General features: G+C 43.4%; 1 protein-coding gene and 2 long non-coding RNA genes across 3 annotated transcripts; 1 reads left to right on the forward strand and 2 right to left on the reverse strand.

Annotated features, from left to right (window-relative positions):
• Positions 1–537: 537 nt before the first annotated feature.
• On the reverse strand, positions 538–5,745 carry LOC143844641 (uncharacterized). The gene is made up of 3 exons (XR_013234062.1): positions 5,571–5,745; positions 3,003–3,065; positions 538–915 (listed from the first exon to the last, which is right to left on the reverse strand). It is a non-coding gene; the product is annotated as an uncharacterized LOC143844641 (long non-coding RNA).
• A 4,687-nt stretch (positions 5,746–10,432) lies between these two features.
• Positions 10,433–25,700, forward strand: LOC143844640 (uncharacterized). Its single transcript, XR_013234061.1, has 3 exons — positions 10,433–10,571; positions 21,006–21,049; positions 23,701–25,700. It is a non-coding gene; the product is annotated as an uncharacterized LOC143844640 (long non-coding RNA).
• Positions 25,701–45,898: 20,198 nt separating this feature from the next.
• On the reverse strand, positions 45,899–57,100 carry LOC143844642 (fatty acid-binding protein 5-like). The gene is made up of 4 exons (XM_077352041.1): positions 56,869–57,100; positions 50,735–50,907; positions 46,459–46,563; positions 45,899–46,162 (listed from the first exon to the last, which is right to left on the reverse strand). The coding sequence occupies exons 1-4, from the start codon at positions 56,945–56,947 to the stop codon at positions 46,112–46,114; spliced, it is 408 nt and encodes a 135-aa protein (XP_077208156.1). The 5' UTR covers positions 56,948–57,100; the 3' UTR covers positions 45,899–46,111.
• Between the last annotated feature and the right edge of the window lie 14,989 nt (positions 57,101–72,089).

Here is a 72,089-nt window from a genome sequence, read left to right on the forward strand (position 1 = left end):
GGCAAATCAGTAGCGTTTTCAATTGGCAACCATTGTGCGATTTTGAAGGTGTGCGAAAAGCCCCTGAGTACTGATCAAACCAACGTTAAACAGACAGTGGGAAGGACCAGTTTAAAAACTGGCAACCCTACCTATAACATGATCAAATTGCAATTAATAAAAAAATGTATTTTAAGTCAACCATTGAAAAGTACAAAGTTTACTTCTTTCAACAGTGAATTTCTCCCAGTTGTGAAAGCCTCGTAGTTATACATTCAGTAAAAGAGAGTATGGAAAGCAAGACCTGTGCTGCATGGACTAATCTCCTGTGGGGTCTCGACTTCCGCCAGAATTATAACTGATCTCCAGACTACGGAGATCAACAAGTATTCTGAATAGGGGGTTTGAATGACCTTCTAAAGCAGATAATAACAATGAAATGCAAAACAGGAACAACTATAATTGCACATTTACACAAATTTCCCCCAATAATTATATTTATTTACTATAATTTCCCTCTTGTTGCCAGAATGTTTACACCCTAAAATTTCCCTCAAATACTCCCCAGAATTTCTACTCTCTATTTTTTCCCATTAAAATCCTTTTTTCCCCCTTTTAAAAAAATAATTGAGAAAAGTTTAAAGTCATATACTTAGAAATATTAATACTGGGAAGGCTGCAAAAATAGCTTTAAAGTGCACTCATAATCAACCAGTTCAATAACCAAGAATAAAGAAAAACCAATACCCCATTCAATACTATTATGTTAAGGACTATCAAAAAATCTAGCTAGCTTTTTACAACAGTTTTGTCCACTTTGTTTTTGTCCATTTGGGGCAATATACCCCCTAATCTTCAGGAATTTTCCATGTCAGAGTTGGCAACCGGAGAAGACATTCAGTAGGGTATGAGGAGCTTCCAAAAGTATCCAGGATCCTGGCAGTGTAGAAGTATTAAAAGGTAAGAACCAGAATGTGTCTTTTCCTCCTCTCAGTCCAGGTAGGTGTTTGAATACTGTTTGAAAATTCTGGTTCAGTATTTAAAGAAATATTTCAAAAAGGAGAGTCTCCATTTTTCTTCCTTTGATCTAGGAGCCTTTGGGGCATCTAGAAATCTAACTTGCACCCACTGCCATGAAATATAAATGCTGTGACACCTTCTCCTCTCCATTTTACGAAACCATGGCAGATGTCAGGATAAAGAACCTAATCAACGTAGTCCTTCAAACATCCTTCCTCAGCCCCATGAGGTCCCTTCCAACTCTATGATTCTATGAATCTATGATTCTATGATTCATTAAGAGTTCTAAGAAATCAAAAGTTTGCACTCAATATTGTGATATTTCAATTAATCCTCATATAAGCATTAGAGTTTTGTGCTTTTCCACCCTTAAATCAACCTGGCTACCTACAATTTCTCCTAAATTGTTGTTTGTTTGAAAAACTGGAAAAAAATAGTAGCAGTCATAACTCTAACAACTCAGGGAGATAAACAAGCTTATCAAAGAGCCTATTGTTGCAGATCTTGCATTTCAGTGTGCAGCTCTGGAAAACGGACCATTGTACCAAAGATGGTGAAAGAGTAGACTGACAAATAATGATTGCACAAGAGACCAAAGAACAAAGCTTCATTAGTTAGTAATTGACAGCACTGTCCTATGCAGAATTAATCCAGTCTAAGTCCACTGAGGTCAATGCATTTACAGTGGAGTAAATATGCATTAGGAAAAATAAGGATGCAGCTTTTCACAACATAGTTTGCATCAGGTTAGAATTTGGGATGTTGTCTCAGCCTCTCAACTAGCTTTTCCATGTGTTGTTTACTTTTAATAATATCCAATCTTTTATTAAAGGAAAGGAAAGCCTCAAAGGGTCTGTACCAGAATGACCAAGCTTTATTTTTTAAGTCAACTGTTTGGATGAGTGCCAAGCATCTCTTACTCCATGGGGACAGTGTCAGGCCAGCAGCTTGACATTTTGATTTTTTCATTCAAAAATAGGCTTCCCATAGGGTTACCAACTCCAGGTTGGGAAACTCCTAGAGATTTGGGGGGTTGGGAAGGGGATGGACCAGAGAATTATGGCATAGAGTCCACCCTTCAAATTAGCCATTGGCTTCAGGGAAAGTGATCCCTGTAGTCTGGAGATCACTAGCAATTCTGGGAGATGGCTGCTTTGGAGAATACTGTGCTGAGTTCACTCCCCTTCCCAAATCCTGCCTTCCTTGGCTCCACCTACAAATCTCCAGGGATTTCCGAATTTGGAGTGGGCAACTCAAGTCGGTGCAGTTCTGTTTAGGATTGTGCTGTAAAGGTATCTATAGGTTTCAGGTCATAATAGTCTATTTACTTAAATACCTTTTATAGGTCTCTTACTGCGACTCTTCCTCCAAGGAGACCAGAGAAGCATCCTTCTCTTTTTTGTTTCAATAAAAAATACTGTGAAGTAGATGAAACCATGAGTCCTATGCACCTACCAACACATTTCCTGGCAACGGTGAAGTGCTTTTAGAGAATGGGTGGGACCAAGTTGGACTTTTCTCAGCAAGGCTTATTTTTGATCACTTGGAGATTTGCTTTGCTTTGCAGATTTTTACAAAGATTGCCTTGGCAGCAGCTACCACCACAACACACAGGCCTTCACTGTTTGACTGACAGTAAGCTGTGGCAGCCATTTTGTGGTTGTGCCCACCATGCTGGTGGTTCCTGCAGGCTCAAACAAGGTTGGGAACTCCAGGTTTAGACCAAGATTTATTAGTTTAACTTCATGGCAGAGTGAGGGTTTGAAAATGGTCTCCCCAGTCTAACACTTTGACCAGTATTCCATACTGTGGGAGTCAGTAATGTCGTTCCAGTGGGGAAGCATGCTGTCCAAAAGCCAACACAGTTCAAAAGAGAATGAGTTTATTTTAATGGCTACAGAAAGGTAATTTTGCATTTCTGAAATAATTCAGGGTTTTCTGTTCATAAACTAATGTGGAAGAGTGACAAATTAGAACAGAGGAACTGCAGTAGACCCAAATACCTGGTATTGTGTCTTTGTTGTTCAGACAGCAAATTCAACAGGAAACAGGAAGCACAGCTTTATCTAGAATAAAACAAAGTTTACAAAACTTAGAAGAATAAAACATCACAAGCATTAGCTGGAACAGAAGATGCTCTACAAACACCCAATTCAATATGCTGTCCTAAATTAAATCTATTTTTATAAATGATACACCAGTGTTGTTTCTCCCCACCCCACACCCACTCTCTGTTTTTCTCAAGCAAGAGTAATACAAACTGCTACCGGTTTTTAAGGTGAAAGTTTAATTTGTGGTGCAGGAAATTACTTGGGACTACTTAGAATATTCCCTTTTGGTACATTTTGTTTAAGTCATTTTTAGCATCTGGGGAACGGGTCAAAGCACAAAATAGGTTTAGAGTTCAGAAACTCTGCATTCAAACACTATGGCACGTTGCCATTCAAAGTTAGGCCTATTATGGTAGAGAATCTGAGCAGTCAAGTCTTGAATCTTGCCTTCAGATTCCTGTGCCTGACATATGCAGCATTCTTTTTTCCTCCACTGTATTTATTTTGCAGCTACAACTAAAAAATGCAGGTGTTCTTAATTGAGGTTTGAACATCACTTGTGATGTGTTGGAAATAGTGTCCAAAGGCTTTTTTATATTTACACATTTACCCTATTATAGCTACACAAGAGTGTCAAGGAAATGCCTTGCATTTAAATCCTCCTGGTTCTGTCCCATGAACAAAGGGGAACACAAAGGAATGAAGGCAAGTTTTTTAAAAACCTGAAATTAACCAGACTATTTTTGAAACTGACTAGGACAGCTACAAAGCTCCCCATTCTTATTGCCAGGTGCTAATGGATTCACTGTCATGTTATCAGCCATTATGAAAAATGGGGAAAAGGCACCACCCGCTTTCATTGCTGGTCTTTCCCTCAACTTAACTGCATTTCTTTGTGTTCCCTTTCATGCAAGGGACTGAATTATGAGGATTTTAACAGAAGGCACAGGTTTGTTGTGTTGAGTCACCATCATGAGTAATGATTTCATTAAATGAATTTTTGAAAACTTTTAATTGCACTCACATACATTCACACACCAGCTGAAGACTGGCATTTACAATGGAGACACTGTGCTCACTGCAGAGCTTGATCAGTGGCACAAGAACCGATGCTGATCTTAACCCCTCCACCCCTCCCTCCACACAAGGAAACACAAGGAAATGCAGTTTAGTTGAATACCAAGAGAGTGCACAAAGCAGAGAAACACATCCTGCAGTCCCGGGAGACAGATGGAGCAGTGGAAAGAATGGGGAAGCTGTAAGGTTGCTGAGACAGGAGGGGGGAATAATACCACATATTTTTGGAAAGTGCTTGCTAGCCCATTCTGAGTGCTGGTGTTGTGCTCACTGCTAGACTTGATTGGTGGCACAGGATCCAATGCAGGTCTTGACCCACTTCCACCCTCCACCTTTTCAGAGCTTGTGGTGAGGCTCCTTGGGGAGCTGAAGAACATGTAGCCAAAGAACAAAGAACAATGCTACCTCATCCAAAACGTTTAAAGCTTTCCCTGTCAATAATTTTTTTTCCTCAGTGAATCCAAGTTCAGCAATAAACTCATTTCTTTAGACCAGGGGTAGCTCTAGACTCACCCTGCTTGTAAAAAAAATCCAAACATTTACATGGTAGAAAAGTAAGCAGTAGAGGAGTTTGTACACCAATGAAGGGGGGAGGATTGCGGAAGATGCAGAGTGGGAAGAATGACCTCATTGAGGATAGGGAGAGGACTTCCAGGGGCAGAAAAAGGGCGGCGGTGGGGAGAGTCAAGGGAATCTAGATGCATTTGAATTACATTTGGTTTGGAAGTGAAGCAAGGTGAAAAACAGCACAAAATCACTCTCAGAAAACACAGGAAAACAGTGACCAGAAAGTGGACTAAGCACTGAAGGGAGGAAAATCAATATAGAAGGAAAAAGAAAACCCAATGGACACGGACGGTGAAAGTGAGGGAAAATGCAGAACGAAAAAGGAAATGGATATGCATGGTGAAAGTGAGGGAAAACACATGTGCATAATAGGCCTTAAAGACAGGAATTGTGGGTTCATAAAGCTGTAGCCATATTTTTATTGTAAAAGTCACACGAAACATTTCCAGACTGAAACAGTCCAGGGAGTTCAGTTGGAATTTTGAACAACCCCAGGGAATCCCATGGAAACCCCATAGTAACAAACTCTCTGGGGCAATTTCAGTCACTTTTCCATGTGTACTATTTGCCTGATGTTAACTGGGCACCACACATTTGTGAACTGAGGAGAACTCACATGTGTTATGTGACCCCAGGCGGGGACCCCAGAACCAGATTTGTGTACTCCATAATGTGTGAAGAGGATTAACTCATCTGTAACTTCTTCCTCCAAAGTGGCAGGAGGTGACAGTTGTTGAGCTGATGCAAATTGCTATTGTTGATGAAGGTTTTTAAGCAATCAGATCCTGGGGAAGGAACAGAGTTGCTGGCAACCAGTGGCGCTTTGGGAAATTTCCCTGCAAGTGAAATGGTCAGTCTGCCCATAGTCATTCCTACCTTTCATCATGCTGAAAGCTGAAAGCTGGGCCAGTGCCAATTAGCCGGGAAGTTACATTCCAACACCATTAAGACTACTTGTCCAGCCAGCCTGAAGAAGGAAGTCTATCAGTAATGCTGGGTGGCCTTGTGCAAGCCAAGTTCATGGGACATGTCATCCTTCTGGAATCCAGGGCAAAAGGCTTCTGTGATAGCCAAACACACAAAAAGGCACCACAATAAGATGCTACTTTTCACAAAACAAGACTCAAAAATAAACTGGAGCAATCAGATTTCAATGCACGCCAATTAAAATGCCCCCTTCCAATCAACTAAAATGTTCACTTAATGAGAAGTTAAATTAATAAAACCTGACTGCCCTACAATAAGCATGGTTCCAAAGCAACGGCCCCACACACTGGGGGGGAGCGCCGGGAACACTTTGCAGTGGCGGAGGAAGGGGGGAATGGGGACATGGGGCCCTCACTACACAATGTTGGAGAACAGCATGCTGCTCTTCCACCATGGTGGGGGCGGGGGGATGCGGAGCCATGGAGCTGGCAGGGGCTAGAGACATCCCTGCAGGGACGCCCTAGGTCGGGGGAGGAGCCTGGCTCCTCCGATTATGCACAGGGCTAGCCCGACCTAGCCCTCGCCTGCACCCTCGGCAGATCCAGGAACGCAGAAGAATCCATGTTTCCTTAATGCGGGTCTTCCGAGGGCCTGGGCTCAGCAGTGCCAGGGATAGCAGCGACATCAAGCATAATCGGGGATTTCCCCCAAAGCCCTGATGCCGCCAGCTCGGGCATTCTGCTGTGTACATTAATGGGTCCTTGTGTGGAATCTCAGTGGCCATTTTGGGGGGTTGATCCAAGATTGTAAAATGTTCCAGGCCTTGGTAATTGTTGGTGCTAAAAGGGACACTCTGAAAAAATATAACTGAGAAGATAGTAAAGGGCAGGAGCAAAGAGAATTTTAAAAAGGGAAAGCTAGAAATGGAGGGAATGGGAAAAGTGGGTGGTTGAGTGAGTGAGGGGGCCAGAGGCTGCCAGGACAAGAAACTAGAAGAAGTTCATAGGAGGGAGTGAAACAGAAAGAGAGGGGAGTAAGGGCCAGAGGCAAGGGGATGCTGGAGATGAGTGCAGACAGGAAGAGGGAGCCAAGGAAAGGGGAGGGGCTGCCTGCACTGCTGGGGGAGGCAAAGAGGGAAGGGAAGCAGGGAACGATTGTGGACTTGAGATTCCTACCTCAGCCCTTTGAGTCCCTCACTTGGTAGAATGCACTTCACTGTTCCCACCAGTTCTCCTGTTAAATCAACATTTTTCTTTCCAAGTATGTTGTTATTTCTCTTCCAAACTATTTTTGGCACAAAAACAAGACACAAGAGTTCTTTTAAAAGTACCCTTGAGAGCTTCCCTATTCTGTCCCAACATTCCAAATTCTTACATCAAAAATAGTGATGTCAAAATTTAGAAACTCCACAGCAAAATTTTGCTTGAACTCACTTCACTGAAGGAAACAGAAACAGGCAGAGAAAAGTAGACTACTAGAGGGAGAGGAATAGATCACAATGCCGCCATCAGTGCAAGATCTGAATGCACAGCTATGATTTCCTAAGTTCCCCTGGAACAAGAAGTGGGAGAGACATGTTCAGCAGCCCTTTTTTTGTCAGGTAGTCGTTCCCAGCCTGTCTCATTCCTTAGAAACATATGCCAGCAATTATCTTTTTATGCTTTGAAAATAAGTTTGTCCATACAGATTATACATAAAGACTGACCTTGGACCTTGTGGTTGCAACCATAGGATGTTGTCCATAGCCCTCCAATCCCCTCCAAACATAGTTTACATTTTATCATTTCTATTTCCATGGAGTTTTGGATCCTGTTTTACTATCAAAAACAGACTTTCCCCCTATATGATATCAGATAAAAAACAAGAGAAAATATCATAAAACTATGGATGGATTTGTCTGTGGTGCAGGATGGAAGCTGGGGAGATCTCCACCCAAACTCAGACTCTGAACAGAACAACTCAACATCCGGACAGACATTTTCTATTTAAGGGGCTTTTCCTGCCCAAGTCTGAATTAACTTCCTCAGCTACTGTGGTCTTTGGCAAAGCCTAAAGCTCTCGCCCCTTTGATTACTAACCCACATTGGTTCTCAAAATAATACTGGGGATGAGGTGAAGTAAGAGCAAGAGTCCCTTTACAATTGTTGGCCGTTAACTCTTTCTTAGAAATTGAAAACTTGTTTTTATTAAATATCTTCCTGATAATCAACCAACAGCACTCATTGACTTCAAGCCAGTATTAACCACCCACCTTCTAGAGGGGAACAGGAGGATGTGCTCTTGAGTCTCAGTGTGTGTGTGTGTGGGGGGGGGGGGAGAGAGCATCAATGGTAGTCCATTTGCTTGGCATGTAGCAAGTCCACCAGGTAATCATTGGCAGGCCTTAACCTACATAGCCCAGACTAGCTTGATCTTATCTGTAATGGCAAACCACCTCGGAAGGCCTCTTGCCTTGAAAATCCTTCCAGGACACCATAGTCAGCCCAGGGAAGGGGAAAAGCTTGGTCTGGAAGGCTCAACTCTTCCCTGCCACATGAGTCTGTCTCAGCATAGGCCCAGTTGGCATCTGGGGCAAAAAAGGGAACATGGAAATATCCGTCTGCCCTTGCTGCGGGCCAACAGAGGGTTTGAAACAAGACAGGCTCGGGCCAGTGCCAACATTATGTGGAAGCAGGGATTAGCCACGCAAAAGGACAAGCACTGGCCCAAGTCTGATTTCCTGTGTGGAAAAGGTATTTGTTAAGTTTCCTGATATCTTAGCTAGGCTTGGGCCTAGATTGGCCAGCTTTCTGGCTAGATGTAAAAAACAGCTGCCTTTTTCAAGATAGATTGAAATTGTATGTCGCATGATGACTTAACAGTTTCTCAAAGTAGCTTATACAGGACTTTGCACTAAAGTGATGAACAGTTAGGGTTGCCCCATCAACACTGCTGGCAGGGGATGGGGGGCACTTTCCAGAAATGGGAAGGAATGATGTAATGTGCTGACATCACCTGAAAGTGACATCAATACGTTGGGGATGTTACTCTGGCTTTTAGGCAAAACTCTATGGTAGAATTAGCTTCTAACCATAGAGTTTTGCCCACAAACCAGAGCATCACGATTCAGAGCCTCAGGAGGGGGCTCAGCAGATTATAATGTCATAGAGTTCACCCGCAATATGGAGATTTTCTCCAAGGCAGTTGATTCTGTCCAGTTTGGAAAACACTTATAATCCCAGGAGATCTCCAGATTACATTTGAAGTCCAGTGGTGAACAATTCATAATGGAAACCATGCATTTGGAAATAAATTATTGCTCTATAGAGATATTCACATATTCCTACAACAAACATTACCCAAGCAACTCAAACAAGCCTGGACTAATTTTTCAAGTGAGCCCAGCAATGCCTTCAACTCCCACTTAAATGCAGCTGCCCCCCAAACCTTCTATTCTGATTTTAAGAGTGGATTGAGATACCCGTCCCCGTGGCAGCTGTTCCGGCAAGTCAAGGTGAGAGTTTCTGATGGAGAGACCCATGAGGGGCAACGGATGCTGGAGCATTTCAAAGATTTATGGTTCACGCTTTTGCTGCCACTGAGGGCTGCAGCATACTTAGCATAGTGCCTATGTGACAGAGATCACAAGACCGTCTGCTTTATTCCCCTTTGTTCTTTCATTTCTCTCAAGGGATCTCAGCAAGGGGCCTATGGGCAGTGCCTCGTTATCCATCTAGGGAGTCTGAGATCACGCCAGAGCATGTCTTAACATTGCAAAATCATTAAGAAATAATTCACTGGGAAGCAGGTTCTGAATGCAATGTTTTAAATAAACCCCCCCAAACCGTGTGTAAGAGCTTGGGTAATTTTTGTTCAAGCATATTGCTCTACATGTCTCTTGTCTTTCCTTGTTATGTGTCCCAAATATCCAGCAGCCATTTCAAAGATATCCAGTTTTCAACAGCACAAGACAGTGATCATAAAGATAAAACAGTACATTTGAAAACAATAAACTCACCTAAAGCAGCAGAAGCAGGAATAAAATGCCATCAAATATAACAATGGGCATGTACGTACATATGTTTTGTCAAGTGACAACTGACTTCTGGCTACCCCAGCAAGCAGCTTTCAAGGCAGGTGAGAAGCTGAAGGGGGTTGCCATTGCATCCTCTGCAGAGTCTTCCTTGGTCATCTCCCAGCCGAGTCCCAAGCTCATTTAGCTTTCGAGATATGATGAGATTTGGCTATACCGTGCTACCTTCCCTCCCTATAGCAAAAAAAGGGCATTGGAATACATAAGACATTAAGGGTGTAATTAAAAGGTAAAGGTATCCCCTGTGCAAGCACCAGGTCATGTCTGACCCTTGGGGTGACGCCCTCTAGCGTTTTCTTGGCAGACTCAATACAGGGTGGCCTTGCCAATACCTTCCCCAGTCATTACCATAATTACGTGGAATTATGTGGAAGTAAATCCCATTGTGTTTGGGGGTGCCTGTTTCTGAGTAGGCATGCACAGCATAAGAATACTATAGACACACAAGCATACAAAAATAAAAGTCTACAAGGACAAAAAATGTTTTGACTTTTAAAACTCAAAGGACTAGGCAATAGAAAGACTACTGTGGGCTGATTCCACATGGAATTGATTCCTATTCAGCAACTCAAGTTGTATATCTTTGATGTGTTTGTGTTTTCCACAATGTGATCCTCTATCCCTGCACAAATTGTGAACACCCTCCCTTTTGTGCAAGAAATATGCTTTTTTAAACCTGGGGGCGGGGAGATTACCCAGCTTTCTATGCTCGGAGCTATCTGTTTCATGAAGTCAGAAGGGAAGGAACACTCTGTGCCTGAATTCACCTCCTTTCTTCGTTTCATAGCAAACTAGCTTTGCTACCACCAGCAAAACTGAATTTTTAATTTTGTCAGTGCAAAATGTAATGCTGTTACTACATGTCAATAACAGAATTGGTAAGTGTTTTTCTCTGCTGTTTTGATTAGCATTTCAAAAGTGCCTACAGTGCTCTCTCCCCCTTCCCCAAGCAGCAGAGGTCTCGTGAGTCTACTCTGTGTAGATTACTACAGTGGGGCCCCCAGCAATATGCATTCTCATTTTCTGCATTTTCAGGTCTTCTTGTGCCGCACTACACAGGTACCAGATTTTTTTTTTTTTTGTTAAGGTTGGCTAAGAATCACGACAGAGCTTGGCAAAGGAAGGGGTGATACAACCCACATCTGAAAGGGAAGCCAAAGCTAGTAAGGGGGACGGGCTGGATTATTCTGTGTCATGTGGAAACTCTGTTACAAGTGCAAATTGAGTTAAATCAGCCACGGAGAGGTCATTTCTGAAATGTGATGCTGTTAGAAACAAGGCTTTGTATCTACTTGACATCCACCTTCCTTCCGAAAATGAAGGCTTTTGAAGTTAAACTGGCCACCTGCATCTGGACCCCGACTGCTGGAGGCTTTCAAGGTGATAAATAGCACTTTGCTTTGTGCCCGAAGCAGAATAGCCAGGGAGCACAGTTCCTTTAAGATTTGAAGAGGGATATTCCTGATAATGAAGTCTGAAGGATGCTTGCCAGGGAATAAGTCATATGGAATAATATAAGACTTACTAGTGAGTAGACCGGCTTAAGACGCCTCCCTAAAGCAAAGCAGTAATCTTCTTGTAGCTAAGCTTCTGTGCATTGAAGTTGTATGCGTGTCTTTAGATCATGGATAACAACTGTGGCCAGATTATGATTTTCCAGGCTTTTGATGACTGACCACAAAGAGTACACATTTCCCTTGCATTCACCGACCACAGTGCAGTAAGCCATCCCCTTAGAAAGATAGACGGATGTCAATAACCTCTCCCGTCCTTTTTCTTGAATGTTACGAAATGTTCCTGCCATCTAAAAATGGACAAAAGGGAATAAATGGTCTGGGTTTGTTCGCCTGCAGTCCTTTTAGAAAATCAAAATTAAAATAAATCAAGACCAAAAGGAAAAAAAAGAACCTCCAAGCAAAACCCTTCATATTAGGACTTACTACCAGTGACTGAAATTGTTGTCTGAGCTACCAGCAAAGAAACCCCTGCTGAGTAGAATTAGTGAAGCTGCAGCAATAGTTGTGACAATTCTTTAATGAAAATTCCCTAATAAAAAGGATGGAAAAATAAATAATTACGTATAATGATGGGAACTGATGACAACTTTTCAAAATGATTTAATTATAGTCCACATCCCTGTTATGAATATGTGCTTGCTGTTGCCTCATGCAACCATGGGAAAGGGGAGCTTCCTAGGCCAGATTTCCTAACACTGCAGGAACTTGTCCTATAAGAACATGTTTGTGAGTAAGAAAATGCCTGACGCTTTTCAGTCTTCTGATTTCAGCTTTCCCTGGGGTTCACTTCTGCCTTAGTTTCACAAAACATACCAAAGTGGCCGTAACACTGAGAACAAGGGTCACACAAACGTAGGCAATTTTCAGACTGCAGCCACCTTTCATAAGAAACAGTGTGAGCGGTGCTGCTTCTGATGACTGTGCTGTTGGTGGGACTTCCCCTACTGGGTTCCTCCTGTTTCAGGGTTGTTGGTCTTTTGCAGGGTTTTTTGCACATGCACTGAAGCACGTGAGCATTTCGGAAGCCTCTTTCATGCTGCCTAGCTTGCTTACATGAGAGTAGCCCTATTTACTCTTGTGTAAAACGCAGTATTCTCCCAAGCTTAACCGCTAAAGCACAAAATAGAATTGATTTGCTCAATCACTTGGTCCCTGATATTTTAAAACAGAAAACGTTAATAGGATGCTAACAAAAAGCAGAAGAGTTTCCCCTACTAGGGAGAAAAGTAAGAAGAGTCAAGGGATAATCTGATCGATTTTAAATAGGAGTAGAACCATTGGTTTCCATGTCTTCTGTCATATAAAGGAGGGGGGCATGATCCACACTTTCTCAGGCCAGAGAGTCAGAAAGAGGATGCCAGACCGCCCCCCACACACACACACACACACAAAAAGCAGAGCAAAGAGGAAGGTTCCCCAGATGAGAATAACTGCTTGCTTCAAGGCAGGCACCTGTGGTTGTTGAAACGTTTCTCCACTCAGATGCAAATCACAAGAAAAAAAACCACACAAACATTCGGTAATGAAAGCAGATTTTTAAGGCAATGTAAAGACACCTTCATGCAGAATTCTCAGTAATATCATCAACTCACAGGGTCAATATTTTGTGTAGTTTGAGATGAAAAATGTAGCTCCAGGCATTACTATCAGCATTGTATCGGGAAGTGTAATACTACCATACAGTATATAATCATTGGGTTGGATCCTACTAGTCTGCTCACCTAATATAGAGCCTTCAATATTTGGAAATGTGCTCTGGGGAAGGTCTCCTTGCACTGGAAGAAGGTTCTGTACTCATCTCAGCAAAGTGGTAGGATCCAACCTATCACTATCATCACTAAACATGATAAAGTTGAAGTTGCATGCAGACAACTTAATCACTACTTGATTCGCCCTCCCTGGGGGTGTGCAGCCAATAGAGAGATGCCACTGTGACAGTTCAAATTGAACTCTGCCAATGAGGGCCAAGCAGTGCAAATTTCACTTTGTCAATGAGGTCCAATCAGTTCAAAGTGCTTGCAGACAACTCATTCCTTACATGATTGGCCCTCCCTGGGAGTGTTCAGCTAATAGGGAGAGAGCACTCTGCAAATGAAGGCCAATCAGTACGAATCGCACTCTGTCAATGAGAGCCAATGAATGCACCAGTAAGGGCCAATCAGTTCAAATAGCACTCTGCCAATTAGGGCCAGCAGTGCAAATTGCACTCTGTCAGTGAGGGCCAATCAGTTCAAATTGGAATCGGCCTATGAGTGCCAATCAATTCAAATTGTATGCAGGCAACTCAATCCCTACATTATTTACCCTCCCTGGGAGTGTGCAGCCAATAGGGAGAGAATAGGGCATAAATTGATGGGAATACCTCCTATTGTGACTCGGAACACACAGCAAAATATATACATGCCCACTGTTAACACCTAGCAATCAACATTTTGTTTCCTAAAGAACGATGCTTCCTTTTCCATGTAGGAAAAGTAGAACAAGTGAAGCAGAGCTGTGTAGTTGGAGAAACAAATACTATCATGCTTTTCCTTTCAAACTTCTGCTGAACACAAATGACCACAGGGGTCAAAGGAATTATTGCCTATTTCCAAAGAATGTACAGTGAAAACTGGGCACTTTCCAAAGATTTTCACTCTGGCTTTAATCCTGTACCTATTGTGAGAATTAATCTTTGTAGTGTACTAATCAGATGGCATATAAAAGTATCATAATTAAAACAGCAAAGATCTACCGGGAACTTCTAGAACTTTTATATTCAATTACAAAGGAATTTTTAATAACCGTAAAAAAATGGCCTTGAGTAGCTACTTCCTGCAGCTTGGCAAACCTGTTGTGGTTTTGGAAGTTTAATTAGATATGTGATTCCAGAGATCCCTAAACCATTTACATAAAATTGAAATTCCGTGTCATTACATGATGTTACAAAAAAGGTGAGCAGGCTTTCTGTCTTTATTTATCTATTCTCTCATTTATGAACAAACCTCAAATATGCCATTTTCAGCTTCTGCATTAATTGCTATTAGAAGGCTGAACATAAATTGTTCCTTCTGAAATAGGGATGCATGTCTTCATTAATTAATTAGAGCAGGAAGCTATTCCAATCAGACTAGAGATCTGTCCCCTTAGAGAAAATGGTTGATTTAGAGAGGGGACTCTATTATCTTGGACCCCACTGAGGTCCCCGCCCTCAATCTCCAAATCCTCCATCCTCCACTGGGGCCGGCGAGCGGGGGGATCCTACAACACAAAAACAATTTGAGAAACTCACCTAAATGCCTACAGATTCTCATCTTAATACATATGGATGGGGTTATGATTTCCCACCCCCCATATCCTTCTTTTTTGCTGATATGCTTTATGACAATATGCTATCATAATGGCAGTATGCTGCCATTAATGTGGCCTATTGTCCCTTGAGAAACCTAGGACAAGAGAAGCTAGTTATAAGAATTAACGTCTCGGGCCCCATGTAACACACAACTGTGCATTGATGCAAATTCCACAATCTACATAAAGTTAAAGAGCCTCTTGTGGCGCAGAGTGGTAAGGCAGCAGACATGCAGTCTGAAAGCTCTGCCCATGAGGCTGGGAGTTCAATCCCAGCAGCCGGCTCCAGGTTGACAGCCTTCCATCCTTCCAAGGTCGGTAAAATGAGTACCCAGCTTGCTGGGGGGTAAACGGTAATGACTGGGAAGACACTGGCAAACCACACTGTATTGAGTCTGCCATGAAAACGCTAGAGGGCGTCACCCCAAGGGTCAGACATGACCCAATGCTTGCACAGGGGATACCTTTACCTTAACCTTACATAAAGTTAAGCACTGATTAAAGTGGGGAACAGTTAAATGCATGTAATCAACTCTACTTGAGCCAAATGATACTTTGGCGAAACCATTTTCCAAACCTGCTTCACTATAGGTGAGTTTTTGTACATACGCTAACAGCTTTGAGAGGAACATTCCCAAAACATAACAGCAAATAATTGCATGCCTGTTGCAGTTTAATAAATGCAGTGGGGTGGTGGTTAAAGGCAGGTTTTCTTTTACTTACAGTTTCAGTTTGCAGATTAAACCATTTACCTCTTCTGCAGTTTTGATATTCAGGCATTTTTAAATGGGACCACTTATTTGGCTTACTTTAAGCAGTGTTTGTTTCCTACATTTCCCAGAGATGTGGGAGAAATACGCAGCAGACAATGAACAGTTGCAAGCTTTGTGGTTTGGATTAAAGAACAGCAGCGTTCTGACTGATCCCATCTTGCTGCGTAGGCAGCCTTGTCTCTCGCTGGGAAGGTTTTCTTTCTCACAGATCGCCTCTCAGCTAACCCATTGGCTAGTGTTTGAATGCCACAGCATTAACAAGCCGCACACCCACAGACTGACCAAGTTGGGCTTGAACTGCTCCATTCACAATCTCCGTTAGTGCTCCATTTCCAGTTCTCCGTGGTCAATGGCCCTTGGCATGCATTGAACAGCATCCATATGGACAAGGGAGAAAAAAACTGCAATGGAAACAAGCCTAAACAGTCATGCTTCTCAGATCCATCAAGTCTAGCACAGGAGGGTGATGGTATGAAACTATGAATGCATGCACAACTAACTGGAAGCAGGCCATCTCCTGCTAATGGTCTCTTGTAAAGGAAGACTCAGACTGTTGAATCTTTGATCAAAGAGGGAGGCAGTGTGGCTTTTGAAAACAATAATTTTTGAAATACTGAAATTTTTGTGCGTACACCTGTCCTTGAGGCAACGATTAACATTTTTCATAGAGGAGCACATGGTGCATATCTCCTGTTTGTTGGTCCAGGCTAGGCAGATGATGTCTTGTCAGGGTCATCACGCGGAAACCTTCCTGTTCTAGTCTGATAAAATGTAGGGAAGGAAGGACTTGGCCCTTGACAGTATTTTTGCTATGTGGTTGGTGGAACACTTAACTGAATGGAATCCTCTGCACATCCAGGTCTTCTTTATGTTATACACTGACAATATATCATGATTAGATTTTGTGGGTTTTTGCTCATTCTCATTTTTTTAGGGAAGTTCCCTGTGCAAATGGGTCCAAGTGCAAGGAAGGGTATTTGCATCCATATTTGCACATTGTAGTACAGATTTTATTTTATTTTGGCTGAATACACCTGGCCATTTCTCAAAACCTCTTCTCTCACTGTTGCTCCTGCCAAAATAACACTGCACACTCCTATTAGATTCTCCAAATTCCTGACCGAGTGCATGCCACACAGGGAAACATGACAAATGGAATTTACAGTGTAGCGTTACCTCTTTCTTAACTCATTGACTTCAAGGGACTGCACTCTTAAGGAACAAATACAGATGGTATCATCATTCTGGTTACAAAAATGTCAGTGTAAGGGTCCATTTAGATGATACATGTGGTCAGGGCCTCCTGACCTTACTTATAATCAACATAACTCAGGTTCCCAAAGACTCTGAGGCTAAACTAGGCTTGGCAGCATGACACAAGGGGGGATCTCCCAGGACAAAACAGCGGGGCGGGGGGCTTGTTTGCCCTAGTGTGAAGTTCCACATGCACTGACTGCTGCACATGGAACTCTACAGTAGGACAAAGCATTTTCCCATGGCTATTTTGGCTCAGGAAAACACTTAGAGAGATGCTGAAGTCATGCCTTCCTGTATGCTACACATCTGGAGCCTTGCCTTCCTGGCTGCCTCATATGGGATCACAAATCCAGGGCAGACGGGGCGCCGTGGGCCAAATCCTCTGCCGTGCAGTACCAGGAAGGATCAGGGCAACCAGTCCCAAGCCAGAAACCAGGTGGCAGTGCAGCACACTGCCTCCCGTGTGGAAACAGTCTCAGCCTCACCTACTGCACAGGGTGTCTGTGGAGGAGAGAGGAAAGGGAAGGCGATTGTCAGCCGCTTTGAGATTCCTAGTAGAGAAAAGCAGCATATAAAAAAGAACTCTTCTTCACAAGGAAAATGAACTAAAACAGAATAGGGGAAAATCAATTAAACATGAAAACAAGTATGAAAAGTATGAAGAACAAGAGCAGGAATCATTTATCCATTATTCAAACATGGAACAAGAATATGCCTTTGCGTGTCGCCTGGATGAGAACAGAGAAGAAGTGAACTTAAGCTTAAGGGGGAGAGTCCGAAGTTGGTTGTGGGCCAGCAATTAGGCTTTTTTTTTTTGTGAGGGGGGGGGGGATTCCAGAATTGGTTTAGAAAGAAATGGATTTTGAAATGAGAACTATGACTTAGCATTAACAATGCCTCTCTGGGTTGGCAGAAATAAAGGCAGCCATTATAACATTTCAATTCTGACCTGCTTTTCATGACAAGCAATGTCTGTTGTCCTTCACTTGTTTCCTGGCGGCAGAGAAATCCCATCACCTCTGAGGCATTATGAAGCAAGCGTGTGATTGGTCTGTGATTTAGTACCGAAATCTGGGGCCATTTCGCACGGCTTCAAAGTAGCAGAATGGTTGCTATTTGGAAACGCTACTAATTTGCCATAACCCACGACGTCGTAGACAATCTGCAACAATCCTGAAACCAATCAGCAAAAAGCGCTTCGTTGTGGCGCTTTCAGGGGAATCCAGAAAAGTGGATTCACCCTCCGGATAGCGATACACTCCTGCAACCAATCTGCAACAGTAGCGCTAAAGACCTGTGCGTTACCATTGTTGCTGGTTCTTCAAAGTCCCTCCCCCTGGCTCTCTCCTCCAAACTTCCGGCGAAGCGATCGCCATTTTTTTTTCTCCGAGCGAGCGGGTATAAACGCACCGGCGAGCCTCTTTCTGTTTAGAGGCTTCCCTGGCTTCAGTCCTTCACCTTTAGTCACTAAGCACAAACCACTGAAAAGCCCGTTTGCTGAAATAAAGTCCCTTTATTTTTTACAAATAAATTCAGCCGAAAACCGTGAGAGGGGGGGGGATTTTTTTTTATCACTCGAGGCAGCGTGCAAACGATCATACAATCAAACGACAGCTCACATTAGGCAGCTGGATGGGTCTCTCCGTAGCAACGAATCTACCTAGATTCGTTGCTATGGGTCGTTTTTTTTTTTTAAAAAACCTTTCTTAAAGGGAAAGGGGCTGTTTGGGAGCATGCTAACGGCTGCCCATTGGCTGCTTGACGGCCAGGGGCGGGACGAGCTTGGCAATAGCGCTTCCTTTCTAGCGATTTCTGCCGAGACCGGAAGCCTGTGGGAAACGCTAAAAAACGCAACTGATTCCACTACAAAGGCAGGTATGCATAACGACGAATTCCACTATTTTAAATGGCGATTTTTCATTCCGCAAACAATTTGCAACAAAGATCCCTGTGCGAAAAGGCCCCTGGTTTATGTTCTTCTTGAGAAACTGTGGTGAGTAAACATTTCAATTGACAAGCACTTCCCCTCTATCAGTTTCCTTTAGGATACTTCCTCTCTCCAAGCTTATCAAGAAAATGTTTACCTAAAGGGGGAAAATACTGCTTAGGCTATCGCTTCTTGGATATCTTGGACATCATGGCAACTTAGTCCATAAAACTGTTATGAGGAGGCAACACTATGATTTACAGAAGTTAAATTCTCACGTATAATCATAACTACTGGGAGGGTTTCTCTGCTGGTGGCCACAACACACTGTCTGGACAAGCGTTTGCTGGCCTGTATTGTGAATGTTTTAATGATCCCTTCTATAAAATGGATGCTGGAAAAGCTGGGCCTTTGCATGCCAGTTGCGAATCCACAGGAAGTGTCTTATGTAAGGTGACCAGATTGTCCCACTTTTGGAGGGACATCTGGGGGTACCTGGCAAATTGTACTTATGTTGAAATTCAATATATATATATTACAATACTATTTTTTGCGTTCTATGTGTTCTATGAAACTTTTTGTTGCTCCGTATAGACCAAATTTTTAATCAAGAACCCCCCCCCCCCCCCGTCATTGGTGTCCTGCTTTACCAATGTTAAAATCTGGTCACCTTAATCTTATGCAGCTGAGCGTTCAGACTTTCAGACTCCAGTCTGATAGGGACCAACAGACAGACCCCTCATATCGGGCTTCTGTTTATTCCTCTCTCTCTCTCTCTCTGTTGTCTAGTAAAAAAATAATATACCACAGTTGGGAAAGAAAGAAATCTGAAACTTCCGTGGAAGCAAGAAAGCAACAGACATGGTTTATACTTGGGCTTTGGTTGCATGGAACAATTGGTTAATTTGCCAAGAGAAGCCCAGGAAGGAACTAGATGCTATTAATATTGGGCTGGGACAAATATGTGGCTGAAGTTTGACTATGTCTCTAACACTGCAACGCAAATGTCATGGGAAAATAATCCAAAGGATACGCTGCAATTTGAAAGAGTAGCCAAATAAACTCAAGCATACTTGTTCTGTAAACACGTTTGACTCCCAGGTCCTCATCCTTCATGAGCAAAACTGGATTCTTGCTGATGCATGTCCCAAACGCAAACATAAGATCAATGAATTAAGACAATTCATGAAAATATCTACTGCATAATTTGGCAACAATTTAAATGAAATTTAAGCTGCCTACAAGTGGGTGGTCCAGCATATCTGCAAGGGAAAATAAGCCCTTTGATTTATATACATGGGGCTTGCTTATTTTTGAAAAGTTCTCCCTGATAGAGCAACTTTATGAGTACAGGTTTCCCTGTTTTATACTTTGGTAGCTGCTCAGAGGCTCCAGTCCCCAGATTCCATCTTCTGGAATTATCTCATCTCCAGACTAAAGACATTCATTCCCCTGTAGAAAGTGGCTGCTTTGGAGGCCGGACTCCATAGCGTTATACTTCATGGAGGCCCCTCACTGCCCCACGTCCTACCCACTTCTGGCTCCACCCCCAAATTCTCCAGGTATTTCCCAACCCAGAGCTGGCAACCCAATAGCTGCTATAGTCAAGAGTGCATTTTCCCATCTTTAGTTAATGAGCTGGCTGTACTCCTTGTTCCCCCAGGGCAGATCTGAGCAGACTGGTAACCTCCCATTGAGACCGCTGCAGTGCGCTCTGTGCAGGGCTACCTTTGCAGACAGTCCAGAAACTGCTTCCCTCCGGTGCTTCCCTCCGGTGGGAACAGTACAGAGAATGTATTATCCTTGGGTTCAGCAGCACTAGCTGCCAGCAAATTTCTGCATGCAAGTATCAGTCCTTGCCTTTCAGGTCCTACATTGCCTTTCATTCTCAAGGAAATCCTTCTGTATGTTCCTGCCATTGATGCTGCCCACACATTACAGAATACACAGGCTGAGTCAGGGTCGCCACCCTGTGTAGTGATCAGCTGTGAGTTGTAGGTTGCAACTTATTTCAACTGGAACCACGGCATGCAGTAATGATGGGTTCAAGTCATGATGGGTTTCCCAATCAAAAATGGCCCCATTATAGGAAAATTGTGTAGGGGCCTCCACTCAAAAGGCTGTGCCAAATGTCTTATGTTACAGAGCCTGGAACTAGGTACCATCCCTTTTGAGCTCTTTTAAAAACCAAAGCTCTTTTTCTAGTTGTCAAATGTAATGTGCAGATATTTGCCTTATAAGGAGATCCCTAAAGAAGGTGTCCTATGGCAAGAATCTGTGAAATAAGCTAAGAGTTGCATGCAAAAAGCAAAATACCGAGAGGCTAAAGAGTAAGGTGGAAAGGTGGGTGGAAACTTGGAAGGGTTGCAAATAACAAACCTACATTAAAGAAAATAAAGATCTTTCACAAAAACAGCAGAGCACACAGTTTAGGAATTCAGCTTCCATAATAATGCTATGGGGGGAATGATCAAAAGCTTCCATTCATCTCCAATTGCTGTTTTTCAGATATCCACAGGATTAGACTGGCTACTGGAAAGACCAAATATAAGGTGACCAGATTTTAACATTAGTAAAGCGGAACACCATTGATCGGGGGGGGGGGGGGGGGTTAGAACGCAAAAATAGTATTGTAATATATATTTTTAAATTTCAACATAAGTACAATTTGCCAGGTGCCCCCAGATGTCCCTCCAAAAGTGGGACAATCTGGTCACCTTAAAGTAATACCTCATGTATCTGATTGGATTGTTTTCATCGTTATATTTCAGCTGGATCAACACGATACCATTGATGGTAGAGACTTTATTTTCAATTGTTTATGTAGCTTACTATTTGATTATTCCTTTGGTGCAATGTACTAGAGTTACACAAAAAAACTTGTTGCTTTGTTTGGTTGCTTTTTAATTTGTTGCTTTCTTTGGCCTGTTTTGTTGCCTCATTTTAGTTATTTGCTGTGGGCAGCCATTTCATTTCAGTTCTGATTTTTTTTAAATTTTTTCTGTTGATTTTGACTAGTTTTTACTCATGTGTTTTTATCTTCAGAATCAGGTAAAAATTGCAGGGATAGAAGCCTAATCAGAGAACTATGCCAACTAGAGCTTTCCAATTACTTTAGCCCCCCCCCCTCCTGCAAACATGTTCTTAGCATGTAAGCGTAGTCTAGGCATGTGGGTTGGATTTGAAAAACAGGAAGCAGGAAAGAAATTTTATTACCACAGATTAAGCTAGAGTTATGGGGAATGGCTGTCATGCCTAATGAGACAGAAATATAACACACTCGTGAGGACCTACAAGACCAGTTCTCCCTGCTTCTCAGTCTCTTAGGCCTTCTTTGCACTCACAGCTTACTTCCGGTTTACACTGAAGTCCAGTTAGTGGGCCTTTATTTGAATCATGCTGGGCCTGCATTCTGCAATACCCCCCCTCAATTTTTTTTTCTTTCAAGAATCACTGCATATATATTCTGAAGACCCATGTGAAAAACAGGACAGGTGTCGTAGCCCCGGAATTTCCTCTTTTTTGTGCAGCATGGTTTGTCTCTCCTTATTGGTCAATATCTTGCTGGATTTTTTAAAAAGAGGATAGAGATGCTTCAAGCTGTATTTACACTTGAGTAGCCATCTTAGCAGAATGTTAGTGGTTCTGCCCCTTCATCTGTGTACAAGGTCCATTATTGCTCACTTTTTCCATCATGTAAAATGTCTCTATCATATATTTCTTTTTACAGGCAGGATAAGTTTATCACTAAACTTGGATCTCTGGGGCGGGAGAGGGGAGGCTGAGGCACAGGCAGGATTCTTTTTGAAATTAAAGAGAAGCAGGCTAGCAAAATGTGGCATTATTCCCTCCTCGTTTCTCAGCGACTCCACCGTCCTATCTATCTCCAGGGGCTACTGGATGTGCTTCTCTGCTGTGTGCACTCTCTTGGCATTTGGCTTGGTTGCATTTCCTTGTGTTCCCTTCTGTACAAGGGACTGACTGAACCATGGGGATTTTAATGGAGGTAGGGGGTCAAGTCAGGTATTAGATTGTGTGGCACTGATCAAGTCTGGTAGTGTGGCCTTGATAAGCTGTATCTTTCCCACAATTCTATGGAGAGAGTTGGGCGGAGACATGCTGTGTTGAAGATAACAGAGTGTTTCTGTAGTCAGAAGGTCTGCCATCGGCAAATCATGGCTTTCTTGCCTCCCTCTCTCTATGCAGGCCCAATTGCCTCCCAACACCACCAATACCACATGCAGCATTTCAGCAAGAAGGGGAGGTGAGAAGGTCATGCTCTGCAAAAAGGAAACACTTTCATCCACAAAACTGCCAGCCTGGCAAACCACTTCTGAACATCTCATATCTTGAAAACCCCCAAAGGGGTAACCTTACATTGGCCGTGACCTGATGACACTTAACACAACTTCCATTGAACTCCCCAAGAACTCCATCTGAACCTACAGCTCTTAGTATCCCAGGAACTTAGACTGCGATCCCTGACTTTCCATTATTCAGGCTCCTGTTCTTTTCATATTGCAAGAATTTCCACCAAAGCAGCATCAGGCCAATATGCTGTTTTATGTGTTTGTCTTTGGCGTTTTTATTTGTGGATACTTTGGCCCTCTGCGGTTTGAGTTGTTTTATGAGAATGAGATTACTAGGGAGGCCCATTTATTCATTTGTTTATTGTCGACCTTCAAAAAGCTTACAAATGCAAGTCTAAAAGCAATACATCATGGCTGCATTAAAACAATTGACTATGAGACATCAAAAAGCCCTGTATATTGGAACCTCTGACATGTCCTTTTGTTTAAAAAGCAATTGTAGTAGAGAGTGTGGGGGGGGGGAGATTTGGATCAGAGTCACAGCACTAGCAAAGGTGGACTAGCCCTACCTAGGCTGTTTCCCTCATTAGAAACGTCCCCTCTGTCCAGTTGGGTGGAAACAGGGACAATATGAGTATTGTCAGGATGTCCCCCCAAGCACCCCCTCGCAGAGCTCAGACTCAGTCTCTTCGGAGGGGTCAACAGGGAGCGTGATAGAGAACCCTGACTTGGCTCTTTCTGCAATACCTGTTGTGTCTACGCAAGCTCCATTAAAGCTCCAGAATGATGCCAAACCTTTATGGGAGTCTTCTTGTTGTAGTGAGGTTGGTGGGCCGGGACTGGCTACTCCAGGGTATTCTGAAAAACCTCACAGGTATCTTTTTCCCCCCTAGGCTTAAAGTCAGCCCAAAGGGAGGAGTGTTTGTGACAAGACAAATAATAGAAGAAAGGGAGTTGCCATAGCTGGAGGTACCTGATGACATGTGACCTCGCGTGTGAGGTGGACATTTCTCATGCAGTCTTTGATTTCATTTGTATCCCTCACTACCACTTCGGAGCTCACATAACCAACACTGAGCAGCTGTGACCCCTAGTGGCTTCAACGGAGCAGTACACTGAAGGCTGAAAAAGCAAGAAGGAGGAGGTGGATCAAAAGCAACAGGAGAAACCAAAGGAACCATCACAGGGAAATGGGCTAGTAACCAAAAATGTGGAACAATTAAAAAGTGGTTTAAGGAACATGCATGTGCAAGATGTTTTGTTTTGTTTTTAATTATTCTGCAGAGCCAGAATCTATATTTTGTTCCCCTATGTTACTGGATAAGATACCCAGACAGGAAACTTATTTTGTTAGAGAAGAGGCACCAGGGGTGTTTCCGCACAGAGATGTTGCTTTTCCTTGGCTTCCAAATGGAAACATTTTTTGAAACCTTTCACACAGTATCATACCTCTCTCCAGGTTTTCCCCATCCTCAATATCCTACTTCCCAAACCTGTCCTAAGCTGATTTTTAAAAAATAAAGAACACCATCTGAGTGCATTGGCACCATAACTAGAAGAAAAGCTGAATACTTTTCTGCATGGCAAAGTTTCCATTTACATGCTGCACTCTTTCCCTACTACCATGGACATTATTGGGGGGGGGGAGCAATTATTACAGGTAATTTCTACAGCTTTATAACAATACTAGCAGTTAAGCCCAGGGAAAAGCGGCATATAAGAACCAACTCTTCTTCTTCTTCTTCTAGATGTAGGTTTGGACTTTATGTTATGTCATATTGTAATGCAATTGTTTTGTGTAGTGTTTGCAGAAGCATTAGCAGGATGGCAGTCCTCCCGGGCAAGATGTGGACTCTCTTTCCAGCTGTGAGCATTGGGGTTTGTTGATAGATATGGGAGGGGGTGGGGTGTCCAGCACAGATCAGCCATGAATCCCAAGATCAAGGACAAAGGTAGTAGGCATCACTTTTCTAATGGTCCTGTCCACATTGTTAGCTACAGGAGCTGAAGGGTCTCCATGTAAATTGGTTAGGCAGTTGTCAAAGGCACGTCATCTGAACAGGCATCCGTGGTGGCATTTGATTCAGAGCAGATCTGGGCAACGTTCTCTGCAAAAAAAAGTAGCACATTGATTACATTAGCCACTATCTCATACTGAGTTTCCCATGCCCTGACACTATATAAACCCATCACTGAGCCAGGAATCAACATCAGGGAAGGTTTTAGCTTCTCTGTCCTGTTGTTGGACCTGATGTAACACTGGTCTGACCCATCAGGGCTCTTCGTATATTCTTATCAGTCCCCTAATCCTAAATTCTTATTTTATTCTTGAAGGAATGGTTTCACAGTTTGCAGTCTGAAATTTTACAGGTCAGACACAGTTTAATGACCTCATTGTCAATTATATTAACAAACTTAAGTTTGGTTCTGAAAGTCAGTTCCATTAAAATCAATGGTGCCAACTTAAGTAAATATGTAAATAAGTAAATATGTATAAAATTGGCACAGTAGTGATTTGAGTTGGTAGCAGCCAACTAGCATAAGCATAATAAATATTGTTTAACAATTTAAATGTGTAAATGTTGTTTAGCTTGCTCACACCATATGTACGAGCCAGCATCTTCCATTTCAGTGTGTCTGAGGGAGTGTGCATGCACATGAATGCCTATACCTTGAATAAAACTCTGTTAGTCTTAAAGGTGCCACTGGACTCGGATTTTGTCCTGTTGCTTCAGACGAACATGGTTACCCACCTGAATCTGTTTTTTCATCTGACTGAATAAGAAGGAACAATAAGCCATGGGGAAACAATAGACAGGGAAGATTTTGTTAATGCTCCCTATTCTTAAGATGAATGGTCTTCACTAGCTGGAATAGATAGGGATAGGAGTTGCTGAATGCATATGAAGCACTTGGCATTCTTATACTAATCTCTTCAGGGAGACAAGAACCATTCATCTTCATTGAAGCAGCTGAAATTTCAAACTTGCAGAATGTCCTGTTCTGGGCACACCTTGTAGCCTCTGGAATGCACAGATCTAGACAGGCATCTACAATAAGGCAGTTTCTATATTTTAATGTGCATTTTAAACGTTAGTGATGTGCGACCTTCAGGACTCCTACCTTTCCCCCCTACTTCTAGATCAGAAAGCTTTGCTATTCTCATGGTAAACAGGGAATTTAGCATTGAGCCCTTTAAACAAAGGGATTGCCGCTAGTGTTTATATGAGGGTGGAACAAAATCACAGATTCTTATACATTCACATATCATGTTTGTTTCTGTTCCTTTATAAAGAACGTTATCAGGAAGTAAAGCTGTGTTTTTACATTCGTGAAATTCCTTGCTGGTTTCCCAGTTGCTGCAAAATTCCTCAGATTGTGTGTTCCCGGAATAAAAAAAAATATTTTCCCCACTGTCTTTACAATTGTCTTGTAACAAGGCAAAAATATTTACAGTTCCGCAGAACAGCTGCATATTGTTAAAAACTCCAATGCCCCAACCCAGCTAGGGAGCAAACAGATATCTGCCGTGCCTGTATCCCGAGTCTGGTGTTGTCCATGCAAATGGGTATTACATGGGCCAGTCCCAATTCCTCATACTAAAAAAGCTGGTCCAGCATGCAGAGCCCCGGTCAGATCATCAGCCAAAGCACCAGCCATTGTTTTGGGAAGATAGGAATGGGGAAGCAGAGAGCTAGGTTCAGTTCCCTCATCTCCCACACATGCATAATTGGGTAAAAGCCAAAAAATTTAGGCAAATTCAGCTAAATTCAGAAGCAAACAGTTACATTAAATGCAGAGCAGGAGGAGCACTCAGTGGTAATAGAGAGGTGCTGCAGGAAGAGGCATCTGGAGATTAGAAACAAAGAAAACAGGGAGTGGGACTGATCTGTGTGGGTGACTCTCTGCTGTTCATGTTCAGGCACCTGAATCCCTGTGTCCACCAGTACATGTATACATCCAGCCTGCTTCCGTAGCGCACACCTACCCAACAGGCAGTGTCACAAAAAGAACTGCAGGAAGAGACTGCTGGGATACTTATGGTCCTAAGGAGGTCTGCTTGGAAGTAAATACTGTTTCCCCCAGTGGGGCTTAATTCCAGAGAAGTGTTCTTAGGACAGCAGCCAAAGGGTAAATTAGGCATGCTGTTTTTTGAAGAGTTGAGTATTCGGTGTGCCAAAAGCAGCAAGGGCAGCTTATCCATGTAGTGCTCATAGCATCTGCTACGGGCCCCACACTTCCCTGGTAACCCCGAATTTTAAAAACTCATCTAGACCTTTTGCCCCAGCGTCTCTTCAGCATTCATAAATAGCTGATGGGGAAGTATGGTGATCATCCCCCCCCCCCACAGTAGCATTCTAAACTCAAACAAAATACCTTTTATTTCTGAACAGACATTCCCTATAACCCAGGCCCATTTTTTAAAAACAGCAGGTCTCACTTGGCCCTAACAGAGCAATCCCAAACAGAGCCACACCCTTCTAAGGGTGTAACTGTAACAATGCAATCCGAGGTAGAGTTATTCCAGCCTAAACTCCGTAAAATCAGTGGATTTTTAGACTGGGTTAATTTTGATGAGGACTGCACTGTCGATCTCTTGCCGCATGGGACAAGAAAAATGGCACAGTTTAGAGTTCTTCTGATGTGAATCTTGAGCTAGCTGTCTGATTTTTACAGGAAGCACAAATAAGTTTTCAAAGTCAGCTAGAGTTCTCCTTTTGAACTCATAAACGAGGAACCTTTTGTTTCATGTATAACACCTTGAAAAACAATGTGTCGTTGCGGAGAGCGCCTGAGAAACGGACATGAGAGCAGTGTAAATATTGTAAAACCTCAAAAACACTGATCCAAGAAGTTCTCTTGTGCATTTCCCCCCCTGTGCTACAGTTAATGAACTTTATCAAAAAGCCTGTAGTGAATATGCTGGTTACGTGTCAAGTATGAGAACAAAAAACACTCTGACTTCCTTTCCTGGAAAACTCTGTTGGATCCAAAGCAGCAGGAGCAATGTACCTTCCCAAGTACAAGGCACACATACGAGGAGATCGTCTTGCATGAGGGGCACCTTTTCCTTTCTGCCTCTGTAGCCAACCAGAACTCTCCCTACATGGCTCCCTCTTTAAATGTTTTTCTCCCGGCAGAAGGGTTAGGGATGATTCAAGACTCAAGTCAATAAATGACAGCACTGTTGTGGCTTGACAAGAAAAAGAGAAACCACTCAAGCAATTCTAGTTTTCAGGGTAACGTACATTTATCATAAACCCAACAACTTTGCCACTAGTATAACTTGATCATAACCGCTATGTAGGGAAGAGACATTCTGAACAAAGGCAAATCCCTACAAATGGTGCCCAGTAACACAAAGAAAACAGCAAGTTCAAAATATTAACGTAAAATAATAGAAAATTTCTTCCCCAAATGCTCTTCAGTAGTTTATCCTTTAGTTTATTTCAATGGTTTGGGCCAGCAAAGAAATTAGCAGTTCCCTCAACTGAGCTTGATACAATGTATCTGAAGAAGAATACATGCAAACAAAAACTTATACCTTGAATAAAACTTTGTTGTTCTTTAAGGTGCCACTGGATTCAAACTTTGGTTTGGATCATTGACATTGTAATCCCAGGAGACAGTAGAATAAAAAAGAAAGGAGAAGACCGCAAATACCAAGACTTATGGATAGAGCTAGAAAACTTCTGGGAGAATGCTACAATTGTGCTCGTTGTCATTGGAGTCCTTGGCGCACAATCTCAAGAAACACATGGATATTTTGGACACTGAACAAATAACACCAGCTCAGCTCCATTAACATAGCAATTGTTAGCATCCCAATTCAGGCAAATTGAAAGCTGCCTAGAAAAACTTGATCTGCAGTTTCTGTCTATCTGAGAGGACTGTTTTAGGTTAACCTCTAAGTGTTATCAGAGTGCAATAATTTAAAATTTTCTTTTACAGGACTATAGACTAGGCAAGTTACCTAAGAGTGAGGAGTCACTTCACCACATCAATTGACTGGATTTATGTTATCTGTCTTGTCATCATAGAATATAATCTACACATGGGGGAAAGTGTTTCCCTAATACATTGTATTTTCCTTTGATGCTTTATCTCTTCTTGATGTACCTTTGGCATAAGGTACCTCTGACATCTTCTTTATCTGTTCATATGTTTCCAGACCCCTTTATTCCATTCCCTCATTCCACCTCCGTACCTTCTACTATCCCCGGATATTGTTTATTTGCCTGCCTTACATTTTAACTGCTTTGTTGTTCTATTTCACACATGTGTTTTTCTTTTGGTTTTAAGTGGACTTTATGATTGTTTTATAATATTCTGCCTCTAATTGTTAGCTGCCTTAGTGGCCCTGAGAAAGGCAGAAAATAAATAAATGCTGTAAATAAATCAATAAATAAAACTTAACCATCATTCTTTCCTCTTGTAAATCCCTCTTGAAACCATTTTTTTCCCCACAGTGCTTCTCCTGGACTTTTTATTGTTCTCCTACATGGCCAGAACCCAATTACATATTTTCCCTATTTCATTCTTGATTATAAAAGGTTCTCTTCTGTTTTCTCGGTCTGTATAGTTGAAGGGGGAAAGGACAATGTATAATTGTTTTCCGTAATACACAGGATGCAGAGCATGAATGCTGCCAAACAGATGTTAGTCATTAGAGTAACTACATGTTACAGTTATTCAATGATGTGCATTGCACCATGTGATTCTCTCTGTTTATTGGAAAACATGGTGTAGAGATCTAACTATACACTGTACGCTTAATGATCTTTTGCCCTTTTATGGTTGCTTGTGGTTGCTGTGGGTAATAGGCCGACTGCAAATGGACACATATAGGAATTAAATATCATGAGGATGATTATACAAACAAGCAGGAGTATATGACAGGGAGTAGAAGTGGCCATAGCTCCCTGGTCCACTTCCACATTGTGCTGGGATTGCCTGGACTGCTGCATAATGAGTGAATTTCTCACTCTTAAGGTTACATGAATACGCCTTTAGTGTGGCCATTGAGTTCACTTCTTGCTCCAAAACTGCAGTATAGTTATGGACTCCAGAGATAGTCATTTTGTTATTTTGGTAGGACTTGCTGGAAATGAATAAGAGCAGTGTTGTACTTTTGGGTCACAAAAATTAGAAGCCTGTATGGGAGATATACTTCTGGGTAATAGTGTGTGTGTGCGTGCGTGTGTGCGTGCGTGTGTGTGTGAATGAGAGCATGGGGTACTTGTGAACTGTATGCTAAATATGAGCAGACAGTGTGATGTGGCAGTAAAGAAGTCTAATGCAGTCTTGGGCTGTATCAACAGAGGCATCACATCAAAATCACAAGATGTCATAGTCCTGCTATATACTGCATTGGTTAGATTCCACCTGGAATACTGTGTGCAGGTCTGGAGACCTTACTTTTAAAAAGACATGGACAAAATTGAGAGGGTTCAGAGGACAGCAATGAGAATGATCTGGGGCCTGGGGACCAAGCCGTATGAGGAAAGGATGAGGGACTTGGGAATGTTCAGACTGGAGAGGAGGAGGTTGAGAGGGGACATGCTTACTTTAAGGGCCATTTCGCACGGCTTCAAAATAGCACAATGGTTGCTAATTGAAAACGCTACTAATTTGCCTTAACGCACGACGTCGCAGACAATCTGCAACACTCCTGAAACCAATCAGCAAAAAGCGCTTCGTTGTAGCGCTTTTAGGGGAATCCAGAAAAGTGGATTCACCCTCCGGATAGCGATACACTCCTGCAACCAATCTGCAACACTAGCGCTAAAGACCTGTGCGTTACCATTGTTGCGGGTTCTTCAAAGTCCCTCCTCCTGAGCCTGTCCTCCAAACTTCCGGCGAAGCGATCGCCATTTTTTTTTCTCTGAGCGAGCGGGGATAAACGCACCAGCGAGCCTCTTTCTGTTTAGAGGCTTCCCTGGCTTCAGTCCTTCACCTTTAGTCACTAAGCACAAACCACATAAAAGCCCGTTTGCTGAAATAAAGTCCCTTTATTTTTTACATATTAATTCAGCCGAAAATCGGGCCCGTGAGAGGGGGGGGGATTTTTTTTTTATCACTTGAGGCAGCGTGCCAACGATCATACAATCAAACGACAGCTCACATTAGGCAGCTGGATGGGTCTCTCCGTTGCAACGAATCTACCTAGATTCGTTGCTATGGGTCTGTTTTTTTTTTTAAAAAAAACCTTTCTTAAAGGGAAAGGGGCTGTTTGGGAGCATGCTAACGGCTGCCCATTGGCTGCTTGACGGCCAGGGGCGGGACGAGCTTGGCAATAGCGCTTCCTTTCTAGCGATTTCTGCCGAGACCGGAAACCTGTGGGAAACGCTAAAAAACGCAACTGTTTCCACTACAAAGGCAGGTATGCATAACGACGAATTCCACTATTTTAAATGGCGATTTTTCATTCCGCAAACAATTTGCAACAAAGATCCCCGTGCGTAAAGGCCCTAAGTATTTGAAAGGTTCTCACTTGCAGGAGGGCAGGGAGCGATTCCTGTCGGCAGTAGAGGATAGGACCAGCAATAATGGATTTAATCTATGGATTCAAGTGGGTAGCCATGTTGGTCTGAAGTAGCACTAATAAGTCTGCGGGTTCCGTGATCACAGACTCCATCTTCAGAACAGCTCTTTTTATTAAGCAACTCCAGCAACAGACTACAATTACTGAACAAAGAAAAACAGGCAAACTCATGCACTTTCATACCTTTCAGGCAGCCAGCTGCTGCCTCTGATTGGCCCTAAACAGAGCAATCCGATTGGGCCTAAGCAGAGCAATCCAATTGGCTCTAAGCAGAACAATCAGGTTCCTTTGATTGGTTAGTTCCTTGGCTGTCAGAAGCCCTCATTTGCATCATTGGCCAAATGCCCACAGACATAACAAACACAACAAAAATAGAGTCCAATAACACCTTTAAGATAAACAAAAATTTATTCAAGGTGTGAGTATGCACTTTAAAGCTCACACGAATAAATCTTTGTTGGTCTTAACATTGCTATTGGACTCTATTTTTGTTGGATTTAAACTATATGTAGGACATCACTAGATATGGGGGGAGGGATTTTCACAGTGAGAGTAGTTCAGCTGTGGAACTGGCTGCCTAAGGAGGTGGTGAGCTCCCACTCACTGGTGGTCTTTAAGCAGAGGCTGGACAGATACTTATCACTTATGCTTAAGGCTGATTCTGCATTGAGAAGATGGTTGGGGTACTTTGGCCACCAGAGGGATTATTTTTGGCTTTGAAAAGTATCAGTAATTGTTATTTCACAATAGCAAAATAAATATTATGCTAATCTGTCGCCATGATCTACTGATTTCTCTTAATTATCGGCTTTCCTTTAAAAATAAAGTCCCTGGCCTATGGAAATATAAGGGAAAATCAATAGACCATGGCAATCGATTGTTGTAATGTCATTGTGCTTTAGTTCAATTGTTGTTAGTTGCAAAGTCGTGTACGACCCATGGCGACCCCATGGACAATGATCCTCCAGGCCTTCCTGTCCTCTACCATTCCCCAGAGTCCATTTAAGCTTGCACCAACTGCTTCAATGACTCCATTCAGCCACCTCATTCTCTGTCATTCCCTTCTTCTTTTGCCCTCAATCGCTCTCAGAATTAGGCTCTTCTCCAGGGAGTCCTTCCTTCTCATGAGGTGGTCAAAGTATTTGAGTTTCATCTTCAGGATCTGGCCTTCTAAGGAGCAGTCAGGGCTGATCTCCTCTAGGACTGACCAGTTTGTTCGCCTTGTAGTCCAAGGGACTCACAAAAGTCTTGTCCAGCACCAGAGTTCAAAAGGCTCAATTCTTTGATGCTCGGCCTTCCTTATGGTCCAACTTTCTCAGCCATCCATTGCAACAGCCATCCATTGCAACATAACCTTGACTAGACGCACTTTTGTTAGCAGGGTGATGTGTCTACTTTTTAGGATGCTGTCTAGATTTGCCACAGCTTTCCTTCCTGGGAGTAAGGGTCTTTTAATTTCTTTGCTGCAGTCCCCATCCGCAGTGATCTTGGAGCCCAGGAAAATAAAATTTGTCACTATCTCCATTTCTTCCCCATCTATTTGCCAGGAATTGAGAGGACCAGATGCCATGATCTTTGTTTTCTTGATGTTGAGTTTCAAGCCAACTTTTGCACTCTCCTCCTTCACCCGCATCAAGAGGCTCTTTCGTTCCTCTTCGCTTTCTGCCATTAGAGTGGTATCATCTACATTTCTGAGGTTGTTATTTCTCCCTACAATCTTAATCCCAATTTGTGACTCATCTAACCCCACCTTTCTCATGATGTGTTCCGCGTACAAGTTAAATAGGCATGGCGACAGTATACAGCCTTGACAAACTCCTTTCTCAATTTTGAATCAATCAGTGATTCCATGCCCGGTTCTCACTGTTCAATAGCAACTATCAATTTTTAAAAGCCCCATCTGCCAAAAAACCCCTCTGGTAATGCAGCAAGGGGGAAAATGCTAGCTGTAAGAGAAAAGTTGCACACAAAACTCCCTTGTGGACACTGTGTGAGTAGTGCAAATGGTTCTTTTAATAGGAAAGCGAAAACTTTTTACTGTGTGGATGAGACAGCATACAGTCATCCAAAGGCATAAATCAAAAACAAGGTGGTGGGACTGAAGGGAGAGATAGAATCATAGGATAGAATGGTACCTCTTGGCATTATCATCTAAGTGCATTCTAAAAACTGTATGACGTATACAAGGAAACAGGGGAAACAGATAAAGACAAGAGATTCATATCAAAACCACACCAAGGGGGAAAGCAGAGAAGAAACTTCTCTTGTGAAGAAGATGAACAAGAGATGTATCAGATAGGAGGACAACCTAAAGAGAATCATGAAAGCTCTTGGCATGGGGAGAGTCCAGAAGGAGATAGTGGCACTCAGCATCTGAGTATCAGAGTAGGAGCCAGGAAGAAGAACAGAAGCAGAGGTCCTGCTCTGTGATAGTAAGAACAAAATCATGTGTGATCTTAGCAAAGGCAGTTTTGACAGAGTGCAGGTGGCAGAAGCCAGGTCGTAGAGGGTCAAGAGTGGAGATGGAAGAGAGAAAGTCGAAACAGTGGGAGTCAATAGTCTCTTCCAGCAGCCTGCTGTTTGCTCCTGCTGTCTTGGCTTGTTGTCTGCCAACTCTGCTCTCAACCCTCTATAATCCTGACTTTAGAGTGAAGTTATAAAGCAGAATGTCTCACACAGTAATGAAATAATAAAATACAACTAAAAACCTGTTCAAGACAGAATAGTTCTGTCTTCTTCAAGGTCTTCCCCCCTCCCCTTAAGACAAAATGAAAAGTAAAGTGTGTGGAGCTACAGAGACACAGAGCTTGATAATCAGAAGATTCTTTCCAGCCTTATTTCCCTATACTCAGCTAACATAAACACCATTCGGCAATCCAGAACTTCAACCATCAAAGCAGCACAATGGGGAAGGCAAAGATCCAGAAAGATGAATGGAGACAGGTTTGAGTCATGCTGTGCAAAGAAGTTGCCGGAGGAAGGGATTGCTGGTATGAATGATTTATTAGGTTTGGCAAACTTTCCTTGGCTGCGATATCAAAAGCCCGTCCATCAGAAGTTTAAGAGATGGAAACCACTATTCCTTGGTTCTATTCTTGTAGTAACCTGAAGATGAGAACAATAAAACAACACAGGAACTGCGTCAACAGCTCCATCTCCTAATAAACATAGCCCACATTTTGAAGGGCTACAAATTATTAAATGGAAAATGGGGTGAGGAGTATACAGATAGATTAGGGTTAAAAAAAAAACTTGTGGGCAAATGTAAGTATATTTTGAAACAAGTACACAGTCTGTATCTTTTATAAATATGCAAACAACTAACGCTGGCCTGGCAAGAAACAGATGTACAAATTTGTTGGGGAAAGACAACTTCTAGTCCTCTGTGTCTATGTGTGATGCTGAACTTGAGCTTTAGAAAATGGATGCTTTATTAAATCTTTGACTTGAAAAACTTTAATGGCCTAAGGAACGTGTGAGCCCTCTTTCATGAAGGAAAATCTCAAGGTAGCCGATGTGCCATTCTTTGGGCACTCACAGTGGGCTGAGTTGCCTGCTCTTTCCATGAATCTGGGGATTGGCACACTACACCAAGATATTTAAAAACCTTCATCTGTCATCTGAGAGCCAGTTTGGTGTAGTGGTTAGGAGTGCGGACTTCTAATCTGGCATGCCGGGTTCGATTCTGCACTCCCCCCCCATGCAACCAGCTGGGTGACCTTGGGCTCGCCACGGCACTGATAAAGCTGTTCTGACCGAGCAGTGATATCAGGGCTCTCTCAGCCTCACCCACCCCACAGGGTGTCTGTTGTGGGGAGAGGAATGGGAAGGCGACTGTAAGCCGCTTTGAGCCTCCTTCGGGTAGAGAAAAGCGGCATATAAGAACCAACTCTTCTTCTTCTTCTTCATCTGTTGTATCTCATGCCCAGCAATCTTCCATCTGTATTTAACATTGTTGTCGTTAGGTGCGAAGTCATGTCTGACCCATCGCTACCCCATGGACAATGATCCTCCAGGCCTTCCTGTCCTCTACCATTTCCCAGAGTCCATTTAAGTTTGCACCTACTGCTTCAGTTACTCCATCCAGCCACCTCATTCTCTGTCGTCCCCTTCTTCTTTTGCCCTTTCTGCCATTAGAGTATTTAGCATGTCTCCTAGTAAAAATTAGGATTTCATCTTTTGGAAGTTTATTATTACTTTTTACACCAATGCAGTATATTGTTAGAGTCCAGAGGGAGAGGGCCCTCCTGAGTCCTACCTCAGAATGGGACAAGATGGCAGTATCATCCGCATGTAATAAAGCAGGTATGGGTCTATTTGCCCACTCTGGTGCATGGAATTGTGGTTTGGTCAATACTTGGATCACTGAATTCTTATAGCAATTAAATAATATGAGGGCCCAAATACAACCTTGCTTTGCTCCCTTTTTAACAGACGTTCTGCATGACAGGTGGCTTTGATGGTTGGTTCTTACTGATGATGATGATGTTAGCCATTCAGTCGTGTCTGACTCTTGGCGATCCAATGGCTCAGCTGTCTTTCAAGCTTGTACCGCTTCTTTTAGTTGTACAATGCTATGGACGGTGTCCATTTTGATAATGTCTAACCATCGGGTTCTTTGTCAGCCTGGTTTCCTTTTACTATTGACCAATCCTAGCATAACTGCTTTCTCCAATGAGTTGGATTGCATGATATGGCCAAAGTAAGTGAGCTATAATTTCATAATCTTGCCTTCCAGTGATATAGCGGGGCTTCATGTGCTGTAGTATTTCCTTGTTTGTGACTTTTGCAGTCCATGGACTCTGCAGAAACCTTCTCCAGCACCAGAGTTCAAATGAGTCAATTCTCTTTTCTGATTTTTTTTTTCGTTTTCTAACTTTCACTGCCATAAGTGGCTACTGGAAATATAATAGATAGAAATAATCTACATTTAGTAGTCTGGCTTATGCCCTTGCTTTTCCATGCTTGGTTGAAGCTTATCATCACTGAATGACCCAAAGCAATTCAGTGTTTTATTTCCAGACTGCAGTCGCCACTCACATCAAATTGTGATCCAAGAAAAATGGATTCTCAAACACATTCAATCTTTTCACCATCAATTGTTATTGTAACATATCTGTTTTGTGCAGTGGTCATTATTTTTGTCTTTTTAATGTGTAAGAGGCCGAACTTCTTACTTTCTTCACTGATTTTTTGTAATCATTAAGAATGAACCTGGTATGCCTAGGTCATAGGGCCACACCCCTAGCTGGACTATTTGACTCCAATAATAAGAATGGAGATGAAGAGTCAGATACCAAATTCTCTTTTGTCATGCAAAATGCATTTTATATGGGAACATGTCAGCAGCTCAACAGCTCAATAAGCACAGAATCACACATTTAATTTATACCAGGGGTAGTCAAACTGTGGCCCTCCAGATGTCCATGGACTACAATTCCCAGAAGCCCCTGCCAGCATTTGCTGGCAGGGGATTATGGGAATTGTAGTCCATGGACATCTGGAGGGCCGCAGTTTGACTACCCCTGCTCTATACTGACCATAAATAGTCCTTCCCATTTGTCCTTTTGGTTAGGGTACTCTGGTTTACAGTCTATCCTATTGTTACATAACCCCACTTCTTAATATTTGGGGGGTAATAAATTTCTTTAAAATGGCAACATGGCGAGGAGATTCTGATATTTATTTCCTCGGTATGCATGCCTAAATGGGTGTTCTTCTAATGACCTTCTGTACTGGGGTCTGGAGTTCTCCTAAAACTTCTTGAATTCCCGTTTCTAACCAGGCTTGGTCAACTGTCTTTACTGCTTATTTTCTATCTTCTCATAAAGATAGGCAGTGGTTGGATATTAGCACACCAGGTGCGGGGGGGGGGGGGGGGTCTTGTGCAAACTCTTCAGGCTTATGTCAAACATCTATTTGAAATAATATAGATTATAATATATAGCAGCTGTGCAATTCAGTCTACCATCCATTTACATGGCACTCATCAGTAGCTGCAATAAGCAAATTGAATGGTAAAACTTATCTTTAACCCTCAACATGAGATAAAATAATTCTTGGCCATCTGTTGGGTTTGTCAAGGCTTATGGCTTTTTCCTACAAAGTACCAGCGAAAACAGTTTCTGCAAAGCATACAATTTAAACAAGTATATCTGTGTGCATGGAAATTTGCTTCCTCCTAGACACTTTAAATTAAATAAACTCAAATCTTGCTGTTTGTTTTTTAATTCATCTATAAATGTCACAAGCAAAGTGGATTTTGTAGCCCCATCCTTATCATAATCAGTCTTCTTTCATTTCTTACAGGAGTGTTATCAGCATACCAAAGATTATTTATATTCCTTCCTCCAATCTTAATTTCAGTGTATGATTCTTCTAGTTCATTTTCTCTCATAATGATTTCAGTATACAAGTTAAACAGGAAGGGGAAATAATATAGCTTTGGTGCACTCCTTTCTTTATTTTGAACCATTCAGTGTCACCAGATGGTGTACATACAGTGACTTCTTGGTTAGTACAGAGCGACGGCCTCTGTTTGATTAAATGCATCAGCACCCCCAAATTTTGTAATGTTTTCCACAATTTATTGGGATCCACAAAATCTCATGCAGCATGCAAATAAGGGCAAGTATTCTACCACTGATTGATTAGGTCTCTAATTTAACTTATAATCTGTCTCTGGCGATGCTATCCAGCGCCATTTTATAAACAACAAAAGCTATGGAGTGTCCTGCAGGGTCTAGCACTAAATTTATTGTCAGTTGGTGTAAAACAAGACATTGGTCTAAGATAAAGTGGCTTGATCTGAGGACTGCTTGTTCTTCAGCTATAATGTTCTCTCAGTCTCGGCAATCACAAAGTTTCCAGCATAGGTGCCTTGCATACCACTTGCTCACTACACTGAACAAACTAGTTGGACAGTCCCTGGATGGATTAGAGTTGTCTCCTTTTTTGTGTATTGGAATGATAATGGCCAAGCCCCAGTCATTTTTAAAGAGAAGGGAATATTTTTAAATGTTGCTTCTCCAGTCTACAGCCTGAAGTAGTACAAGGTTAGGAAAACTTGTCCTGTATATCTTTCTTGTATACTTCCATATGTACATATTCATGGACTCCTGTCTGGGACTGTTCAAGGCCTTTACTTTTCCTCTTTCATCACGAAGATTGCAGGTGTTTGCTCCACAGGAAGCAGATTTGCTTACGATATCCCTACATGACCTTACCAAATGCAGTCCTCTTGGAAGAAACAGCATGGCGTATGCTTTTCTTGGCATGTGTGTAAGCAATGAAGAAGGCACACCCTCCTGAATAATTCCTAAAAAGCGTTCCATTATATTCATGTGAACTTGCATAGCACTTAATGGGATTTTTCTGGCATAATTTTTTTCAGGAATCCCAGCTTTGATGTATGGGAGGACGTAGTCCATCACCCAGAACATGTTTATTTATAGTACCTTACTTTCAATTGCTTCTGAGAATGCCAGAGCAAAACAAACACCACCCATCTATATCAGAGGGCTTGATGACATCAAAAGTATATATTACATCAAAGACTCAGTCAAAATCACATTGCTTAGCCTATTGGGGGAAATATTCACAGGGAGCATATAATGATAACTTTCATAGGGAAGTTATGCACAAATTGCAGTGTGTGAACTTTTATTATTTTTACAGATCCCACAAAACAAATGGACATCTTCTTTCCATTTAAACTAATTATAATCAAAACATGTTTAAAGTTACCCAAGCAAGCAATGAAGTTTTTAAAAAGTGCTGCCAATTTAGTGAGAACATCTTACCTTCTCAGAAACACAGATACTAGAACAAACTACCCTCAAACCAAGTTTAATTTATGAAGCGGAAAGATAAAAACACAGGAAAGAAACCTAAACTTTTCCAGACATTTGAAATAAGTTCAGATGCAAAAACCAAAAGCCTGCAGAAATGAATGAAATGTCGTTACTAAGAATCTAAGATAACAAAGGCCTTCAGAGAAGAAATAAGATTCAAAAACTACCTCTAGATAGCATAAACTAGATAAATTACAAAGACAAAAGCAGCTAAAATAAAACAGCTTCACATTGTATAGAAGGTAAAACGACCAGATCTTTCATGGTTCAGCAGTTAAATTGAACCATGAAATATATTAAAGTAGTAGTAAAGCCCATTGCATTCTGTAATGCAATGGGCACTAGCTCATGGTTTGGTGTGGGTTTAGTGTCTCGCTGGCAACCCTAAGAAGAGGTCACTCCGTGCATAGCAGTCTTGACCCTGGTCAAATTTAGGCACATGTAGGTTGTGTGGAATTCCAGAACATGAACCTACACCAATCTGGCAACCTTACCTCCTCTCTGCAATGTTTTCTTGACCTGAAATAGGTCAGGGGGTGCTAGGTGCCTGGCTAGGTAGCTGCAGAGGCATGACACACTTTTGAGGCCTCACTTCCAAACCTCAAGGAATATGTTCAGACCAGGGACAGCCAACCTCCAGGTGGGGCCTGGAGATCTCCTGGAATTGCTGCTCAGCTCCAGACTATAAAGATCAGCTCCCCAGGCAAAAATGGATGCTTTGGAGGGGTGATTCTGTAGCACTGTATCCCACTGAGGTTTAGGGATGCCAGCCTCCAGGTGGGGTCTGAGAATCCCCTGGAAGTACGGCTCATCTCCAGGCAGTTAGGCTGAAGGGAAAGCTCTTCCCCCTCACATGCACCCCTTCAAAAGTAATACACATGGCCACTGACACCCCTTGGCTAGCACAGTCTGTTGCTTGGCTGGTGATATCTGCCCTTCTGAAGCCTGAGGCCTACCACTGGCAACTGTAGTCCTTGTTGTTGTCCACAAGTAAATGGTGAGGCCCAACTCCTCCTAGGACCACTTACCATCTTTATTATAATGCTAATGGTTACAGATATGACAATTCCTCTATATTTTATACTATTCTTACAAAGTATATGTATATGTGCAATCAAAATGTTTGAGGTCCTAGCAAACTTCTGTTTAATCATTTCATTAGACTCAGCAAAAGACCCAGGTGAAAAAATGATGCTCTTCATAGAGACAAAACATACAGAGATTTGTCTTCAACAGGCCATCTGAAAAAGTGTTTATTAATGTTATTAAATGATCTGTACCCTGCTGCCCAATCCAGAAAAACGGGGGCTCAATGCAGATTACAAGAGTGGTTACAAAACTGTACTCAACCAGTGCACTGACAGATCCATACGGGTTGCAGAATAAGCAGAAGTATTTAGGAAGAGATTATCCTAGGGCTCAAAAATAGATAGACTTCCATTTGAAAGCAATTCCTTTATAGGCTTATGTGTCATTAATTCATTTCTAATAGATACTTTAAGAATCTGGATTCTGGAATTATTGGATAGAGAAGGTGGCTCTACTAGATCTCTCTTTCTTCAACACCCTCTGTTTATTCTGGGCAAGGAGAGTGCTTCCATTGTTGGGAATGTAAAGGTACAGATCAGTTTTTTTTATGGTACTGAAATATTGTATCCTTTGAAATAAGGGGAGTTACCAGTTGGAATAGTTGGTTCGTAATCTCCTGGTTTCCATATTTGGAGTGCCAACATGTTTTGATGTAATGATACTTGTTGTGTTTGTAGATACAGGTTTCACAGTACATGTTCTTCAAGGGCTTGGTCCAACCCATATACAAAATCTGCATTTTGGTGAAAACCTAAGAGATGCCCTAGTCAGATTGGTGGTCCATCTAGTCCCACAATCTTCTTTTTTCACACAGTAGTCAGCCAGTTGCCCTGGAGGGCCAACCATCGGGGCACAGAAACGAAATTCTCCCCTTGATGTTGCCTCTCAGCACTAGTATTTAGAGGTTGACTGTTTCTAATAGGCTCTGTCGTTCTAATTGGATGTCATGGAGGAAGATATGGCATCCAATAAGTGGAGTTGCATGTAGTTTTAAAACAGTTTGCTTATCATCTGACTTGTCATTCCAAATCAAAAGCCAGTTTAAAAGCCAGTGTCCTTGAGACCTGAAAACTGCTGCAGACAGAAGGGCACTAATATTCAGTTATGGCAGAGTACACCACTTACAGCAACCTAGTTTAAAAAAAGAATCAGCCATTTAAAAAATGAATTATTAAAATGTTTATCTCTAACCTTTCCTTGGGGCTCAAATCATTTTTATAATTTAACACCAACCAAATAAAATACCAGATCATCTTTACACTCACACACAGCAAAATACACCTGCAGTTTATAAACCACACTAATAGCTCTGGGAAATCAAGTCACCTAGTTGTGCCACCAGAAAATATATAAAGATGGAATTCCCCTCACCCCACAAAAGCCCATTAATCATATTCCCATTGAGCACCCAATGGTATTTTGGGTTCAATAATTCTGAAAGTAATCACTCACTTGCAGATGTAAGAAATCTTACTATTTATTTATGAACTGCAGCAACAATATCCTAACAAATAGCATGCTGATCATGTCCCCACTAAAGCCCCCGTGCAAGCAAATTTTCTTGAAAAACTGGCCCAACAAAGCCAGATAAGATTATCTAAGTGCATACCAGAGGCATTTATTGATGTTTCATTCCAACATGTAGTTTATATAGATTAACCAAATACACAAATGCAAAGTTATCTGAAGATTGTTTTATGTTTATTGATTACTGTCAATATTATAATCCTTTTATGTTGATTACATCTCTTTCTATTTTTCTCTGCATAATTTTTTATCATTATTAGATTTATCTTTTTGGTAAACTTAGGTTATTTCTATTAAATTAGTTTCTTCATTGCCCCATTGCTTTTATTATTCCTTATTATGGTTTCCTTTGTTCTGTTAACTTTTTGTATTTTGTTTTGATAACTTATAAAACAATGATAAATAAAAGGGGTGTGTGGAGAACAGTGTTGGAAAATCTCATTACAAGCCAGTTTGTTTGGCATTGTTTGATTTTAAAAACAATATAAACATTAAATATCAATTTTGGGAGGAAGGGAAGGGATAATATCCCTTATTATAGTCACATGACAAACAAAAAAATCAGATACAAATTTGTTTTAAGCTAAGTTTCTCTTTATCAGGGGATATTACTTATTACTCATCAGTGTTTAAAGCACCTGAGATACATTATCTTGAATCTAAACACAAGTTCCATAAGGTAGGCGATTGCCTCACAGCAGATGGGGGGGAAGGCAGATTGAGGAAGAGTATGTCTTGACTAAAGAAGCTAGTAACTTCATGTCAGAAATGAAAATTGAACTAACATCCTTGATTCATGGCCATGATGATCTTTTAGCTACTTTGCTATGCCAGTTATGCCCTTTAAGTGTCTATTTCCTTGCTGCCCCTATCCAAAATATCAGCTTCCATCCACAAGAAGCCCAAATTTTGGTGGGGGATGGTGACTACGAGCTATTTTTGCCTGCATTTAAACCAGGTCAGGGGACTTCCAGACTTTACTGTCAAAGAGACTAATTTATTTTGCTTTGTTTTTAATATCCCTCAAGCTTTAGCTTGGACTGCCTGGAATATGATGTCAGCTAAAAAATTACTTGATCACCACTAACTAATAGTTGTTGCTTCTTCATTCTTCTGGCTTACCTTTTAGGGGCATGAGAGGAAGCTGCCAAGAATTTTGCTTACAGAATGTCTAAGGTTCAGTCCTTTGGGCTAAAGCAGGGGCAGTCAACCTGTGGTCCTCCAGATGTTTGTGGACTACAATTCCCATGAGCCCCTGCCAGCAAAAGCCTACCCCTGGGTTAAAGGACATCAGGGGGCAAAACACCTCACTTGAACCATTGCCAGTCTGCAGAGAAAGATGGAACATTTAGTGGACATAGTAATTCACACATGAAGAAGTCCATATATCTTCCCACGTGAACTTGTGACAAGGGTTCTATTGAAGTTTCCAACCAGGAACGTAATTTCTAGTCATGCCCAGGTATGATTCAGATTTGAACTGGGGCTCCTAAGGAGAAGAGACTGAAGTACCATTTTCTTAATCTGCAATGGCCCTAACAGAAGAAACTTACATGTTCTGATAACCATATGTAGATTTCCACAGTGGGCAATGTGTGAATTAGACCTCAGCTCATGGGACTGGTTCATATATGTTTTATATAGTTGTACATGTTTTGATTCTGGCCAAATGGCAGCATGAGGATTTTCAGTGCCAGCCTGTAATGCAGCAGCAACACAATGAAATGTTACTTTAATGCAAAACTGATGCAGGAAGATAGGGGTGAAACACTGTTTGGGGTATGGGTACAGTTTGTTTAAATTAAAATATTCTGTCTAACTGATTTGTGGCTCTATGATGATTTCACAGAGTTATTTAAAGGCGCACACAAAACTGGATCTCCTGAGTATCAGTGTAAACAACACAGTGCGTGATTTTACGATTGTTAAGTCCCTCCCAACCTATTTAGCTTTTAAGATAGCAAATTGGTGTTGGTTTGATAGCATTAAGTAGCCTGTTGATTGGAAAATTTCAGTTTGAGGTACAGAAGTGGATAAAAGTATTTGACATGAAGAGACAGTTTGTATTCTTGCTCCAGAACTACAGTAGATATAAACTACAGTCCAGTAAAATTAAGTGCTTTTGAATTGCATTAAGAAATGCTTAAATCTTGCCCTTTGAAATTAAAAGGAATAACATATTGGTGGCTACATCATGCTCATCTTCTCTGAACTTTTTTTAGCAAGCTACGCTTTGAAAGGCAAGGGGTTTCAGTAGATAGTTTCCAAACAAAATTAAATCATGGTGCACAACTTTTCAAAAAAGATTCACAGTCCTGGAAAGTTCTTATAGAACAAATAAAAACTCCCAAAATTATAGCTATGGGGGTGGGGCTATTCCCCCTCTTTCCTGGGGGATTTGGAGAACATAACTCATTCTGAAGGGATAAAAAGGTAAAGGTATCCCCTGTGCAAGCACCGAGTCATGTCTGACCCTTGGGGTGATGCCCTCTAGCATTTTCATGGCAGACTCAATACGGGGTGGTTTGCCAGTGCCTTCCCCAGTCATTACCCTTTACCCCCCAGCAAGCAAGCTGGGTACTCATTTTACCGACCTTGGAAGGATGGAAGGCTGAGTCAACCTTGAGCCGGCTGCTGGGATTGAACTCTCAGCCTCATGGGCAAGCTTTCAGATGGCTGCATTACCACTCTGCACCACAAGAGGCTCTTTCTGAAGGGATAAGTAAAGGTAAAGGTAAAGGTATCCCCTGTGCAAGCACTGGGTCATGTCTGACCCTTGGGGTGACGCCCTCCAGCGTTTTCATGGCAGACTCAATACGGGGTGGTTTGCCAGTGCCTTCCCCAGTCATGACCGTTTACCCCCCAGCAAGCTGGGTACTCATTTTACCGACCTCGGAAGGATGGAAGGCTGAGTCAACCTTGAGCCGGCTGCTGGGATCGAACTCCCAGCCTCATGGGCAAAGCTTTCAGACTGCTGCCTTACCACTCTGCGCCACAAGAGGCTCTGAAGGGATAGAACTTCACAAATCAATGAAGGCAGTTGGGATCCATGGATCTACCAAAGACTTTTGCCTCCCTCATCCCCCCATCCCTTGCAGCTATACATAGAGAATACTTTACTGGTTCTCAGTGAGCCAAACTTGAAGCAGTAGATTTAAAACTTTCATGCATTCTTTATTTTTTCCCCAGATACCTTTTAAGAACAAAGTTTTGGGTAACAGCTCCTAGGTTGGCTGCTAAAACACTATGCAGCTCTAGAAATAAAATACCTTCCATAATGGTTTAACAAAAAACTACCAGGTCTAATATGAGCACTAAAAGCAATTTACTAAAGGAAAATAGGTATAAAATTGCTCTTTAAATATCATGTTACAAAGTAATGATAAACAGGTGCAAAAATATCATGTGGAGAATAGTTTTTTAACATCTCCAAGATCAGCAGTTTTAGTTCTGCTTGGGTTTTGTGATATAACTCAAGTATATTAAAGATCATGTTCAACACTTACATACCTACCTTAACCTATGTCTCTGAAAGGGTAAGGGTAATAAAACTAGTCCATAGAATGACTAGTCCATTGAGCTTTCCCAGTGGCAAAATGAGTAGGGAACCTTGAAGTGACTGAAGACACCCTAAAGCTTCATGAAGGAACTTCATGAAGCAAAGTAGAATTGCAGTCACAAGTAGAACCTTTAAAGTTTCGTTTGCTTATGAAGAACAAGGACCAAAGGAAAGATATGGTGTCCCAACACTGTAGAAAATGACAGAAGAGCTTACAACAAAGGCAGGGATTCCCAGAACTACAAACTCGGGGGTCACAAGCAGCTGTCCACGGCTTTCAGATGTGTCTGGCACAGCTGTGAGAATAACAGAATCTCATTGGTGTGATAAAGAACGGTTAAGCCCATAAGACTCATGATACTTTGTTAAGAAAGGAATGCTAATTCCTCTTGACTTGTATTTGGAGAACACATCTTAACCAGCCAGTCTTTCCCACTACTTGATTTATCTGTAATTTTTTCAGAACATCTGGACCATGAGAAATCAACAATTCAAAAACTACAGCACAGTTAACAAGATTACATCTCATACTTGTCGAATTTAATAGTTCTTAAAAGATACATAACAGATATGAAATTCAATTGTATACAGTACTGATTCTTCCAATTGGCTATAAACACAAGGGAGTGCGGAGACCAAGGTGAGAAATAATATGGAGTGTTGGTTAGCTTTATGCCTGGAACTGAGCAGTCCATCACTGAACTCCCAATATAGAGAAGGGACCAGGGTCTTCATGCTTTCTTGTAAACGCGAGTACATTTGACATCGTTCATGACACAATCCTGGAAAACAAAGGAAGGTTCACTCATAAGTCTTTTTCTTACTCTTTGTCTCATGTAGAAACAGGAACCAATGCCACCCAAAACCTGTCTGTCCAGCCTAGGCACGAACAGTTTGTTCTCCTCCTCCCTTCCATCCTTTGCACAAGAAGGTTGAAGGTTTTGATGGACGGAAATTGTCAGTTAAACTCCAGCTTGTAATGCACAGCAAAACAGGGGAATACTTATGCTTGAAGTGTATTGCATGTTGCCGTCGCTTATAATTATATATATGGAAACCAGGAGTAGAGGCCACTTACCACAATCAGCTGCCCATCTACCACCTTCCTTTTTATCGTGGTCTCTTTGCCATCCCATTTTTGGACCTGGGTCAACACATTATCGTCACCTAATGTTATGAGGGTCTGCAAAAGGAATACAGAGACTTTGGTATTGAGCTAGCACCTCAGTGACCTGGGTTTCTATCCTGAATTATTGAGAGGCCTCAGGAAAACAACTGCAATTTTCCACAAAGGAAAGTAAAAGGCGATCAGGCCGCAACTCCCATGTTCCTAATCCTTCATTAAGCCTGAAATAAACATTTTTTCAAGCATCAATTTATGTGGGGGGGCAAGTCACTGGCCACTTCTAGCATCCATCTGTGTGTTGAAGAGTGCGCTACCGTGCTCTCGATTGTTTGGGTTTCTAACTGAGAATGGCAAAATTCTCATCATTAAAAAATCTGCATTGTTTATGTCGAATTAAACATGTCGCCCAGTTTACGAGACGGCTAGCGCTTTTCTTGATCAGAGTCCTCCTTTCTTCAAAGAGCTGAAAGTGTTCCTTAATAGGCATAATCCAGGTCCTTTGTCATGACTGATTCCTTTTCCCTTCACAAACCACTACTGAGAAAACAGCTAAAAACTAGAAACATTTATACAAACAGCAGATAAAGGCAGTGCCTTGAGATCCTGGATGGTTAATGAAGAAAGATACATTCAGTTACTGCCTCCAAGTTTTGTATGTTTCCTCACTTTAAAACCCCTGTAGAAACCTTTGTCAGAAACTTGATGTTGGCTCAGAACACTCAAGGGTGACTAAAGATTCATGCTCAACATGGAGCATTCGACTGACATTTCAACAACCCACTATTATTATCATTATTATTAAAAATTGTATATGCTGCCTCTGACCCCCAAGTGCTCTCGAGGCAGTTAGCAACAGCTAAATCCCTTACAGGTATCAATTAAAAACATGATACAAAGGAGTTAACATAAAAACATCACACACTAGGAAATTGTCCCACAGAAGGTGTAGAAAGTGTAAGGTTCTATCCCCAGCATCTTCACTAAAAGGATCTGACAGAAGGTGATGTGTAAAACTTCATCCTGAGACCTTGTAGGGTTGCTGCCAATCTGAGTAGGCAGTAATGATTTTGATGGTCAGATTCAGTATAAAGCATCTTCATGTGTTCACACCAGTATCCTTAATGATGCCCCAAAATCTGCTACCTACTGCAAGCACTTTAGTTTGCCTAACAATAAGGTTCTGAATATTATGGTACACTAGAGGCAAAGCTCACTGCATACAGGGAAACAATGGGTCCTTGGATGCACACCTGCCTTCCTGGGGGCTGGCAACATGGCAAAAGGTCCTGCCCATTCCTGAACTCTTGAGGTCCCACCTCCAAGCTTCAAGGAACATTCCAGATGTGGATTGGAAATCTCCTGGAATTGGAGGTCATCTGCAGACTATATAGATCAGTTCCCCAGGCTGTTTGGAAGGGGGACTCTGCAATGACAACTCATCTCCAGGCTCCTGGAGATGAAAGGGATTACTTGGGATGGGGGAACTCTGTGGCACTGTGCTCCAGAGAGAGTGCAGGATGTCAATCTCTGGTTGGGACCTGGGGATTTGCTAGAATTGCAGACCATTTCCAGGAAACAGAGATAAGACCCCCTGGACGAAAGGGCTTCCCAGTCCCACCCATATCAACATTATTTTCTTTGCTGCAACTACCTGTGGTTACCCTCAAAACATTCTTCCCTTCTCAAATGGTAACTTACAACCCTCACATGGCTTACTCATGAGTGAACATTCCCAGGTCAAGGGCTCTTCCTCGCTGCTCAGGGTCCCAGAAACAGCAGAGGGCTGTTTCTGGGCATCCCACAGCCCCCACTCCAGAAGGTGCAAAGAGGCTGTACCAGGAGGTGGCTTGCTCTGCTCTGCTCTGCTCACCACCCCCCAAGTTGAAAGAGGCCAGGGCAACTTACTAACAGCAGGGCATACTCTGAGGCCAGCTCCTCTTTCCCCCAGCAAACTTCTGAAACTGGCAGGAAGTTGGAGGCAGACAGATGATCCCATATCAGCTTTTCCTGGCTGAGAGCTCCCTCCTGATTGGGGATAAACTGCCAGGGCAGGCCATTCCTGGCTGAGAGCCATCTCCTATTAGGAGAATATTTCCAGGGGGGACAATCAGGTAGGGAGTGATTCATCTGCATGCAATTTGAGCTGATTGGCCCTCAGTGGCAGAGTGCAATTTGAACTGATTAGCACCCATTGGCAGAGTGATCTCTCCCTATTGGCAGCACACCCCCAGGGAGGGCCAATCAGATATGGAGTGAGTTGAAAACTTGAGCTGTATTATGTTTAGTGATTGGCTCTAAACCTGCAGTGTATCCAGCTGTAGGCCTTTTTATTTTAACAGAAAGAGTGAGATAGTGTCAGTGAGTAAACGGTTAAGAATTGTATTGCACTGCCTAAGGGTAAATGCTTCATTTACTTAAACATTTATATCCCACCTAATCTCCTCAGAGGCTGCAAGAACACAAATTATAACATTCCAATTAACAAGATATATATTTTTTAAAGAAACCCACAGCCAAATCTGACAAACTAGTTTGGAAACAACCCTCAAGTAGCCAGTCTGCTTCTGTGCACGAGGCTTTACTCTTCGCCTGAAGCGATATGCATCATAAGGATAGGGAGCATTTCTGGATCGGAAAGAATCATATCGCTTGCCAACCTTGTGAGGTAATGCAAAGCCAGTTTTGTTTCTCTGTTGATGAAGCCCTTTTAAAGGACCATCCGTTGAGAAATATCCTGTCCCAATGAAGTCAGATTTATGTAGCTCTAATCTGGAAAAATCCACTGACCAGTTCAGGCAAGGTTTTCAACCTGACTGTTCAAGGATACAGGGCAACAGTTCAAAAGGGGGGAGGGGAGGCAGCACCTGTCACTAAAACAAAGACGATCAAAAGAAGAAAAACAGGAGAGCTGGTTTTTATATCCTACTTTTATCTGCCTTAAGGGATCTCAAAGCAGCTTAAAATCACATTCCCTCCCCCTCCCCACAGCAGGCACTTGTGTGGCAGGTGGAGCCATTCGCAGTTTGGAGAGAAGTGTAAATGGCCCAAGGTCACCTAGCAGGCTTCATGTGGAGGAGGAGTGGGGAATCAAACCCAGTTCTCCAGATTAGAGCCTGCCACTTTTGTTGGCTGATTATTATTATTCCATTTAGGGAATCATAAGGTGACCCCAAGTGTTTCACACCAGGGAATCAGAAAATAGAATTATCTCTAAAGATTTCCCACAGCTGGACAACGGCCCTGAGAATTGTGTTAATCTTACAAGTATTGTTGCCTTTGAATATCCAATTGTATGTGTATCCTAATGTATCTTTCCACTGTGTGCCCTGCTAATGTGCTTGAGATACATCTGCTTTGTTTTTCCCTAAATCAATGATACTCAGTGTGACATAGCATTTGTCTAGAGTAGCCTTTTGAGACATTCTTCAGGCTTCGAGAAACCACAGAAATGGTGTGATCAGGCAGAATATGGTTGGGAAGCACAGCTCCCCTTACCATCCACTCCCAGCCCATCTTTGGCAATTTTGGTATGGGGGTATAACTCTGATTGAGAAAACCTGGCCTAGGGTAACGTGTTTCACAGACATTAGTTCCGTTGATCCTATATTATGTGGGAACAAAACTATCCTGCCTACAGTGCCAGTGGAAGAGCAACACAACTCATGACTGGCTTGATGCAATTGATCTGTTGCGGTGGTCCCCAACCACCAAGCCGCGGCCCGGTACCCGGCCGTGAAGGCCCAGGCACCGGGCTGCAGCTCCCTCTCCCCGCCCCCCCCACAGTAAGAAATTTCCCAGGCCACTAGCAAATTGGCTGCAAAAGTGGACGATTAGCTTGCGACCCGGCAAGCTTCATTTTGTGTGTGGGAGGGGGAGAGGAAAGCAGGCCCACGCATGTGCATTTGCGCCATGCGCGGCCACAAACATGCATGCATGGCAGTTTCACGCATTCGCGTTTACGGTCACGCATGGCACAAATGTGCATGTGCAGACCTGCTGCGCATGCACAGCTGCGTGATGGCCCTCCCAACCACTGCCGGTCCGCAGCCTTAGAAAGGTTGTGGACCAGTGACCTGTTGGACACCAAAAATGCAGAAGGCCTGAGATACACAGTAGTAAGCCTTCATTTGCTTTCATTTGCCAGTTAGGGCTAACAATACTAAATTGAATGGACCAACAATATTATTTGTATAAGGCTGACAGGTTTGCATGATCTGCAGGAAATTACCTCAGTTTTTCGGCCATCTATCGTCTCTTCAGTGAATTTCTCATTCAGTTTGAAAGAGAATTCTGACGTTTTGAAAGTACTTTCTGTTTTCACTGTAAATGTGTCTCCCTCCTTGCTGATGGTAACATCTGGTTTGGCCATACTTCCCATCTTCCTCATGGCCAAGTTCACACCTAAAAAGGTACAAGCACAATTGTTATGCTGTCTTGAAAAGAGATGACCTAACTTTAATTAACAAGTGTGCAGAGGAAAGAGAAACTTAGAAAATCAGCTCATGCATTTCAGCACGCCATGAAACAGGTTGCTCAAAGTTATTGTCTTCAGTCCTATGAGTCTAACAAGTCTTTTATATAGAATCTTAACATATTACAAGATGAGCTCTGGTTCCACCTATAATAAATTATATATTAGATTTTTATTAGCCTCCAAAAATAAAATGAATCCATATGAATAACATTCTTTGCCAAGCAATAAAAGGGACAGGGGAAAATGTTCTCATGCCAAAACTGTATATATTATAATGTGCTCAGACCACATTCTGGGGAGAGGTTAAAAATACAATAACAGAATGCAAAATGTCCATCATAACCCCTCCATAATCATCCCACTCTGAAAACCAACAGGAGTTTGCAGGATGTGATATTTCAGCAGGGCCTCTTAATGAACTTACAGTCAGTGGTGTAGAGTGGAATATTTTTTACCATGCTTGATTTTTCCATGGAAAATTTCCCTCCCCGCATAGGTAAATTTAGTCTTTTTATCTAGAGTTTTCAAGGCTGTTGTACTGCAAATCAGCTATGTCAAAATGTGCCAAATGTGGGATATGAAGCGTCGACAAACCTCAGTGCTTATACATGGTTCAGGCTTCCACACTGTACATTCGTCTTCTTTTGCTAAGTTAAATATGAATAGGAACATTTCCTGGAAATTTCCCCCAGAAAACCCGTATAACTGCTGTCCACCCTTTGCATAATTACACTCTTCTGAGCCAATCATTTACATACTTTGAGGGGTGTCAACTCTGCTTAGGGTGGTCCTCTTAAGCCAACTGCCCCAATCTGGATAGCCCAAGCTAGCCCAGTCTTGTATGTTCTTGGAAGCTAAGCAGAGTTGGCCCTGACTAGTATCTGGATAGAGCCTCTTGTGGCGCAGAGTGGTAAGGCAGCCGTCTGAAAGCTTTGCCCATGAGGCTGGGAGTTCAATCCCAGCAGCCGGCTCAAGGTTGACTCAGCCTTCCATCCTTCCGAGGTCGGTAAAATGAGTACCCAGCTTGCTGGGGGGTAAACGGTCATGACTGGGGAAGGCACTGGCAAACCACCCCGTATTGAGTCTGCCATGAAAACGCTAGAGGGCGTCACCCCAAGGGTCAGACATGACTCAGTGCTTGCACAGGACATACCTTTACCTTTACCTTTAGTATCTGGATGGGAAGCCCAAGGAATATCAAGTCTGTGGCATGGAAGCGGGCAGTGGCAAGCCACCTCCAAATGTTTCTTCCCTTTAAAACCCTACAGCAGGGGTAGTCAAACTGCGGCCCTCCAGATGTCCATGGACTACAATTCCCATGAGCCCCTGCCAGCATTTGCTGGCAGGGGCTCATGGGAATTGTAGTCCATGGACATCTGGAGGGCCGCAGTTTGACTACCCCTGCCCTACAGGATCACCATAAATCTGCTGTAACTTGACAGCAAAAAATAAATAAATAAAAGAAATATACACACAAAAACAACTATCTAAAGAAAGAATTCCCATTTCCCTGAGACAGATTTGGGCCCATTTAGATTTCCTGCCTTAGTGCTAAATCTTGTCCAACTTCACTGCTGAGAGCCGTCCTAAATCAAGGAAGAGAAATGCTTGTTCATCATTTGATGCCTGCAATTTCAAGCGAGGACTTGCATCACAGATCAATCACTCCAGATCCTGGTTCCACAGCAGTTCAAATGCCATACTTTTCAATGATGAGTCATGAAGAACTGAGTAAGCAGGTCATGAAATATCAAGGGATGGGGCGAGTGCATGCATGCATGTTTAATTGTGCACCAGAATATCTAAATGTACATCTGCTTCCGGGATTGAATTATTACAAGTATGATCCTCAGCATAGTTACACCCTTCTAAGTCCCTTTACTCCACATTTCTTCCCAGTGGGGACCTAAAACACTTTACACTGTTCTCCATTTTATCCCTCACAACAACCCTATGGGGTAGGTTAGATTAGGATTGCCTTATTGTTTACAAGGTTGCCTTTCTCTCAAAACTAAGGCACAATGCAGTACATGTCAATCTTATTCCAGTCTTGCACCTGGTACTGCTGATGCCTTATTATGGTCCCTATTTGCTGGGGTAAGGTATGAATTGTGGAGAAATGAGTCATTTTGTACAAGTTTTGATAACTTGTGACTTTAAAAAGCAAAGAAAGCACAATTGGCTGCCAAGTGATTGAAATCTACATTTTTGTACCATTTGTAGATATGAAAAGATGGGAGGGGGCAGATTTACTGAGTCCCTGGTAAACCAGTATACAGGATTAGTACACTTAGTTTTCAGCGTCACTAATTATGTTGGTCTTCATTAGAACGTGGAATAAAAGAAAGCTGAGCATCCAATGTTTTGTCTATAGATAGTTTCTTCCTCTTCTTTCCACCACTCAGTGGCAGGACTGTACATAAACTACGATCTCTCCTGCACGAGCCCAGAAATCAGTACCTTGACAGCCTGAGTCTTTTTCTTTCAAAGGGAAGCATCTAGCCAATGGTGAGGCAAATATAGTCAGGGATCACAAGCACTGGCAGCCTGAAGGGGCCAGGAGCCAGTTTGGTGTAATGGTCAGAATGACTATGATCCAGTCCCACTCACCAAGAAACCCTCTGGGCAGGCCTGGTCTGGTCACCTGTCTCAGCCTAGCCTACCTTACAAAGGTGTTATGAGAACAAAATGAAGGAAAATTCATTTTTAGCATCCTCAAGGAATACTGGGGGGCAAAATATACTAAATAAATAAGTATGCCAACCCTTCTCCCTGGACTTACAGCTTTCATTAAAGAAATAATGAAGCTTTTCTACTTGTGGAAAGCATGCGGGAAATATTCAGTTATGCAGTAAGTGCCCTTGTGGATATATGAAAGGTCCAATTAGTGCAGCATCTTGTTTCCCAGAGCATCCTGTCCCCCATCCAAATGCCTCAGGAAACTCTACAAGCCAAACCTTGCCCCTGCGGTTGACAGTTCAGTGCTCCACCCCCTTGGGATTGCTGGAAAATACTTGGGAGATTTTTTTTGGGGGGGGGGGGTGCCTAGTAACAGGTAGGGTTTAAGAAGGGACCTCACTGGCAGACAATGCTATAGAGTCCACCTTCCCAAGCAGCCATATTCTTCAGGGGAACTGAACTCTATGGTCTGAAGAACAAGTGCAATACTGGGAGATTTTCAGGCGCCACATGGAAACAGGCAACCTTAGGGGCACTTCCTGTGAAGATAAGGGATTATTTTTAATCAGCTTTGTCTAACTTCTTGTACATTCATTTGTCTTTCTTCTGTTTTGGTTCACAGAATTCAGTTTGTTATGAAAATGTTATGTGTAGCCTTTCTCAACCTCTTTACCTTTGAGAAACCCCTGAAACATTCTTTGGACTTCAAGAAACCCAGGAAGAGATGTCAGTAGGCCACACCTTCCTGCCACGCCCCCAGAAGTCACATGTCACCAGAAGTGACATCACCCAGATGCTCTGACTGGATGTGACATCACCACTCCCACAGCACAGGAAGGGGCAGCAGAGAAATATTTTCAGATGATTTGTGAACAGAGCCATACCTGCACTCTGTGCTGGCTACCAGTTTGCACTTCTGCACCAAAGGAAACCTGCAGAACTACGGCCAAGGCAAGCTATAAATTTACTCCCACCCAATCAGCGAAACACTTCTGGGGCTGTCACAAAACCCCAGGATTTCACAAAACCGTGGTTGAGAAAGTCTGGGTTACTGGCAGGGAATTTAGCCCAGGATATACAGAGCTCTGCTCAAGAGCCTCTCCCAGATTCTGTGGTGCAATGAACCCCCAAGTATAGCAAGGAGCAAGATGATGACAAGGCAGCCCAGATTTTAATTCACAGAATTGTCCTTCCCAGATTCAATTTCAGCCGATGCTATTGCCTTCAAAACACAGCACAACCTGGCAGATCAGGTGCAGTGCAAACAATTCCTGCCTAATCAGATGAGCGCACTATTCATTTTTTTTAAAGACAATATTAGATAGGCTAAATTTTGTTTTTTCTTATTTCTTCATTTTATCCGTTTAGCATTTTTTCAGTCCCGCAGGGATGGAACAATAGCTAAATATTTTCCTTAGACAATATCTTGTTCTAAACCGAGCTGTACTCAGCTCTCCTCACTAGATGGGGCTCCCATGTTTCCCAGTGGGATATCAGAATGAAAACACACACACACAATTTCCTCACAGCCAACCAAACTATCTTAACCCAAGCCCAAGTGAACATTTGGTTGCCTATTAACAATTCTTATTCAGATGAGCTAAAATGTACAAGCTAAGGCCAGCTGTTTTAAAATTAGAAGCTTTTGTTTGCTTAATAAAGGAGCTTGGGAGCCTTTCTCAGCTATAATCCTGCTATATGCCTAGAAGCTAAAGGGATAGAAAGATTACTGTGATCTTTAAAACTGGGAAACTGGGTAGACAAATGTATTGAAACAAATGTATGAATTTGGAGCGGGGGTAGAGGGAGAATGTGTTGTCAAAACAGAAAAGTTCCCATTCAAAAAAAAGAAGCATTTATGCTTTAATGTGAAATGCAAAAAAATTAAATTGGGGAGGGTCCATGACTCCACAGCAGAGCATCTGCTTTGCTTGTAGAAAGTCCCAGTTTCAAGCCTGGCTCAGTCGAAAGGACTGACTACCAGCCAATGTGAAAGACCTCCAGCTGAGACCTTTGGTACCAGGTAGAGTATACAGGTCAAGCCTTGACCGACCAATGACCTGACCTAGTACAAGTCAGCCTGTGACATGCATCTCCATGAGCCCAAAAAGGCCGAATTATAAAATGTCTAGGTGGAACCAACAAGCACTCCTGATGCACTCAGCAACCCCACCCTGGCTTTGGCACAGATCCTATCAGCATCTGTGGCACCATCATTAAAATGCAGCTACACCCTTGACTTCAACGGTCTTGGAAAGATTTAGTGCTGCTCAGGATGGCACTGCAAAGCACCAAGAGTGCTGATATAGCCAGACCCAGATATTGTGAGAAGTTTCCTGTGCTGAAAGGTTGTGCTGACTGCTGGAAGTAGGCAACAGGCCAGATCAGGGGTAGTCAAACTGCGGTCCTCCAGATGTCCATGGACTACAATTCCCATGAGCCCCTGCCAGCAGGGGCTCATAGGAATTGTAGTCCATGGACATCTGGAGGACCGCAGTTTGACTACCCCTGATCTGGATCTCCTCCTCTCTCCTGGGCGCACACAAGCGTCTCTCCACCCGGATGGTCTTTCTTCATTCATCAGCGAAACGTTTTTGTTTGGGACAAAAGCCGCTTTGTGCGGGAGCGGGTTATTAAAAGCACGGCTGAGGCTGCCTCCCCCGCAGACCTTGGACAGAGCCTGCAATCCCTCGGCAGCTGAGCCCGCGAGAGGCGAAGCGGCTAATCCTCGACGGCACAAGAGCGGGCAGAGACGAGGGCGCTTCCAGGGCAGGGCGACGAATCGACTCCTCGCCCCTCTTCCTCATCCGCCGCCGCCGCTAATCAAGCCTGGCAGAAAGGCAGCGCTCTCGGCAGCCGGCCGGCCCTTGGGACCCGCCGCTGCCCTCTCGGAGGCTCCGCGGGAATTCGCGCCGTCGTCGAGGCACGCAAGAGGGGGAGCGGGGGCGAGGAAGCAGAAGGCCAAGCCCCCAACCAGGCGACGATGGCATTTAGAGGGAGGGTGCGTGTGTGTGTGTGGTGGGGGGGTGTCACTTGCACGGGACTGCAGCCCCACGCCCAAGTCTGCACCCGCCATCTAACGGGAACCAAGAGCTTTCGCCCCGGTTTCCTTTGCTTTGTTTAAATCCTCGGGCACAGCTGGCCCACCCGATGGTAGAGATGCCCTCCCTCCCCGCGCTCGTCTTCCCCTCTGCCCTCGCGCCGCTTACCCAGCTCTTTCATGTAGTCGTCGAAGCCCTCGCTCGAGACCAGGCACCATTTGCCCAGGAAGACCTCGGGGTTCGCCATGATCGCGTCGCGTCGGGCTCGGGCTGGACGGAGAGAGACCCTGGCGGAGTTGGCGAGCGGGGCCGCCGAGGCCGCCTTTATCCCGCTGGCCGGGCCATGTGCTGCCGCGGACGGCCAATGGGGAAGGCCTGACGTCACGGCCCGGCCAGGGATGCCCGGCCCAGCCCTCGGGGGAAGCGGCGGCCGCGGGGGACAGGCTCCCGGCCCGCTCGCCCAACGCCCGGATGCCTGCCCGTGGCGGGGACCGCGCCGCTGCGGCAACTGCAGCAGCCCCGCCAGGCGCCTGGCCGCTGCCCCCGGGCAGAAGGAGCTTGGCCTTCCCCCGCCCTCCAGGGGAGGCAGCAGAAGCGCCAGGTCAGCGCCCCTTTGCGGCGGGGGGGGGAGGGGGGGCTCCCAGGGCACTGCAGGAGCCTTTGGCAAGAAGGAGGCGGGGATGGCTGGGTAGGTCTGGTGACCTTTCGCGGCTGAAGAGGGCTGTAGAGCCAAGGCTGGAAGAAGGGGTGAAATGGCAGGGTGAATGAAACTTCCTTTATGGTCCGCCTGTCATTTTTCTGGGCCCAGCACAGACTTGCCACCCAGCCCCCCACAAACACATCCCACCCGCTAACCTACGTCATAGAAGAGAAAATCTTCTTCTGTTTCTGAAAGAGATTCAGGTGGCCCATGTGAACACACACACACACCCCACTGGGACCCCAGGGTCCATCCGCTATGCTCGAGACTTGCAAACAAACGTGAAATGACTTTTCTGTTTTCACATGGGAGCAGCAGAAGAGAGGATGAAAGGGGTTCCAAGGGGCATGTGTGAATTCAGGCTTTATTTAGTGGAGGGGAAAACGGGCTGCCAACTCACAGCCAACTTATGACAACCTTGCCAAGAATTTAAGGCAAGAGAACAAGGCTGGTTTGCATTGGCTGCCTCTGTACAGCAATGCTGGACTTCCTTGTTGGTCTCCAGCCGAGTACTTACAAGGGCTGGCCCACTTACCTTCTCCAGGGTGAAATGTATGCAGCGGGTCCACTTTTCATCCTACCCGTCAGTTTAAGAAAGCTGCAGGCATCTTTTCTCCCTTTCCCATTTTACCCCTACAACAACCCTGTGTCATAGAATCATAGAGTTGGAAGGGGCCACACAGGCCATCTAGTCCAACCCCCTGCTCAACGCAGGATCAGCCCAAAGCATCCTAAAGCATCCAAGAAAAGTGTGTATCCAACCTTTGCTTGAAGACTGCCAGTGAGGGGGAGCTCACCACCTCCTTAGGCAGCCTATTCCACTGCTGAACTACTCTGACTGTGAATTTACCCCCCTGATATCTAGCCTATATCATTGTGTCAGTTAAGCTGTGTGAGTGACCAGCCCTAAGTCACCCAGGGAGCTTCATAAAAGAAGCCATGTGAACCTGGGTCTCCCAGGCCCTGGTCCAGCACTCCAGCCCACAACCCCAGGGTGGCACAGAGGCAGATGAGCAGCCTGCATGAGGAACTACTGAAGGGTTCTGTTCTACTTTCTGCTGAGCTGTTACCTCAGCTGACAGCTATGTCACGTGGGTGGAAAAACAAGGGCTGCTTCACTATCTACAAAGAACAAATGCAGATTTTCTTTGTGTAGGCTTGACCCTGAATAATCAGGGCTAGCCTGGGCATGTGGCTCCAACTTTGCTTGTGAACTGACCATATGACCATACACCATGAACAGGGCTTGAGTCTCTGCTCCACATTTGTAATATGGTGGCAGTAAGATTGACTGGCCTTTTCAGAATGTTGAGAGTTTCTGAAATAAAGTACAGGAGCCACTTGTTTAAAAAACGTGGTGTATAAAAGTTTTTCTCAGAAGATTTGAGGAACAGACGACTTATAATTTTAAAAATTTCACATAGCTTCAATATCAGAAAAAGAGAGAATTAATTCAGTTATCAATTCCAGTAGAACCAAAATATGGAAGTTTGAATGACAAACTGGGTGGATCTATTAAAAGTGCATTTTGTGTGGACTTTGGGGCAGAGTCTGCACTTACAGAGCGCTTTGAACTCGGGTCTTCCTCTCCCTCCCCCCCATTGAAACAGGAAAGTGTTCTGCACGTGGTTAGGGTGGTTCAGAAGGGGGGGGAGCCAAGCCGCTTTCTTTTCTTGAAGGGGCGGGGGAGGAGCCAAGCAGGGAGCCTCTTTCTTTTCTTGGGGGGGGGGGAGAGGATCGAAAAAGGCAGGATGGAAAAAGGCAAAGACAGGACCGACAGAAGTTGAGAGAAATTAGGGGCTTCTCCTTTAAGGCAAGCTTGTCACATGAGCAGGTGTGGCCTATCAGAGGTTCTCTACCATGGAACTTGCTTTCCCTATCAGGATTTGAAAAATATTGAGGGTTAAAAGCGCTCTAAGATATTGCACAATAAAGGCAGGGTCACTCTGGATCAATCCTTCTTGCTGCAGAAGGAAAATTTAAATCGCCCAGAATCCAAACGGAAATCGCATTCTGTGCAGACGCAGGGACTGAATCGACCTGGGATTGGAATAAAAGCTCCGTGCAGTTTACACCTGGATCTGAGAATCAAGATTGTGCTGAACTAGAAACGTTTTATTCTTGCAATTTTACATTGGAGTCCTAAATACAGTCACATCCTCACTGATGTAGAAGAGTACAATTTTGTTTAGAATTGTACAGTTGATGGCTTTTAGAACAGGAATGCTTGTTTTCTCCTGGCTGCCTGAAATTCAGGAAGATTGACCCTTCTTTAAGTGGCACAAGACCTGAGAATTTCTCTCCAGTTGGGCATTACGGGGAAAGTTTGAACTGGAAATGTGTTTCCCATTAAATCAGATTATTATCGAATTGATTTCTTAACATAACTAGCTTTAATTCCAGTGTTAAAGAACATCACTCAAGTTTTTAAAAATGGACCGAAGAACAAGGATTTTTTTTTGTACACTTGTAGTAAAATTAAAGCTGAGGAGAAAAGGTAAACAGTGTGTAAAAAACATCATTCTCCATGAATGCATAGTTGAACTTTGAATCAGTAGGTAGTGTGACTGAAAATCGGCTGTTGCAATGACATGACTTTAATCCCTCCAATCAGATATGCTTGCACTTAATGCACAAATTGGATAGAAGTCAATGTGCAACTGACCTGTGCGATCTCCACAGTGTCATAAATTAATGGGACATGTTGTACACGTGCATGGATGCGGCTGGGAGTGCCACTATCTATAGTGTTCAAGAAAGACTGGTGATAGTTCAGTTCCATTCACCCAGTTCTGTACTCTGCTTTCCCTGAAATTTCCAGGTTATATCAAGAAGCTGAACATACATTCAACCCCCCTCCCCCTTATGTTATCTTTAAAAACAGTGCAAAGTGCAATGAACTCTGAACCAGGGATCGCTGCTGATTTTCCCTTAGGGAGGGGAGAGGCCCAGAAAGGTCACCTGATGGCACCCAGAGAGTTTTTTTTGTTAAAGAGTGCTATGAAAATCCAATTATTCAAAGGCACAATCCAGATTTGCGTCAGACCTTAATTTGCTGCCCTGGTTAATGACACCAGCCTTAATCACACCACTCAGAATGTCCAATGATGTTCAGTCTCCAGGACCTTTCTCTTATGTGACCGAATGAAAGCGATCCCAATGGAAAGAGAAACATCCAGTAGGATGAAATTAATTCAAAAGAAATTCCATCTAAACATCCGGAAGAAGTTCCTGACAGTTAGAGCGGTTTCTCAGTGGAACAGGCTTCCTCGGGAGGTGGTGGGTTCTGCAATCTTTGGGAATTTTTAAACAGAGGCTAGATAGCCATCTGACGTAGAGGCTGATTCTGTGAAGGCTTAAGGAGGTGGCAGGTTACAGTGGATAGGGTTGTGAGTGATCTGCATTGTGAATGACCCATGAAGTCCCTTCCAACTCTATGATTATATGATTCTATGATTCTATGACATCATCAGGAGAGGGATCTAAAAGCCGCCAACATTTGGAGGCTATGCAGGAAATATTCCTCATGCGGAAATAGTTAAAGACTTGGTACAAAGATTGATTTCTTGGATAAATGTGAGTAAACCTGGATCATTTCCACATGGCGAGGTAAAAAGTGAGAGGCTTCCTGCTGGCAAATGTGGGATGATAAATCTCATGTTTGCAGCCCTCCTCACCCCTCTCGCTTTTCCCTGTTCCCCATCATGGCTTTTTGCTTCCTGACAAGGCTGCAAGGGAAAGCAAAACAAACTTCTCCCTCTACTCCTTGGCTTGTCAATCACAGCAATCTACCAATCACAGCACAGCAGTTCTCTCATGGACTGAAACTTTCCCCCTTCCCAACACCAAAATTATTTTTTTTAAAGGCACTTCCGCATTGCTATGTGGTAATGCCAGAACACAGGTCCAAAAATCAACATTGTCACGTTGCTATGGAGAAAGGCCAGAACGATAGAGCTCAGACACCTGTATGAGCAGGAGAAGGCAGCCTGATCACCCTCTCCCCTCCTCTTTCCCAGCTCATTTTCCACCTCCAGAAAACACAAATGGGGCCGTTTTTGCCTGCCCAAGTTGTGAGAAGGTTGGACAGGTAACTATTGTCCTCATTCAGACAGCTGCTTCTATGATACTAAACTGGGAGGGTAGCAAACACAACTGAAGACAGCAACAGAATACAGGATGATCTTGATAGGCTTGAGAAGTGTGCTAAACTGAATCAAATGAAGTTCAATAGGGACAAATGTAAAGTTCTACATTTAGGTAGGAAAAACCAAATACACCAATATAAGATGGGGGAGACTTGTCTTGGCAGTAGCATGTGCGAAATGGATCTAGGAGTCTTAGTAGACCATACATTGAACATGAGTCAGCAGTGTGACTCAGTGGCTAAAAAGGCAAATGGGATTTTGGGCTGTATCAAACGGAGTATCGTGTCCAGATCACGAGAGGTAATGGTACCGCTTTACTCTGCTCTGGTTCCGCTTCACTTGGAGTACTGTGTTCAGTTTTGGTCACCCCAATTGAAGAGGGATGTTGACAAACTAGAACGTGTCCAGAGGAGGGCAACAAAGATGGTGAGGGGTTTGGAGACCAACACTTATGAAGAAAGGTTGGGGGAGCTTGGTCTGTTTAGCCTAGAGAGGAGGTGACTGAGAGGGGATCTGATAACCACCTTCAAGTATTTAAAAGGGTGCCATATAGAGGATGGAGCAGAGTTGTTCTCTCTTGCCCCAGAGGGACAGACCAGAACGAATGAGATGAAATTAATTCAAAAGAAATTCCATCTAAACATCCGGAAGAAGTTCCTGACAGAGTGGTTTCTCAGTGGAACAGGCTTCCTCGGGAGCTGGTGGGTTCTCCATCTTTGGAAATTTTAAAACAGAGGCCAAATAGCCATCTAACTCTATGATTCTGTGATCTCTCTCCCCACCTCACCCATGACCATACATGTCTCTGGCCTTGAAGGCATAGCAAAATAAAGTGCCTATCAAATTTCTCTCTTTAGCATTTCTTTGGAATATCTGAAAAGATTGCAGTGGAGAAAGTGGAGCTGGGGTTAAAATAGTTCTTCCATGCCATAATCAAAGGATAGCGTGTCATGCTGGAGGCAGGAGAACATTGCGATGTGCTCTTTTTACTCCACCTAGGATTTGTCCACCGAAGAGGAAGTTGTTGCAATTCCTGTGCAGCAAGAAACTGGGTTACCTTATTATTATTATTATTATTATTATTATTATTATTATTATTATTATTATTATTATTACCATTTAATTTATATCTCACCTCCCCCCGGAGGCTCGAGGCGAGTCACATAAAATCAATCCCCTAAAAACAGTAACAAGAACAATAAAACACAGTACACCAATCACAACAAGGCAAGACAAGAATGGCGGCCAGATTCATGCAACTAACTCAATTTCCATAATCCTACTAAAAGGAAGAAAAGGAAAAAAAGGGGGGGTGGCTGATGGCATACACAACCGCCACATTTGTGAGGGGAGGGGCGGATCTCCCTTGCTGCCCGGCCTCAACCAAAAGCCTGGCGGAAGAGCTCCGTCTTGCAGGCCCTGCGGAACGTTGAAAGTTCCCGCAGGGCCTGCAGCTCACCCGGGAGCTCATTCCACCAGGTCGGGGATTGTGTCTGATTAATATGACCTCAGGCTGCTTGCCACAATCCAAATAAATGTGTTTGCAAATTCTTATCTTGAATCGCAAAGTATACCAAATGCAAGTAAAACCATACGAGCCAGACAAAGCATAGGGGAAAGGGACTCGATGCCTGCCTGAAGCACTAATCAGATGTGGGGGAAAGCCACCTGCCATGAATTATTGATTCAGCTGAAATATATAGTGCATCTTCATTTGTAAAACTGCCAACGATGCCTGCATGGCAAGCATTTCATTAACATTTCTTTTAAATTAATGGGAAAATTTACGTCATCGGAGCCAATCCAGTAACCGAGAGTGACTGCACTGTCATCAGTACTACAAAACTAATTGGCTGACATGAGACTAATAAGGATTAATACCATGTTCATTTTGAGGGTTTTGTTGTTGTTGTTGTTGCTGTTGAAAAGCTATTATAAAACGCAACCATTCAAAAGTTAAACTAAGAGAGTCTCTGCCTAGGGTGCCGTTGGGTCTGGGTTTAGCCCTGCATATAAGACAGGGTGTGCCCATCCACTCCTGTATCAAAAATGTTGCCTACACAGTTCCCAACTGGAATGTGAGCCTGGCACGCGAGAATATCACCAAACGCTTTGAAATGTCAATAGTTTATGGGAGGGGCGGGGGATGAGATCCAGAATCAGGCGTCCACTTGCCAAAGTCTTCAGTGTTGGTTATCTGGATGCTCCAGCAGATCTATGTGCAACCCGCTGCTATGCATGTATACATCTGAGCTGGGCTACTGTTCCCATCTTCTCTTTCTTAGTGAGCACTTACCTCAGGGATCCCCAATCTTTATGAACTTGCAGGCACTTTCGATATTCTGATACAGTGTGATGGGTACAGCCATGAAACAGCTGCCACAAAAAGGCTGTTGCAGGAAGTAGAGCCAGCCACAAAGTGGCCGCCACAGCTTACCTGCAGTCACAAAGTGAAGATCTTTGTGCAGTGGTCACAACAACTACCAAAGTAACATTTTAAAAAATCTGCACGGTTAATTAAATCTCCAGTGGCTAATCAGAAACCTTGCTGAGAAATACCCCACCTGACCATGCCATCTTTCCAAAAACGCTTGGCAGGCACCAGAAAAGACATCAGTGGGTGCCATGACGCCATGTTGGGGACCCCTGCATTAAATCATTAACCAATGTATTATGGCTCATGAGCACACTGTTTGCTTTCTGTTATCTGTCATGTGCTATTTTCTACAGCTTAGATACGTTTTTAATTCCCCTCATTTTCTCCAGCCCCCATCACACAGACATTTTGTCCGTAAGGTCTCACAGTTCCCAGAACTTTTGATGGGTCAAGGCGACCTTTTCCTCCTCTTTGACTTGCAAAAAAGTTTGCTGAAGCCAACATTAATATACATAATACAGAATTTTCCCTGCCCAGACACCTTTGAATGTGCTACGATATATATTAATGGGATTAACGTAGGGCTGGTTTGCTCATGCATTTAGTAATGCCTCATATTCACCCCTACATGTATGAATGGGCTGACAGAGAATAAATGAAACCGGCAGAATGCTTACATCTCCTCAAGAATAAACCTCAGTTTGAGTCAATTTACCCATTCATCTATACATGACAAAGTGTTGTGGAACCAAGTGTATGTCTGAATAAGCCCTACTGTCCTTGTGTAGGATCTTTTCCCAACTTCAAAAGCACCTTATTATTTGTTACAGTCCTTGCAACACAGGAAGATGTAGCTGATAGGCCAGTTTGCATTACTGGGTTTGGCCAGTTGACAGGCCAGGCTGCAACGTTGTCAGAAAGAAATGTTAATTAATATTGGGAAGCTGGTATTTGAGCTATTTGGCAGGTCAGGTTACCCAATGCCAAGCTCTCTCTATCTTAATCATTCCCTTCCTTTCTACCTCCTGCTCTCTTTGCTATTCTCCCCCTTCACCCCTTGCTAGTGCCCGCTGTATCAGCTACAACGGGCTTTAATTCTAGTCATGTATAAAAGCACCTTGTCAGGGAGAGAGATGGCAGTTTTATCAAGGTCAAGGAATGTATAGCTGTGGGAGGAAGTTCTGTGAGCCATCAACTATTTCCCCACTCCCTGCAGGTATTTTATTTATTCTAGTTTTATTTATTAGATTTTTATTCTGCCCTTTCCTGAATGCGCAGGGCAGGTAACAATAAAAGAACTATTGGATATAAAGATACGTTTCCATATAATAAAACATGAACTTCTTAAAACAGGAGGTGATTGGTTCAGTACCCTGGAGAAAAGGCCGGACTTTGGGGGATGATTACCACAAGAGTTCTAACAACTGTCTCTTCTAGCAGTTGGTGGGATAACAGCTTCTGGGCCACTGCATTTTTCCACACAAAGGGCAGCTGGTGTGTAAAGAAGATACTACCTGCCTTATTAGCTGGGGGGCTGGATGAGGAGTGGGGAGGGGAGGGTTGGTGGGGTTAGCCCTCATGAGGAATGGCGCTGGGGTTGATAGGCTTAGAACAAAGCCTTTAAAGAAATTAAAAGATATCCAGGGCAAACTTATGGTCATCTAGGTTGTGATTTAGACAGAGCCTTGAATAGGTGGGTTGAAGGGAGTAAAGAAAATCTTTTGAAGAAGCAACTGATAGGCTTACAGCAGTTCTACAGGCAAGTTTCCTCACAATTAGGATAGTTCCTGAGGGATGAAAAACTTTTTAAAATGGATGAAGCCACCGCTTTATTAGATGAAACTGAGGGGCACTTGGGGGGGGGAGATATCTTTTCTTACCTCCCATCAATCAAGCCATCAAACACCAGTCAGCCAGGTGGAACACTCCTATACAGAATAGTGTGTTATCACTGTCAGCAAGAGGAACATACAAAGGCTTATTATCCAAAATAAGGGAAGGGAAAAGCCCAAGCATCACTTCAAACTGTCAACATAATGAAAAAGGCAGAAACAGCCACTGAGACCCCAGTGACAGACTCTAAACCAGAGGAAGCACAGACAGACAGATGAGCAAGGGTTTTGAGAGGAATATTTAGAGCCCAGAATAGTAAATGGTGAACAAGTAACTGGCTGGAGAGACATAGGAACTGAAGCGACTGATAAAGCGAGGCCTGGTAAATAAAAATCAGTATTTGCCAGCAAGGTCCTACAGAATCAAGGTCATAAGTGGCATAGAATTTCAAGCAGAGTTAGCTTGGGAGTTCAAATACAAAGGCTTTACAGGGAAGTAGACAGTAGGAGTTTGGGGGGAAACTAGGGGGCTTTCCGCACCGGGATCCTTGTAGCAAATTGTTTGCTGAACGAAAAATCGCCATTTAAAATAGTGGAATTCGTCATTATGCATACCTGACTTTGTAGTGGAATCCAGTTGCGTTTCCATCGTTTCCCACAAGCTTCCGGTCTCAGCAAAAATCGCTAGAAAGGAAGCGCTATTGCCGAGCTCGTCCCACCCCTGGCCGTCAAGCAGCCAATGGGCAGCCGTTAGCATGCTCCCAAACAGCCCCTTTCCCTTTAAGAAAGGTTTAAAAAAAACACACACCCATTGCAACGAATATGTGTTGATTCGTTGCAACGGAGAGACCCATCAGCTGGCAGGTGTGTTTGAGCTGTCGTTTCATCGTTGCCACGCTCCCCCCGAGTGAAAAAAAAAATCCCCCCCCCTCACGGGCCCGATTTTCGGCCGAAAACAGTGTAAAAAATAAAGGGAAAATACATCAGCAAACGGGCTTCTCTGTTGTTTGTGCTTAGTGACTAAACAGCTCTGGGGAGGGACTGAAGCCGGGGAAGCCTCTAAACAGAGGCTCGCTGGTGGGTTGAACTCCGCTCGCTCGGAGAAAAAAAAAAAGGTGATCGCTTCGCCGGAAGATCAGAGGAGAGAGCCAGGGGGAGGGACTTTGTAGAAACCACAACAATGGTAACGCACAGAACTTTCCCGCTAGTGTTGCAGATTGGTTGCAGGAGTGTAGCGCTTTCCGGAGGGTGAATCCACTTTTGGGGATTTCCCTGAAAGCGCTACAAGGAAGCGCTTTTTGCAGATCGGTTTCAGGTGTGTGGCAGATTGTCAACGACATTGTGCATAATGGCAAATCAGTAGCGTTTTCAATTGGCAACCATTGTGCGATTTTGAAGGCGTGCGAAAAGCCCCTAGGTGTTTCAACTTTATTAGGCAATCACTCAGTCTTGCAGACAAGACCTATAGCTACAACATCAGCCATGTAAAGGTGTTTTTTTTCTTTTACTGATGTTGTAACCATTTCCTTTGCCTGCCTAAATTTATTTGATAAGAAAAATAGCTTCAATTGCTAGCAGAAGGCCTCAGGCTTCAGAAGGGCAGACATCACCAGCCAAGCAGCAGACAGAAGGCTTTTTGAAAGAGTGAGCTGTATTATATTATACCCTTTTGAGGTCCTTCCCCCCCACCCCCCCAGCTTCCAGGAATTTCCCAACCTGAAATTAGCAACCTTATTAGCAAGGCCACCATGAACCTGCCACTTTTTAAAGGGTCTTGTGAAGTCCACCTTCTGTGGTCACCTTTCTCCTGAGCATCAAGAGTTTTGTAGAGCCCGCTGTAATTTTTTGCACAACAGGCTTTATTGGACAGTAGCACTCCCTGTAAACTTCTTGCTAGGTCAGATCCTATCCCCAAACAGTTTGCTAGAGCCCATTGTATTTTTCACACAATATGTAAACTGCCCTGAGCCTTATGGGAGGGCAGTAATTAATCAATTAATTAATATAATCATCAATAAAATATAAAGAAGTTGATAAATTTCAGGAGGTCTCCTCAAATAAGACTGATTTGCAAGCCCTGAAGAAGGTCAGAAAGTCATGCAAGGCTTGAATCTCATCCAGCAATACATTCTACCAGGACTGGGTCAAGGTGGAAAAGGCCCTTTGCCCTGGTGGAAACCAAGCAGACCTCTCAAGCAGATTATAGTGAGAGCGCCAGTCCCTCAGATATTTAGAGTTTCAAAGGTGAATACCAGCAACTTGATCTGGAAATAGATTGGTAACCCATGGAGCTACTGCCACAGCCCAGGATGGATACCTGCATTCCAGTTTACACCAGTCAACAACCTTTAACCTCAAGGGCAGCCCTGAGTACAGCCAATTACAGCAATCTAAGTGAGAGGTGACCATGGCATGGATCATTGTAGCAAGACTGGAACATGACAGGTAGGGCACTCATTGGTGGACTGACAGTAGATGGCAAAAGTCTGTGCAATGTTGGACACCTGTTTCTCAAATGAGAGAGAGGTATCCAACCATATATTGAGACTCCTTATAGAGTCCTGCACCCTAGCAAGAGCTGGAAGTTATGTTGCCAACAGGTCCATACTAACACAGCCCCATGAGCTCAGTCTTAGAAGCTTCAGCCAGTTTTCCTTCCACCAGTCCATCTAGGGATAGCAGACTCTGGTTGAACAGCAAGCAAGAGAGTTGGGTGTCATCATCTGTGCACTGATGGCACCCCCCCACACACACCCACACACACAACTCATGATGAGATAGTCCAGATGTTGAATAAGATCAGGGACAGGATCACACCCTGAGGAGCACCACAAACAAGCAGCATACTAGGTGAACTCCTGCCGCCAACAATAATTTTCTGTAGATGTCCCTGGAAGGATGAGGAAAACCACTGAAGCACAGTATCCCCTATCCCCAGGGAAGGGAGGGAATCAATCAGTATCAGATGGTCAACCATATCAAAAATTGCTGGAAGATGTACTAAAATCAGCAGTGCTGACCCACCATGGTCCCAGTTGGGATCTTTCTACACTAGTGGGTGGTTCAAAAGTTTTAAAACCTCTTCTTCTTCCTTGAGTTGCCGTTCAAGGCCAGCCTCATCTGAACTTTTTATTTCCTAGATTTAGCAATTTTGGGTACAGGTCAGTTGCTCATAAATCAGGATGGTATCTTACTAAAGATATGATTGGTCACCCCTGAAGACAACAATCCCTCATTTCCCTCTGCAGGACTTGAATCCACAGATTTTTGTAGCTGTACACAGAGAAGCTTTTGAACTCTGGTGCTGGAGAAGACTTTTGCGAGTCCCGGTCAGTCCTAGAGGAGATCAGCCCTGAATGCTCTTTAGAAGCCCAGATCCTGAAGATGAAACTCAAATACTTTGGCCACCTCAGGAGAAGGAAGGATTCCCTGGAGAAGAGCCTAATGCTGGGAGCGATCGAGGGCAAAAGAAGAAGGGAATGACAGAGAATGAGGTGGATGGATGGAGTCACTGAAGCAGTCGGTGCAAACTTAAATGGACTCCGGGGAATGGTAGAGGACAGGAAGGCCTGGAGGATCATTGTCCATGGGGTCGCGATGGGTCGGACATGACTTCGCACCTAACAACAACAACACACAGAGAACTACAGGCTAATCACTTCAGTATTTTATCACACACTTGACCATACACACATTCAATAGGCAGTCAGTTTAAAAGTGGGTTTGAAACTGATCACTTTGTTCAGGAGGAATTGTTTAATCTCAGGCAAGTGGCTAATTGCAAAGCTGACGTTAGCTGGATCAATGAATTTGCCCCTTTGCCATAGATTCCTTCCAGTGATTTTGAGAACAGAAATTGAACACAGTACACATTACATCCAAGGAAATTTAATAAATACCCCCACCTCTTTCATAAAACAGGTTTCTTGAGGGAAACCACAGCAGCTAGATGGATAAAGGTTTACAGCGTGATCATGCCGTAACATAGTGTCTGATCTAGCTATGTGTGGGGAAAAGATTCATATGAAAGGTCATTTCCAGCCCAGCTCTGATGTAGCACTGATGTTCCTTATCCTTTATACCAGTGGTCCCCAACCTTTTTATCACCGGGGACTGGTCAACGCTTGACAATTTTACTGAGGCCTGGGGGGGGTGTAGTCTTTTACCGAGGGACATCACCGACGCCTGAGCCCCTGCTCCACTTGCTTTCCTGCCAGTGCCTCTGACTTCCCGCCACCCACTGGGGGGCGCTGCCAGCAGCGGCTGTGCAGTGCCAAGCCGAGGGGGAGACCCAGCCATGGTGGTCACTGGAGAGCACCAAAGGTGAGCCGGAGGCAGAGTGGCAGGGCAGCCCCCGAGGCAGCAGCCAGGGAGGAGGATGAGGAGGAGCCGCGGCCCGTTACCAACTGATCTATGGACCACTACCGGTCCCTGGACCGGGGGTTGGGGACCACTGCTTTATACAGACCAATTTTCACTCTGTGATCTTCTCTCAACCCAACATCAACCCACTTTTTGGCAGAGATTCAGTGTGCATGGGAGTGTGTGGATCAAGTCAAAGGGATTCTAAAAAAAGTTTTAGCAGGAATGCTTCCCCTCTGCTCCCTGCGACAACGCAAAAAGCTCTGCCAGTCTACTTTAGGTACTGACACTTAGGTACTAAGTGGGCTTCCTTTTCTTTGTCCCCAGCCTATAGCCAGAAATGTTGAGTGGAGAGGACTAAGGTGCATAAAAGTTTGAGCAGCTGGACTATAAATGCAAATGGTTTAATTAAAAGGTCCAGGAAAGGAGCTTGGAATATCCCAGTTCCTTACAGGCCCATGTGGTTAGTCACCTACTGGTGCACCAACTGGTATTTCTGCTCAGCATCTTGGAGTAAAACTATACAAGTTATTGAAATTCTTTAGCCCTAATGATCCCCCCAAGGCAGAGTGCCAGGTTGGATTGGGACCATGAAGTCGAGGATGCTGTTAACCTTTCTCAACTAATGAGTCCTCCATGTGGCTTAAAGCCCTAGGAGAGGGAGGCAAGGTTTAGGAACCTGGGAGACACAGACAAGCCTTAATGAGGATTAAACCTGCCCTGGATGGGGGAAACCTTTCTAACAGAGAAGCCATTCAACCTCCCTGCCAACTATTGTAGCCCTTATCCAGATTGCCCAATGCATGCATTACTAATTTTTAGAGCCATCATGAGCCTGGTATTGCCATCCTGTAATGAAGTTTGGTTTGCAAGAGTGAGAAAGCAGAAAATGCAGATCACTGAATAATTTCTTACAGGTACATATTGTCCTACAGTTGCAGAACCCAGAATGTATGAGCTACTTGCAGACAAGACAAGGTCACGTACACACCCAGCTGGCTTGAGACAGAACACAGTTTCCAATTTACAAACGGGAGCATACTTAATAATTTCCCTTGCCTTGCATGTCTGAGACTGGGACCTTAGGTGCAGCTGGCAGGGAGCTCCTTCATGGCTGTGCTAAACGAGAGCCAGCGTGCCATAGTGGTCAGATTGATGAGAAATGTTCATTTAGAACACAGCCACCATGATATTTCTAAGTAGCCCAACTACACTAAGGGTGGGAAGTCTTCCCAAAATGAATGGCTGGAGACCTCCCTATTATCAAGGCACCCACTAGTAGAAGTCATTCAGTACACATATCTATTAAAATGTTGCAGGGCTTGAAGTGGGAGGCACCTCTGCAAGGATTCTAATCTGCTAGCACAAGATATATGTCGGCCAAGATGCCATGTATTTGCTTTCCAACAGGTTTATTGCTTATACATCCTAATCAAAATCTTCCAGTCAGTAGTATTGTAAGATCTCAGTCTTAAGAACTCAGTTACTCATCCCTGCAGGATAAAACCCAATCGTGACAGCTTTCCCTGTTTAAAGATGTACTCACTTCTGTTGAACTGGGGAGTCATATTGAACAAAACTTATTTTGTGATCTCCATTTCCTCATTGTGTTGGGATAGTAGCTGCTGAGTCACTGCAGCCATGTATGAGCGCAGAAAAAACAGAGTCCTTATTAATGGCTAGTTGGGTAACATTGGTTTTGAAATCAGGAAACACTGTTGCGTTGCAGTGCCTTACTTTGTTCTCCCCCGTCAGAAGAGTGTCATTTGAAGTACAAAAGCAGAAGGAATAACTCCATTCTCTTAACTGCAGTTCCACCCCCAGAGCGCCATGGTGAACAAATTTTGCATCCCCTACATCAGGGGTAGTCAACCTGTGGTCCTCCAGATGACCATGGACTACAATTCCCATGAGCCCCTGCCAGCTTTTGCTGGCAGGAGCTCATGGGAATTGTAGTCCATGAACATCTG

Source organism: Paroedura picta, chromosome 9, assembly GCF_049243985.1.
Source record: "Paroedura picta isolate Pp20150507F chromosome 9, Ppicta_v3.0, whole genome shotgun sequence".
NCBI classification, from domain to species: Eukaryota; Metazoa; Chordata; class Lepidosauria; order Squamata; family Gekkonidae; genus Paroedura; species Paroedura picta.

Excerpts from the sequence above, each read along its gene's own strand:
- LOC143844642 (XM_077352041.1), bottom strand. The coding sequence starts at position 56,947 with ATGGCGAACCCCGAGGTCTTCCTGGGCAAATGGTGCCTGGTCTCGAGC. Across the intron at positions 50,908-56,868 it reads CGACTACATGAAAGAGCTGG|GTGTGAACTTGGCCATGAGG; the intron begins GTAAGCGGCGCG and ends GTACCTTTTTAG. Across the intron at positions 46,564-50,734 it reads TAGATGGCCGAAAAACTGAG|ACCCTCATAACATTAGGTGA; the intron begins GTAATTTCCTGC and ends TTCCTTTTGCAG.